We start from the raw sequence: 70,819 nt of genomic DNA on the forward strand, positions 1-70,819 counted from the left end.
CGGGTTTCTGGGGCCCAATATTTATACATGGGAAGAGATGCAATCAATAATGACCGTGCTATTCACACCAGAAGTAAGGCACATGATCCGGGCAGCTGGGATATGGATATGGGAAAGGGGGCATGTGCAAGGACCTCCTGGGGATCTGAAACTGCCCATAATGTGCCCCACCTGGGACCACAACAGCACTGGGGACAGGCGAGACATGGAGGAATATAGAACATTGATTATAAGAGGTATCAAAGAGGCAGCTCCCCGTAATTAAAATGCTCATAAAGCTTTCAATGAGCAACAAAGAAAGAAAGAAACCATGACAGAGTGGCTAGAGAGACTGAGAAGGAATATGAGGCAATATTCAGGGGTTGACCCTGGCACGGTAGCCAGACAGATCTTACTAAAGATAAATTTTGTCACTCATGCCTGGCCAGATATATGGAGAAAGTTAGAAAAGCTTGATGGTTGGCAAGAAAGGAGGTTAGAGGATCTTCTAAGGGAAGCACAGAAGGAGTGTGTAAAGAGGGATGAAGGTAAGACCAAGGTAATGGCAACTGCCATTAGGGAAGGAAACCAGCACATGAAGAACAACCCAGGTAAGGGAGGGGGATTCTAGTGTGGGAAGATAGAAGGAGGGGAGATGCAGCTCCTTGGGACTGGGCACAAAAAGGTGAGTTTGGGAAACAGGGGAACTTAGGACCAGTCTGCTTTTACTGTAAAGAGAATGGACATATTAGAAGGAATTGCCCCCAGAAAGAAAAGGGTCTATGAGACTGGGCAAAAAGGAGAAGTGGAAGACTAGGGATGTCAAGGGCTCTACCTTCTCATGACAGACTACCATCAGGAGCCCTTGATAACTTTAGAAATAGATTCCAGGAGAAAGAATTTGAATTCTTAGTAGACACGGAAGCTGAAAGAACTTGTGTTTGTAGAATCCCAAAGGGGGCAAGTAGTAGGTGCAAAAGGAGAGGAGTTCAAGGTCTCAGTTTTAAAGGAAGTAAGGTTTGAAGGGGCAAATAAAGTAGGAATCAGGGATGTTCTATTAGTTCCAGAGGCAGGGTGCAATCCATTAGGGCAGGATTTACAGGTGCATTAGCAGTTAAGCATTGGAGTACTCTCAGAGGAAGGAAAAATGGTAGTTAATCTTCTCCCATTAAGGGAAGAGGATGAAGGCAAAATTCATGAGATGATGTGGGCAAAACTGAAAAATCAAGGCAAATTGAACATGAAACCTATAGTAATAAAATGAATTGATGAGAGCCATCCAGTCCAGGTATGACAATATCCACTCTCCCTGGAAGGGAAATGAGGACTACGGTCGGTGATCCAGGACCTACTTGAGGACAGGACCTTAGAACCTTGTATGTCCCCCCATAATACACCCATATTGCCAGTAAAGAAGTCAGATGGGACTTACAGGCTTGTCCAAGATTTGAGAGAAGTGAACAAAAGAACTCTGAATGGATGCCCAGTAGTGCCTCACCCCTATACACTACTATTATCCCTACAGCACACCAGTGGTTTAGCATGACAGACCTAAAAGATGCTTTTTGGGTGTGGCAGAGGAAAGTAGAAGTAGGGATACATTAACGTTTGAATTGGAAGACCCTGATTCTGGGAGGAAGCAACAGCTTCAGTGGATTGGGTTATCCCAAGTGTTTTCTGAATCCCCAAACCTCTTCGGTCAAGCCCTAGGAGAAATAATACAACTCTTTTCCATTAAACCTGAGATAAAGCTCATCCAATATGTAAATTATTTGCTTTTCTCAGGATGGGAAGAAAAAGAAGTTTGGGAATCCACCATAGTGTTGTAAATTTTCTGGGGAACCAAGGACTTTGGGTATCAAAAGGTAAACTCCAATTTGTAGAGTGGGAAGTAAAATTCCTAGAACATGTGATTTGTCAAGGGAGCTGGTGGCTGAACCCTGAGAGAATTACAAGGATAGTGTCACACCCATGGCCAAAAACTAAGAGAGAAGTCAGAAGGTTTTTAGGCCTGTTGGGATATTGTAGGCTATGGATTGAAGAATACATGCAGACCATCCAGTTCTTGTATGAAAAGTTCGTTGAAGAAGAGATTAGATGGGAAGAAGATGAACAGAAGTTTGAAGCTTTGAAGCAAAAATTAGTCAGTGAATTGGCACTGAGTCTTCTTGCCTTAGACAAACACATCTATTGTTTGTCGATATAGAAAAATGGGTAGCACATGGAATATTAGCCCAGGACTGGGGAGGATCCAAGAAACCAGTGGCTAATTTATCAAAATTACGAGACCTTGTCAGCTGGAGGTGGCCAACCTGCATTCAGGCTGTGGCAGTGACTGCCCTGCTCCTAGCAGAAAGCAAAAATTAACTTCTCGGGGAAAATTGAAGATATATATCCCAAACTCAGTAAGGAGTATCCTAAGCCAAAAGGCTGAGAAATGGCTCACTGATTCCTGAGTGCTAAATTATGAAGCCATCTTAATACAAAATGGTTTAGAGCTAATATTGAGAAACCAAATCAACCCTGCCCAGTTTTTGTATGGAGAACCAGATGAGAAACTAATACATAATTGCCTAGAGGTTATAAACTATCAAACTAAAATAAGAGAGGACCTAACAGATCAACCACTCCAAGGTGGAAAACGATTGTACATCGATGGATCTTCCCGGGTAATAAAGGGGCACAGGGTATTGGGGTACGCTATAGTGCATGAAGGGTTGGTGGCCATAAAAAAGAGAAAGTTACTTTCCAACTGATCAGCCCAAGGTGTGAGCCATATGCCCTAAAGTGAGCTCTGGAAATATTAGCATGGAAATGGAGAACAACATATACAGATTCAAAATACACTTTTGGCATAGTGCATACCTTTGGAAAAATTTGGGGAGACAGGGGGCTATTCAATTCAAAGGGAAAGGGACTATTTAACAAAAAAATTATTTTACAAGAGTTAGAAACCTTACAATTACCAGAGGAAGTAGTGGTGGTTTATATTAAAGGACATCAAAAAGGGGAGCAAGGGAACAACTTAGCCAATTTAGAAGCTAAAAATGCAACTGAATCAGAGACAGAAAAACTAATAATAGTACTAACACCCATGAGAGAAATGCAAAAAGTCCTGCTATTCAGTGGGACATAAAAGGAAGAACGCCTCAAAATGCGAGCCAAGAAAAATAACAAAGGGAAGTGGAGATTAGCAGATGCGAGGCAAATGTTGAATAAGGCCTTTGCCAGGAAAATACTAGAAGGCATACATGGAACAACACACTGGGGTACACAAGTGCTAAGTAATCAATTTCTAAGGGATTGGGGAAGCAAAGGAATTTTCAGAATAGCTAAGCAAGTAAGTGAATGGTGTGTGATATGTCAACAAGTAAGTAACAAAATTATTAGGAAAACACCCAGGGGAGGTTGAGAACTAGCCTTAAGGCCCTTTCAAAAATCCAAGTAGACTTTACTGAGCTTCCCCAGGTACAGTGGTGGAAGTTTTTGCCAGTGATAGTAGAACACGTGACTCATTGGGTAGAGGTGGTACCCACTGTGAAAGCCAATGCCAATGTTGTGAGTTAAACCCTTCTAGAATCAATCAGTCCCCGATATGGAATGGCAAACAGGATTGATTCAGACCAGGAAACTCATATGACATCGAAGATATTGCAGAAAGTTGTTCAGACCCTGGGAGTAAAATTGGAATTACACGCTCCATGGCGTCCACAGAGTTCCGGTCAGGTTGACAGAATGAATGAAACTTTTAAAAGAGCTCTAGTTAAGCTAATGATTGAAACCCAAATGTCATGGACAAAATGTCTCGCTTTGGCCTTATTAAGAATTAGAACCCAGCCTCGTCAGGTCTGGGGGTGTCACCCTATGAAATGATGTATGGGTTACCCTTCCGGACCTCACCCCAGAAGGTTGCCACCTTGTGGGATCTCAGCGCCTCAGGACTGAGGTGCAGAGTGACCGAGACCACCCTTGGGGGGCTCGGGAGTCCTGGAATGTTGCCAGAAGTGTCTGGTGGCTGGACTTTGATCCTACACAGGAGACGACACCTGTATGAGGATGGGAGGATTTCACTGGGTGAATGGTGAAGAGATAAGTTAATTAGAGTGAAACACAGGGTTTAGGATTTCTGTACAGGGGGGTCTAAAGAAGTAAGATGGAGGAATTGGGGCATGTCCTGTCCTTCTTCTTCTTCTTCTTCTTGGCCTCCATCTTCTGTGGTGATGTTGGCACTTTGGGATTGGTTATTACTAAAAGTGCACTGGTTAATAAGGGTAAAAGGTATTGGGGAGAAATGATAAATATTGTATACGTAACTTCGAGTATAAAGATAGGTGACCGCCCCGGGGGCTTGCAGTGTGCTCATGGCTGGCTGCTGAGCAGACCTCTGTCGGGCCAAGAGAAAATCTTTTAGATAAACAATTAATAAACACCGAGACCAAGAAAAGATCTGAAGTCTCTTCTCGTCCTTTGAAGCGCGGGCTGTCCAAGGCCACCCTGGGCCTTTCCAGGTCACCTAAACAGCCAAGAAACCGACAACTGACTATGGGTAGCAGCCACATAGGCTCGGTAGATGGGAGTCAAAGCCATACTGGACCTCTGTGATGTCCTTTTGTCCATTCCAAATAAGTGTGTCTGAGGAAAATCTGAGATTTTTTTTCACCTGTTCCCACTGTCCTTGCCCACATCAACAGATGCTGGTGTGACTCATTCAAGAGAGAGAGAAAATTTTTTACTTAATTGTTCAAGCAAAATGACTTAGAGAAAAAGAAAAGGGGGGAGTTTTATAGATGAGTGATTGTATGGTCGACTCTCACAATTAAGGGGTGAATATTAAATATATGTTAAGAGAAGTTTTGTAGATGTATAATTATCCTTCCCCTCCCCCTTGCATTGTTATCACAGGACAGCCTCAGTAGTTGGGGCATTTGGGAGGGTCAGCTTGTTACTATGGCAGCACCTGACATCCAATCAAGGTGTAAGACAGTGATCTCCACCACTAGACAGAGAAAAAGGAGTCGATTGACAAGACTTTGGGAGGGGCTAGTGATATAAAAGACAGAGCATCCATTTTGTTGATGAGCACATGGTGACTGAATTCTTTGCTTCTGGCACTGTATTCTTTTCTTTATTCAGTCTTCTGTTGTATTTGAAAAGATATGAAAATTAAGACCCTTCTGTTGTATTTTGATAAGGACTTAATAAACCATTGAAAATATTGAAAGTGAAAATCATGTCTCACATGGGGTTGGGGAATCTGAGGCATGGCTGTCCACACTGGACTCCAGTTCCCATGTATAACTCTTCTGACATGGCCAGACCCCCTTAGGAGAAGCACTACAGCAATATCAGGAACAGAATGCTGCAATCACCTCTTCTCAAAAGAGAAAAGTAATAAAATACAGTCTTTAAAATAGGATTACATATTTCTTAGAAGCTCATTGAAACATTTCTCTGTAACTGTAAAAGGAAATCTTCCTGATGAGCTGCTCCAGACCAGAGGGAAATCAAGGCAGAGCCATGGTTTGGCAGGACTTGCCTGATCCTAATGAGTTCTGAGGTGCATTTGAAGCTGAGCCCTTGAACCTCAGGGCCTGAGATGAGATTGCACAAACCTTTCCAGGAGTCAAAGTCAGAGGAAAGACCCAAAGTGTCTCAAAGCATGAATGGGTCCCACTGAGGTCCCTCTCCAACACAGGCTCCTCATGGACTCCTTGCAGGAGAGAATTGGAGGCCAGGATGGCACAAAAACCTCTCAGAGATGGAGAGTGGAGAAAGAAAAATCCAAAGTACCTTAAAACCTTGAGTACCTCAAAGCATTAATGAGCCCCACTGAATGTCAGTACAAAGCTCTAAAGGGACTCATTAAAATAGATAATTGGGGCCATGATTGCACAAACCTGTCACAGAGTCTGTATCCAAAGGGCAACACCAAGTACCTTAAAATAACTGAAGTACCTTGAAGCATTAATGACCCCCAATGAGTGTTGTTACTGACAAAGCCTCTCCAGGGACTAATTACAGTAGATAATTGGAGGCCATGATTGCACAAACCTCTCAGAGACTCCAAGGCAAAAGCCAAACCCAAAGTCGTTTGAAAAACCTGCAGTCCCTTCAGGGAGAATTCAGGAGCCCCCAGGGCCATTCCTGAGCAAGGCTCCCCAGGGACTCCTTCCAGCAGATCCCTGAGGCCACTGGGATGTGGGCTAGGGGGGGATGCTGAGGGCAGGACAAAGGGCTTACAGTGCCTAGCCTGGCTGGGGCTGTTCCAGGAGGCCCCAGGGCCTCAGCAAAAGGTGTATCCTCCCAGCCCTTGGTGGCACAGACCCTGCTGTGCCCCAGGGCACGAAGACTTGGCTTCTCTTTGTCCCCACCTGTCATCACTGCCTCCAGTTCTCTGCTCTGCCTGGGGCCTGGGGACACTTTCTCTGTTGTGTTCCTCAGTGGGACCCATTAAAAGTCCAAGAAACCTTGGAATTGGATTCTGACTTGGAGTTCTGGAGAGGTTTCTTCAGCTCCCTCTCAGCGCCTGATGTTCAGGGCCTCAGCACAAAGCCCCAGAGGCTCATTAAAGTCCTGGTGCTGTGTCTGTGCTGCTGAGCTGGGCTGGGCTCCTGGCACAGAGGCAGTCCCTGGTAACCAAGAAGAGCTTCAAAAGCACATTTCCCTTGATGAGCAGCTCTTCTGCCAGCCCAGCAGGGCTGGGGCACTGCCTGCAGCCACCCTGGGCACAGCACAGAGGCACAGAGAGTTTCAATCAGTCAGGGCTGGGAAGGTGCTGAGAAGTGCCCAGGGCAGAATCACTGCCAGCCCTTGGCACAGGAACCTCTGGCTGCAGGACAATGCAGCTGCAGCTCCTGGAATGATCTCCTCAAGCTGGAACATCCCAATGACTACAGACCCTGTGAGTACATTCTCTGATTGTCCCTTGTGCAGAGCAGCCAGGGGTGCCCAGGGCTGTCCTGCAGAGCAGGGTCCTGCAGAGCCCAGGGCGCTGTGCTGGGGCAGGGACTCTGCTGCCTGCCAGGGACAGCTCTCAGCCAGCCCTGGCAGCTGCTCCCAGCAGTGGGGGACAAGATCTGGGTGGGAGGAGACAGCTGGTAAGGCTTGGAAGTGTTCTGCTTGTGTGGGGAGGATGCTGCATTGTTCAGGGCTGCTCTTAGCATGGCATTTAACTGCAGCACATTTCCAAGTATATTATACAGGGAGCATAGCAAGGCAGGGGCTGCATAAAAGCGAAAATCCTGCTTTTTTAATATACTGCTCTGGGTTGCCTGGATGGAGCCTATAGATTTTCATCTCTCAGTTCAGAATGGAACAATAAAAACATTTTGTCTCAGATCTGAATAAAGCAGGCAGTGACAGATATCTGCACAGGGCCCCTTTGAGGCAGCATCAGTGTCTCTTTTCCAGCCTCCTCAGGGTTGCTCTGACATTCCTATCAGAGCCTGCAGAGCCAGAGCATCCCCTGGGCAGTGCCAGAGCTGGGAGGGGTCTTCAGGGCAGAGCTGAGCCCCCAGGGCTGGCTGGGCTCTGGCAGCACTGGCAGGGCCCAGCCCCGGGCACAGGGAAGCAGCTGCTGGCAGGGATTGCTCCAGGCAGCAGAGCCCTGGGCAGGCAGTAGGGGGAAAGTGCCCCCAAGATGTGCTGGGATATTTAAAGTCCTCTCCAATCCCAACTATTCCATGATTATTTTCTTACAGATCCCCATGCCAAGACAGCTCAAATGTCCAACAGCAGCTCCATCAGCCACTTCCTCCTGCTAGCACTGGCAAACACGCGGCAGCTGCAGCTCCTGCACTTCTGCCTCTTGCTGGGCATCTCCCTGGCTGCCCTCCTGGGCAACGGCCTCATCATCAGCGCCGTAGCCTGCAGCCACCAGCTGCACACGCCCATGTTCTTCTTCCTGCTCAACCTGGCCCTCAGCGACCTGGGCTCCATCTGCACCACTGTCCCCAAAGCCATGCACAATTCCCTCTGGGACACCAGGTCCATCTCCTACAAAGGATGTGCTGCACAGCTATTTCTGATTTACTTCTTCCTTGGAACAGAGCTTTCTCTTCTGATCATCATGTGCTATGACCGCTATGTGTCCATCTGCAAACCCCTGCACTACGGGACCCTCCTGGGCAGCAGAGCTTGTGCCCACATGGCAGCAGCTGCCTGGGCCAGTGCCTTTCTCTATTCGCTGCTGCACACAGCCAATACATTTTCCTTGCCCCTGTGCCATGGCAATGTCCTGGGCCAGTTCTTCTGTGAAATCCCACAGATCCTCAAGCTCTCCTGCTCAAATTCCTCACTCAGGGAACTGGGGCTAATTGCAGTTAGTGCCTGCTTGCTATTTGGTTGTTTTGTGTTCATTGTTTTCTCCTATGTGCAGATCTTCAGGGTCGTGCTGAGGATCCCCTCTGAGCAGGGGCGGCACAAAGCCTTTTCCACCTGCCTCCCTCACCTGGCTGTTGTCTCCCTGTTCATCAGCACTGTCATGTTTGCTCACCTGAAGCCTCCCTCCCTCTCCTCCCCATCCCTGGATCTGGCCCTTTCAGTTCTGTACTCAGTGGTGCCTCCAGCCCTGAACCCCGTCATCTACAGCCTGAGGAACCAGGAGCTCAAGGCTGCTGTGAGGAGACTGATGACTGGGTGCTTTAAGGAACATTAAACTGCTGGTCAATTTCTGCAAATCACTTGTAATAAAACTAGTTTTTGATACTTCTTGTTGGTTTCATTTTGGAGATTTCTTTCCTTTGTTTTAGTTTTTCCATTCTGTCCACAAAGAAACATCATTGCTTGTGCTATTTCTCATTTTGTTTCTCTCCACGTTCCCTGTGGCCACAGACTGTGTCAATGGGGGACTGCACTCTTGGTGTATTTAAAGGAAGTAAAGGATCTCCCAGCAGAGTTTTCTGCAGAGATGCCCTTTTGTTGCCTTCTCTGGAGCTGCAGCAGCAATGTCTGTGTGCAGAGCTGGGGGCAGATCAGTGCTGGCACATCAGCCCTGCTCCTGCTGGCCACACCATTCCTGAGCCAGGCCAGGAGCCATTGGCCTTCTTGGCCACCTGGTCACACTGATGGCTCATGTCCAGCCTGCTGTCCATCAGTCCCTCAGGTCCCTTTCTGCCTGGCTGCTGTTCAGCCACTCCATCCCCAGCCTATAGCACTGGGACCAAATTGCAGGGCCAGGTACTTGGATTTTTTAAACCTGAAATTGCTGGATTCAGCCCCTCAATCCAGCCTGTCCAGGTCTCTCTGCAAAGCCCTTCTATGCTCCCACAGATCAACACTCACATCCAGCTTGGTGTCATCTGCAAAGATGTCCTAGGTTCCAGGGGGCCTCTCAGTGTCACAATGGCCTCTTGGTTACACAAGGCCCTGCACTGTCACACTGTTCTCCTTTGGTCCATGAGACCATGCAGAGCAACAATGGTCACCTTGGTTCCGTGGGGCCCCAAAATGTGACAATGGACTCCTTGGTTCCATGGGGCTTCACATGTTCTTGTTTGTGCTGCAGTTTCACAGTGGCCCCTTGGTTCCATGAGGCCCCAGAGTGTCACCATGGCCCCATGGTCACATGAGGTCCCACACTGTCACCATGGTCTCTGTAGTTCCACAAGTCCCCTCAGTGTAGCAATGGACTCCTTGTTTCCACGAGGCCACACAGTGTCACAACGTTCTTCCAGATCCCCTGAGGCCCCCTCGTGTCACAGTGGCCCCTTGGTGACACAGGATCCTGCACTGTCACAATGTCCCCTTGGTTCCATGAGGCCCCGCAGTGTCAGAATGGCCTCTTGGTTCCACTGGGCCCTGGAGTCTCTCAATGGTCTCCTTGGTGTTCTAGTGTCAAAATGGTGAAACCCCTTGATTACACAAGGCCCTGCAGTATCACAATGGCCTCTGTGGTTCCACAAGGACCCAGAGTGTCACGGTGCACTGCCTGGTTCCATTTGGCCCCAGAGCACCACAGTGGACCCCTGGTTCTGTGGGGCTGCATGGTGTCACCATGGTCCTCTTAGTTCCATGAGGCCTTGCAGTGTCACAATGGCCCCAGAGTGTCCCAATTATCACAGAATGACAGAATCAAATAGACTGGAAAAGACCTTTGGGATCATCAAGTCCAACCAATGCCATCCTGGCATGAATATTTCTGATTAAGGCAATTGTGTCCAATTATTACCATAATAGATAATACATATTTATATAAATATATCTGCCCATGACAGGAACCCTGTTAATATCTGAGACATCCTGGGTCTTTGGCAGCCTGGGGACTCCTGGGATGTCACCGTGGAACCCCCGTGAGTGCCTGTGACAGATCAGTGCCTTTGCCGGCCAAGGTCCCCTGGGATGTCACCATGGAATGGCTGATACTGCCTCTTACGACAGGGCTCTTTACCATCCCCAGAAAGCCCTGGGAGGTCTCCATGGAGCCCCTGTCTGTGCCTGTGACATTCCAGCTCTGGAACAGCCTAGAGACTCTTGGAAGGTCCCCATGGAATCCCTCTGAAGGCCTGTGACAAATCTGATCCTAAGCAGGCAACCATCACCAGCCCCCTGTTGCTATGGTCAATTTCCGTGGCAACCATCACCAGCCCCCTGTTGCTATGATCAGTTTCCATGGCAACCATCACCAGGCCCCTGTTGCTATGCTCAGTCCCTCGGCAGCTCCATGGAGACCCGATGCCAGGGGTGGTTGCCATGGACACAAGCTCAGGCCTGCAGCCACAGCCCGTTGCCATGGCAACCATTGGCAGCCCCATCCCCAGGCTCATGGGATCCCAGAACCACAGAATTGGCTGAGCTGGGAGGGACCCATCAGGATCCTCCAGTCCAACTGCTGGCCCTGCACAGGACACCCCAACAATGCCAGCCTGGGCCTGGCAGCGCTGTCCAAACGCTGCTGGAGCTCAGAGAGCCCTGGAGCTGGGACCCTTCCCTGGGGAGCCTGGGCAGGGCCCCAGCAGCCTCTGGGCAAAAACCTTTTCCTGACATCCAACCTGAGCCTGCCCCAACTCAGCTGCAGCCGTTCCCCCCACTCCTGTCCCTGGGCACCAGAGGGAAGAGGTTCCCACAGCCCCAGCCAGGGACCCGCTCCCAAGGCTGTTGTCATGGCCACCAGGGCTGGCACCAGCTGGGATGCTCGGTTTCCAGGGGCTGGGGTGCAGGAATGGGATTCCCCAATTTTCTGCTCCTGCTAAAACCGCGCTGCCCTCGCTGCCCTCCCACCTTCCATGGAAAGCACCAGATAAGGAACAAACTGGAACAGCAACAACACTGGTAACAGAAAGGATCAGAAAAACTATTTACAGGGAAAATTACAACACCACCTACTGTCTCTTTCCAGCCACACATTCACTCCTGCCTGGAAAGGACGCCCTTCTCCTCAGGGGAGGGAGAGAGACAGTCCCTGTCCTGCCCCTAGCAATAACCTGATGTGGGAGTGAATATAATGACACAACCATGGCCAGACCCTCGTGTTCTTGGACCCATATCATGTCATTGGCAGGGACAGGAAAAGGGACAGCTGTCTTCCTAGCATTGATGACAGGGAACATGGATCACCAGGGGTCTTCCCAAAGGGGATCTTCCAATGGGGGATGAAGCTGGAGCAGTGCAAGAAGCGTGGGGGCATTTGCAGGGCTTCCCTTACCAATGCCTCTGTTGGTGTTTGGTCAAATGTGAGCTCTGGGTGAAGCTTTTCCCGCACTTGGGACACTCGTAGGGCCTCTCCCTGGTTTGGATGCACCAGTGGGTAACAAGGCTGATGTTTTCTCTAAAGCCCTTCCCGCACTCAGGGCAGCGGAAGGGCCTCTCCTCTGTGTGAATCTGCTGGTGCCTGACGAGAATGGAAGTGGTGTGAAACATTTTTGGACACTCGAGGCACTCGTAGGGCTGTTTCCTGGTGTGGATGTTTTGGTAGGTGACGAGCTCAGAGCTGCACCTGAAGCCCTTCCCACACTCCAAGCACTTGTAGGGCTTCTCCCCATCATGAAGCTGCTCCTGGGCCACCAGCTCTGAGCCCTGGCTGAAGCTCTGTCCACCTTCCTGGCCCAGGGTGGGTCTTTCCTCCTCAGAGCAACCCAGGCTGGGTTTGGTGCCCCTCGTCCTGTGAGACCTCTGGGACTTTTCCTCTCCATTGGATTCCTGCACAGTAGAGCCGCTCAAAGTGGCCTCTTCCATGAGGTTCTGCTGTGGGGATTTGTCCTCCCTGGTCTCCATCCTCTGCTTCTTGCCTGCAGGAGGAAGGACAAGGACAGGATGGGATTTGCCTCTGTGCCACAGGGAAGGAGAAGGAGATGTCCCCAGTGCTTCCCCGGCAGGATGGCATTGGCAGCAGGGTTGTCCTGCAGCCGGGGGCCGTGCTGGGCCAGGAGATGGAGCAGGAGAGAGGGGGAAAGGGGCACTGACTTCCTCCTCACCTGCCTGGGTGTCCGGGGGCATTGTCTCAGTTTAAATAGACAGGTGTCTGCTAAGGAAGGCAAGAGCCTCCCTTGAAATGGAAAAAAGTAAACAACCTCCTTCCGAACTGTTCTAATTTTGAAATTATGGAGCTCTAAGGCAACAGATATGGGACTAGGAATAACAGTTATGTAGCCGGAAAATTAAAATATAAATGCAATAGTACAGAGAAAAAACACCGACAGATTCAGAATACAACCTGACACCCTGTGGGTCACAGTGGCGGTGGCAGTCCCAATAAACGGTGGCTACAGTCCGCCTGCAGTGACAGGTGTGGCTCTGTTGAAGCAGGGATCCTGTAGGAGGGTGGCGTTTTCCTCTGAAGATCCAGTGGTGGTGGTGTTTGGCCTGGTCTTCCTATGGGAATCCTGTGGAAAAGGCTGACTCTGGTCTTCCAGCCCTCTGATTATATCCAGGTAGGAATGCTTGACTTCTCCCTCTGGGCGGAGCTTCTCACAATGGGATGATGGAATTTTATCAGTCATGCAGTGGCGCTCAATGGCCCATTAACAGAAGATATCTCCTGGGAGGGAGGATGGGTTTTGGAAGAGATAAAGAAAACTGCCCAATTAACAGAAGGTAACTGCCCCATCAGATAGGAATAGAATACACGCCCCATGTCCAACTTAAGATAGCTGGGAAATGCTTTGCAGCACTCTGTGTCTGTGTCTCTGTGTTCGTGTGTATTTTACACTCAAAGTCCCCCAAATTTCCAAGAAGTTTTCCCAGGGGTGTTGTCTTGTCCCTGTGTCCATCTGCACCTCCCTATGTCACTCTGTCACTGTCACCTCCACACATCTCTGAGCCCACTGGCGCCTCCCAGGTTTGCACCGAATCCCTCCCTCCTGCCCTCCAGCACCAGCAGTGACCATGGCAGGGAGCTCAGAGCAGGAGCACCCAGGCCAGGGCTAATGCCAGGATCAGGAGCACCTGGCAGAGGCAGGAGGAATCCCCCATTCCAGGGGGTGCAAGGGGGGCACCCGTGTCCCCTCCCAGCCCCAGGGCTACAGACCAGGGAGGAGATGCCTCAACTGCCTCAGCTGAAATGATCCCCTCAACCCTTGGCCTGGGAAGTCTCTGGCTGGAGCACAATCTCTAGAGGAGAGTTCCCACAAGGAAGATAAAGAAAGGAATTGTTTCTTCCCTTTCTCTCATCCCTGCCCCGTGTGCTGATTTTCTTGTCATCTCTTAGCAAAACCAACAAAAAAGCATCTGGAATGAGGTGTTTCCCAGGGTCAGTTCCTAAATGGGGCCAAAGGAAGGTTTCCTGCCACAGAAAAAGTAAGCAATGTGGGATTTGTTCAGACGTTGAAAACATGACAATTTCTAAGCACTGGAAAGCCAGAGACTATAAAAACAGAGTTTGCAGTTTTAATGGTCTCTCCCTTCTCCCACTGATTTGTCACATCCCAACTCCAAAGGAGCAGATTATGGAAAGAAGACTCCAACAGCGGGTGTTGGAGCCCTAATCCCAGAGACAGGAAGAAAGAGTTAAATTGGGAAAAGATCTCCAATTGTTTTCCTATCATAATGACGACAAATAGCTCTGTAGTCCATGTGCAATATCCAGATGAAGAGGCACGTTCCTGGTTTTTAATGCCAAATTGCAGTACTTTGGAACATCTTTCTGGATGAGAACAAACCACAGGCCAATAACTGACCCACTTTTTTTTAATGATTTCCCAAATCAGAAATCATTCAAATTCTACCAAGATGTCTTTCTCTGCAGGTGTCCTGGATTGCAAGGCAAGATGCATTCTATTTGCTATCTGTATGGCAGTTTTCCTTATCTCTTCTACAACTACTCCTCCCTTCTGGGGGGACATCTGCTGATAACAGGCTATTGAATGTCACTGCATGACTGATAAGAACTACAGCATCCCACTGGGAGATGCTCTGCCGAAAGGGAAGAGCCAAGCATTCTAGCCAGCTAGAATCTGGAGATTCTGGAATAGCAGCACAACTTCTCCACTGGATTTCCCAGAGGAACAGCGGCTGCCTCTTCTTCCCCTGGATCCTCAGAGAAAGACTACACCCTTTTCTACAGGACCCCCTGCTCCAACAGAACCTGACACTCCAGGAGGACTGCAGCCACATTTCCAATTGGATTGCTACCAACACCCTGACCAACAGGGTGTCAGGTTGTGTTCTGACTCTCTAAGTGCTGTTTTAGTTTACTGCATTGTTTATTTTATCCTTTTATTTTCTTCTCTATGAAAGAACTGTTATTTCCTGCTCCCATATTTTTTGTCTGAGAGCTCCCCTTAATTTAAAATTTCTAGCAATTTGGTGGTGGTGGGGATTTTACATTCTCCATTTCAGGGGAGGCTCCTGCCTTCCTTAGCAGGCACCTGTCTTTCCAAACCAAGACAGCAGGACAGAAGGCACTTTGATTCCTTTTGTCCCAAGTTTCTCCTGAGTTCATGACTTCAGATGATCAGGAACAGCCACGACAGCACAAAAGCAGCTGCAATGAGCAGGATCAAATCCCCAGGTCACCATTAAATGCACTCGATCCACGCCTTCCACAGCCCGGCATCAATTCCTGCCTGTGCCCCCAGCTCTGTCTCAGCCTGAGGGGCATCGCTCTGGTGTGTGCAGGGCCGGCTCCTGCAGGACACAGCACTGGGAGCCGCTCTGTGTCCCGCAGCTTCGGCATCTCAGGCGCCGCTCCACAGCTGTGGGGCTGTGCCACCACTGTTCCATGGCTGCAGTTCCGGTGCCACCACTGTTTCATGGCTGGAGTTCCTGTGCCACCACTGTTCCATAGCTGCAGTTCCTGTGCCACCACTGTTCCATGGCTGTAGCTCCTGTGCCACCACTATTCTTCCTTTTCTATGCTCACTCCACTGCTGCTCAGAAGCTGTGCTGTGCTGTTTCAGCACAGTTCCTCTGCTCTTTCACGGCTGCTCCACTGCTGCTCCAACACTGCTCATCTCCCACTGTTCCACTGCTCCTTCTCTGCTCCTCCCCTGCACCCCTGGTGTTCCACAGATGCTGCTTCTGTTCTAGTGCTGCTGCCACAGCTGCAGAGTCACAGAGTGGAGAACATTTGGGCAGCACCACTGTGGTGTCACAGAGACCGGGAAAATGGGACTGGCACAGCTGTGGTTTCTTAGAGAGGGGAACACTGGGGCTGCCACTGCTGTGGTGCCATAGTGAGGGGATCTTTATGGCTGACACCACAGTGGTATCATACACATGGGAACGCTGGGGCTTCCAGTGCTGTCTTGTCATTGAGAGGAGAATATTGGTGCTGCCTCTGCTGTGGAGTCATAGAGAGGAGAATGTTGGGGCTGCTAAAGCTGAGGTGTCACAGACGGGATGCTGGAGCTCCCACCACTGTGATATCACAGACAGGGCAATGTTGGGGCTGCCAAAGCTGTGGTGTCACAGGCAGGGGATGCTGGGGCTCCCACTGCTGTGGTATCATAGAGAGGGGAGTGTTTGGGCTGCCATCCTTGTGGGCTCAAAGACAGGGGAACCTTGGGGCTGCTACCCCTGTTTTGTCATATCCCTGTTTTACATAGAGAGGGTAATCTTGGGGCTGCCACCGCTGTGGTGTCATACAGAAGTCATTGTTGGGACTGCCAACTCAGTGGTATCACAGAGAGGGGAATGTTGGGGGAGTCACTGCTGTGGTGTCACAGACAGGGGAGCATTTGGGGCTGCCACCCCTGCAGTGTCATAGAGAGGGGAATGTTGGGGCTGCCACTGTGGTGCTGTCATAGAGAGGAGAACGCTTTTGGTGCCACCTCTGTGGTGTCACTGTCAGGGAAACACTGGGGTTGCAATTGCTTTGCTGTCATAGACAGGGGGACATTGGTATTGCCACTGCTGTCATGTCACAAACACGGGAACTTTGAGGTTGCCACCACTGGGGTGTCACTGACAGGGAAACACTGGGGCTGCAAATGTTGAGGAGTCACAGAGAGGGGAATGTTGGAACTGCCACTGTGGCGCTGCCATAGAGAGTAGAACTTTGGACGGCCATCCCTGCAGCGTCATAGAGAGGGGAACTTTGGGGCTTCCACTGCTGCGGTGCCACAGAGAAGGGGACATTGGGACTGGCACAGCGGTGGTGTGACTGGGAGAACTTTGGGGCTGCCACCACTGTGGTATCACAGACAGGGGAAGGTTGGGGCAGCCACTGCTGTGGTGTCAGAGAGAGGGACGTGGGGCTTCCACAGCTGCAGTGTCACAAAGAGGAGAAAGTTGTGGCTTCAACTGCTGTGGTGTCACAGAGAGGGGAACGTTGGGGCTGCTACTACTGTGTTTTCATAGACAGGGCAATGTTGGGTGTGCCACCAATGTGGTGTCAGAGATATGGGAACATTGGTGCTGCCAGCACTGTTTTCTCATAGAGAGGGGAATATTTGATCTGTCACTGTGTTGGTGTCATACAGAGGGGAACGCTGGGGGTGCCACCTCTGTGGTGTCACAGAGAGGGGCAAGAGGGGTGGCACAGCTGTGTTGTCACAGAGACAGGAACACAGGGGCTGCAACCACTGTGGTGTCACAGAGAGGAGAATATTGTGGCTCTCACTATTGTGGTGTCACAGAGAAGGAATTTAGGGCAGCCACGGCTGTGGTGTCACAGAGAGTGGAATTTTAGAGCTACCACAGCTATGGTGTCACAGAGAGGAGAACATAGGAATTGCCACCCTTGTGGTGGGACAGAGAGGGGACCGTTGGAATTGTCTCTGCTGTGGTGTCACATAGAGGGGGACATGGTCCTGCCCGAGCCGTGGTGTCACAGAGTGGGGAACACTGTGGCTGCCACCCCTGTGATGTCACAGACAGGGCAATGCTCAGTCTTGTACCGCTGTGGTATCATAGAGAGGGGAACGTTGATGTTGCCACCACTGTTGTGTCACAGACAAGGGAACACTGCCAAACCTCCCCTGGTGCTTTGCCCACTCCAGTGCTGCTCCTCTGGGACACTGCAGGGCCTCCTGGGGATATTGTCACACTGCAGTGTCTCCTGGGGACATTGTCACACTGCAAACCCTCATGGGACTATAGCAGCCGTGTGACACTCCAGGGTCTTGTAGAATCCAGAGACGCCTTTGGGACCATGGGCCTCCATGGAACCAAGAGGAGACTGTGAAACTCTGGGGCTTCATGGAACCATCCATTGTGATACCTCAGGGCCTCATGGTTCCCAGGAATCCTCGTGACACTACAGGATGAAATGGAACCAAAGGGACACTGTGACACTGTGGGTTCTCATGGAATCCAGAGGCCCTTTTGACTCACTGAGACCAGTTGGAAACAAGGATCCTTTGGGATACCTCAGGGCCTTGTGGTATCCAGTGATCCTTGAGACATCATGGGGCCTCATGGAACCACAGGGACCCAGGAATGCTGATGACAGAAGGCCTGACAATGTCACAGTGGCCCCTTGCATGCAGCCCTGCAGTGTCACAAAGGCCTCTTGTTTCATGGTACCCCACAGTGTCACAATAGTCTCCTTGGTTCTGTGGTGCCCCACAGTGTCACAATGCTTTGCTTATTCCATGAGGCTTCGTAGTGTCACAATGGTCTCCAGGATTCCAAGAGTCCCCTCAGTGTCATAATGGCTCCCTGGTTCCATGAGAATGTGAAGTGACTTAATGATCTTTCCATGGTTCCATGGTTGCATGAGGCCTTGCAATGTCACAGTGGACATTTGGTTCCATGGGGTCTCACAGTGTCACAATGGCCCCTTGTTTCCATGACACCCCAAAGTGCCATAATGGTCTCCACAGTTCCATGAGGCCCCTTGGTGTCACAATGGACCCTTGGTTTGATGGGGCCCCTCAGTGGCACAATGATCCCTACATTCCATGGAGTCACACAGTGTGAGTACTGTCCCCTTGGTTCCGTGGGGCCCAGCAATGTCACCATGGTCTCCATGGTTCCATGAGGTCCCAGAGTGTCACAATGGTCCCTTGTTCTCACAGGGCCCCACAGTGTGACAATGGTCCCTTGCTCTCACAGGGCCCCAGAGTGTCACAATGCTCCTTGGTTCCATGGGCCCTGTGCTGCTGCATTCCCCCCATCCCTTCTCAGGCCACCCTGCCAGCTGAGAAATGCTCCTTGGGCCTCAGCCTTGGCCAACAGCCCCTGGGCTCAGCTCCTCTGCAGCACATCACAAACACTGTCTGCTCCAGGTACTGCTGCTGCCCAACCAGCTCCTGGGTCCTTTAGCAGCAGCCCTGGGACCTGTTTCTGTTCCCTCAGTGGCACAACATCCCTGTTCTCACACTGTCAAAGAAAGCTGTTGGTGCCAAGTGTGGCCAGGATGAACCATTGCTGGGACTGAAGCCCCTCTCTTGGGGCCCCACAAACAGCGCTGTAAAAGGAGCCTTTGGAGCTCTCCTGGGCCTGCGACTCCCTCTGAGTGGGGCCTCTCCCAGCCGGGAACTCTCAGAGCCTGGGCCGATCCCCCCACTCCTCCGGGCTTAACCCTTTTCCCTTTGCTGGGGAGATGCCAAAGGATCCACAGTGAGCATTGCCAGCCCTCAGGGGAATTGCTCACAGGTGCCTTGCAGTGACTCTTGGTGTCTGTGTGCACACAGGAGTGCCTGTGCTGGGGAAATGTGGCAGAAATGCTGCTCTCTGAGGGGTCTGAGTGACTTGGATGGCTGAGCCAGTCAGGCCTGTAGGTAAGGGTGAGTCAAAAACTGTAAGCTAAGTTAAATGCTGCTAGGAGTTTTTCTTTTGCTAAGTAGTGAAGTTTAACATCAGTTATAAGCTAAGCTGAATATTGTTAAGTGTTTTTCCACTGTAAAATCATTGAGTCCTAGGTTATAAGTAAGGTTAAGTACTGTCAAGTGCTGTTATTTTGCTAAATACTGAAGTCTAAGGTATCAATCAAGGCCTGTTAAATTTGAGTTCTGTTTCGCTTTTAGGCTGCATTCATTTTATCCTTGCCCTCACTGTCCTTTAGGCACACATTCAGGTGCACAAATTTCGACAGTTCTTAGTTCAAATTTCTGGTTTGATTGCCTGGATTTTAATTGGTTTTGTTGTTGCTTTGTTTCCTTGGTTTGCCTGAAGTGTCCAGTCACCAGCAGAGTGACTCTTGCCATGGAACTCTGTGCTGCTGTCCCTTAATATTCAGTCTGGTTTTTGCTGCTCCCTTGCTGGGGATTTTTTCAGCGCTCTCAAGGCCTCGTTGGTAACAGGGTGAAGGAGCCCTGGCCCAGGCTCTGGCCCTGGGGGACACGAGGACGCTGCCGGGGGGTCCCTGTCCCCCTGTGTCACCCCCAGGGCCCCGGCCCCCCGTCCCCATGTCAGGCTCTGGGGTCGATCTCGTGGAACATCCTCTGGGGGAGGCTGAGGGGCTGGGGGCGGGGGGACCCGAGGGGAGAGGGGACCCCGCTGTGCACGAGCAGGGTTGGACTGCTCTGGGGGAACTGTGAGGGGGGCCGGGGCAGAGTGACCACCCCAGGGACCTCACACGGCCCCTGTGATATCACACAGCTGCCTCTGTGATGTCACACTGCCCCTGTGATGTCACACAGCTCCTGTGATATCACACTATACCCTGTGATGTCGCAGAGCTCCCTTGTGATGTCACACTGCCCTTGTGATGTCACACAGCCATCTGTGATGTCACACAGCCACCTGTGATGTCACACAGCCTCCTGTGATGTCCACAGCCCACTGTGGAATGTCACAAAGCCATCCTGTGTCACCGAGCCAACACTGGCATATCCCTCTTTGATGTCATACAGCTGTGCTGTGATGTCACAGAAAGCTCTGTGATATCACAAAGGAACACAATGATGTCACTGTCCTGGGATGTCACAGCCTGTTCTGTGATGTCACTCAGACACCCAGTGATGTCACAACCCACTCTCTGATGTCACAGAGCCACCCTCCATGATAGTAGAGTCTGCAGTATGGCCTAATACACTACTCTGTGATGTCACAGCAACCTCTGTGATTTCATAACCCCTCAGGAAGCTCCCTCTGACCAACCAAAGCCCCCTCAGACTCCCTCATTCACCCCAAACCCATCGCACACCCCTGTGTTTCCCGTCGATGCCCCCAAAAATTCCCAATTTCCCCTCAGACCCGCCCCAAACCGCCCCAGTTTTCCCCCGTCCCCACCTCAGCTCCGCTCTCCCCTCACAATCTCCCGCCCCTGCCGCGCGCCGGGACTCTCAAGAATGGCAAAGCGCCCCGCCCCGAGCCAACCAACCACCGCCCTGCAACTCTCTGAAATAACCAATCACAGCATGACTGCTCTCAGCAATGCCCGCCTCCCCCGCGCCGCCCCAGCCAATCAGAGGCGAGTCGGAAGCGGCGCCCCCTCCCCCGCCGCCGCCGGGACCCGCCGGGCTCGGGACAGGAACGGGAGGGGCCTGAGAGGGGATCGGGGGGGGGGGGGAGGGGGAGGGTCTAGGGGGGCTTTGGGGAGGGGTCCGGGGGTTTGGGAGGGTCTGGAGGGTCTGGGGAGGGGTCCTGGGGCATTGTGGGGGGACCTGGGGGTTGCGGATGGCTCCTAAGAGGGGTCTCGCAGGGGGGCGGAGGGGTCGTGGGAGGGTCCGGGGGGGTTTTGGGGAGGGGTCGTAGAAAGGTCTTGGGAGGGTCTGGGGGTGTTGGGATGGTCCTGGGGGGAGTTTGGGGAGGGCTCTGGGGGGTGCTGAGGGTGTCCTGGGAGGGTTTTGGAGGTTTTGGGCAGGGGCTCTGGAAGGGTTTGGGGAGAGGGTCTGGGGGGGTCTCAGGGGACATCCAGGGCTGGGCCCGATTGGGGTCCGGGGGCAGGTTCCTTCCAGCCACAAGCATTCCAGCATTCTGTCAGGGACTCCCTGCCCTTCTTCCCTCTGCTCCCAGCTGCAGAATGTGCAGCTCGGGGAGCCCAGCCAGCTGCTGCAGCCTGACCCTGCCCTGCACAGCTCCCCTGGCAGGCACGGCAGGAGCAGCGCCCCGGCAGCCTCAGCAATTGCCCTCTGACATCTCTGGCACTCACTGCCATGGGCTGCAATTCCAGCTGCCAGCAAGGAAAAGATGCTCCTGCCCTTCAAGGCCAAATTCTGAAGGGGCCAAGACACGGGTGCAGCAAGATCTTACACAGACATTTCACTGCCAGCCTCCATAACTTCATCCAGGGCTGTTTGAGCACCTGGATTGGGAAAAAAAAAAAATCAGGAGAGGGTCTTTGGCTGAGAGCTGCCACAGGTAAAGACAGACCCTGTGGAAGGGAAAAGGAGCAGACAAAGGAAGGCGTGAGAGAAAGCAGGACACAAACCAGCTGAGAAGGTGGCACTCTGAAAACCAAACCTGGACTTACGGAACAGGAATGGGACAGAAAGGAAGAATTCTGAAACTTTATTTACTCGGCTTCTCTGAGCAATCTGTGAAGCCAGGACTTCACCATCCTGACAGGGAAGAAGCATTTTCTAGATCAAACCTGAATTTGATCCCTTTTACTCTGAGCCCAGTAAATCCCAAGGAAGTCATTTGTGGTCATTTTCATCAAGGGCCCAAGCTCTTGTTCCAGCACATCCAGGAAGCACCAGGCAGAACAGCACAGGAACCCAACTAACAGCTGAGGGACTCAGAACATCTAACACCAGCAGGGCACATTGCTCATTTTTGCTCCAATAGAGTTGAGAAATGAAACCCTGGAGATGAGAGTTCTTTTTCAGAGCAGTATTTGCTAGTTGATGTTAATGAAGTTGATAGGGTCTGAATTTGAAGTGTTGGTCTGTTGTTAAACATTGAATGTTACAGTTCTAGGACTTGCCTTTAGTTGCCGCTGTTCAGTGTTACCATTTTACCATTTGTATCTCTCCCCGTCACACTCTGTATTTGTGCCCCTTTCCGTCTCAGCCGGGATTTGTAATCCCTTCCCGTCCCAGACTGAATTTAAATGAGAGGCTGTGGTAACTCCATGAACCCTCTCAGAACAACAAACCAGCACATAAACAATGACTTTAACCCAGCAGAACCGCACTAAATCACCCACCCTTGACCAGAGCCGGATTCCGTCCTGCCATCATAATTTTAATAGTGCTCAGCTTGGAGGATCCCCCTAAACTCCGAGCCAACGTTGCCTTCCTAAGGACTCTGGTGAGGACGGAAGCCCCGGCTGTGCCGAGAGACAAAGCTGCGCTGCTCCTCCTCCTCCTCCTGCTGCTGCTGCCGCTCAGCGCGGCCCTGTGGGAGCAGCGGCGCCGTGCGCGACCCCTCGGGTTCCGCACCCAGAGCTGTCTTTAATAAAGGCCTTTTGAAAGGAGCTGCTCTCCTGGCCCTGTTCATCACACTGCCAGAGCCCCCAGAGCCCCTGCCCAAAACCTCCAAAACCCTCTCAGGACACCCTCAGCACCCCCCAGAGCCCTCCCCAAACTCCCCCCAGGACCATCCCAATACCCCCAGACCCTCCCAAGACCTTCCTACGACCCCTCCCCAAAACCCCTCCAGACGCTCCCACGACCCCCCCTCCCCGAGACACCTTTTAGAAACCATCCGCATCCCCCAGGTTCCCCCACAATGCCCCAGGACCCCTCCCCAGACGCCCCGAAACCCCAGGACCCTTCCCCGCCCCCCCCCCGATCCCCTCTCAGGCCCCTCCCGCTCCTGTCCCGAGCCCGGCGGGTCCCGGCGGCGGCGGGGAAGGGAGCGCCGCTTCTGGCTCGCCTCTGATTGGCTGGGGCGGCGCGGGGGAGGCGGGCATTGCTGAGGGGAGCCGCGCCGTGACTGGTTAGTTCGGGTACGTGCAGTGCGGCGATTGATTAGTTCGGCGGGGCGCGCCGCTATTGGCTCGGGGAGCCTGCGCACGCGGTGGCGGCGGGGGGGAAGCTTGAGCGAGTCTGGCGCATTCTCTGGTGGGTTTAGGGCGATCTGAGGGGAATTGGGAGGGTCTGAGGGCATTTTGGGGGATTGTGAGAGGAACTGGGGGTGTTGTGAGGGCATCTGGGGGTTCTGAGGTTGGTCCGGGGAGAAATTTGGGGAGTTCGAGGAGATTTCATAGGGTTTGGGGGAGATTGAGGGGTCTGAGGGGGATGTGGGACAGTCTGATGGATTTGGGGGAGGTCTCAGGGGGTCTGGGGTGAATTCTGTGGGGAAATGGGGGGGTCTGAGAGTCCTGGGGAGGTTTTTGGGGTCCAGGGTGGTTCTGGGCCAACACTGGGGGAGCTCTGGGAGGTTTGGGGTTCCTGGAGGGGTCCTGGGGGAAGATTTGGGGGTCCCAGGGGGTCCCAGGCCCACTCTGAACCGGGGTCTGGGGGTTTCGGAGGGAGGGGGCACAACAATTGTTTCCCCCCCCCGGTTTTTGGGGGGTCTCCCATGGTGCCCCCTCCCCAAAGAGCTCCGAGGGCGCCCTGAAGTGGCTCCTGTTCCACCGGCCGGTGCCCCCTGATCCAGGACGGCCCCACTGAGCCTGGGGGGCTTCTGGGGGATTTTTTGGGATTTTGGGTTTTGAGAGGGTTTTTGGGGAGGCTTTTTTGGGCTTGGGGGGGTTTTATTGTGAGTTTAGGAGGAATTATTGGAGCTTTTGGGGGAGAATTACTGGGTTTTGGTGAGAGCTACGTGATTTGGGGGGTTTTGGATTTTAGGGCATTTAATTGGCATTGTGAGGGGTTTCTTGGGAGGTGGGATTTATTGAAATTTTTGGGAGTTTTTTATAATTTTGGTGAGTTCCACTGGGATTTTCAGAGATTCTGTGGGGTTTTTGAGGGTTTTCTTGTAATTTTGGGGGATTCTGTGGGATTTTAGTGGAATTTTAGGGGGACTTTGGGACATTGCCTGGGTGAGGGGAAGGGCTCAGAGGCACCAAAATCTCCTTAAAAGTCCTGAAAGTCCCAATAAAACCCACAAAATCCTGATTAAATATCTCAAAATGCCACCTTAGAATCCCAATAACAGCCCACAAAATCCTTTGAAATCCCAATAACCCCAAAAATCCTGATTAAACTCCACAAATCCCCCCAAAATGGCCCCAAAACCATAAATGTCCCATAAAATTTCCGCCAAGATCAAAAAACATCCTGGCAACACCCAACCCCCCCCCCCCCCCAAATCCCACAAAAATCCAGAAAAACCCAAATCCCCAACGAATCCCACTAAATGCGACCACGATTCCAATAAAATGCCCCAAAATCTCCTAAAAATCCCAATAAAACCCCCAGAATTTCTGAGAATCCAAAAAATCCCCAAAAAATCCCAGTAAACCCCCAAAATTCAAAACAAGCCACAAAAAAATTCAATAAACCCCAAACACCCCCAGAAAAACTCCCCCTCAAACTGCCAATAGAATCCCCCAAAATCCACAAAACCAGCCACTTCCAGTCCATCCCAGTATGATTCCAGTCGCTCTCAATGTGATCCCAGTGTAACCCAGCATGGACTCAGCTGCTCTCACTGTGATCCACTGTGATCCCAGTTGCTCCCAGCATAATTCCGGTTGTTCCCAGTTCTCCCATGATGATCCCAGTTGCTCCAAGAATACTCCCAGTCCCTCCCAGCAGGGTCCCAGTCATGCCCAGTTGCCTCCAGGGTAGATTCAGTTTCCCCCAGCATCGTCCCAATTGCTCCCAGCATGATCCCAGCTGTTCCCAGTGTGGTTCCAGTCCCCCCAGGATGGTTAGAGACACTCCCAGTTTGTTTTAGTTACCTCAGAATGATCCAGTCTTGCCCAGTTACTCCCAGTTTCCTCTAGCATAATCCCAGTTTCCATCTGTTGCTCAAAGGGTGGCCGCAGTTGCTCCCAGTATGATCCCAGTTGCCCCAGTTATAGTCTCAGTCCTCTCAGCATGGTTCCAGTTCCTTCCAGCTGTTCCCAGTTGCTCCCAGTGTGTCCCATTTTCCTCCCAACATGGCCCAGTAGCTCCCAGTAACCCCCAGTCAGGTTCCATTCACACCCAGTATAATCCCAGTATGAGTGTAGCCACTCCCAATCTGATGCCAGTGCCCCCACTGTGATCCCAGTTGCTCCCAGCATGGGCCCAGCTGTTCCCAGTGTTGTGCCATCACTCCCCTATGGTTACAGACACTCCCAGTATGGTCCCAGTTGGACCCAGTTGCCCCTGCTCTAGTCCCAGTCACTCCCCATATGATCCCAGTCCCCCCAGTATGGTCCCACACACTCCCAGTTGCCCCCAGTGTGGTCCCAGTTCTCCCCAGCATGGTCCCAGTTGTTCCCAGTGTGGTTCCATTCATTCCAGTATGGTTACAGACACTCCCAGTATATCCCAGTTGCCCCCAGCATGTCTGTAGCCATTTCCAGGCACTGCCAGTGGCCCCAGTAAGGTGTCAGTTATCCCAGTATGATCCCCCACTCATGCCCAGTATATCCCAGTTGCTTCCAGCTTGCATCCAGTCCTTCCCAGTTCCTCCAGTTTGCTTGCAGCATCATCCCAGTTTCTCTCAGTTGCTCCCAGTAGCCCAAAGTGTGATCCCAGTCCCTCCCTTTCAACCCCAATATGTTCCCAGTAAGCTCCAGTTTGATCCCAGTCACATGCCAGTCCTCCCAGTGTGGTCCCAGTATAATCCCAGTTGCTTCCAGTCTCTCCCAGTATGGTCCCAGCTGCCTCCAGCATGGTTCCAGTTGCTTCCTAGATCAGCCCAGTCAGTCCCAGTATGATGCCATTTGCTCCCAGCATGCTCCCAGTTGCACCCGGTCATGCCCAGTATGGGGGATGATGTGCAGGGTGTGTTCCCAGTCACTCTCAGATACTCCCAGTATTAGTCCAGTCCCTCCCAGTATGATGCAAATATGGCCCCAGTGTGCTCCCAGTCCCTGCCAGAATAAACCAGTTTTGCTCTACATGGTTCACGTTCCTCTCCCACTCACTTTTGTACCAGTCGTTCACAGCATGTCCCAGTGTACCCCAGTTCCCTCCAGCATCTTTCCAGTTCCTTCCAGTATGATCCCATTTGCTCCCAAGCACTCCCAGTCAACCTCAGTGTAGTGGCACTCGCTGCCAGTATGATCCCAGTCACCTCCACATGATCCCAGTTCATCCCAGTATAAGCCCAGCAGTTTCCAATCACCCCCAGCATGCACCCAGTCACTCCCAGTTCCTCCCAGTTGCTCCTAGCGTGTTCCCAGTTGCTCACAGCTGCTCTCAGTCACCCTCAGCATAATCCCAGTCACTCCCAGTATATCCCATTTGCCCATAACATGGTCTCATTTGCTCACCGCCGGCTCCTACTCACTCCCAGTATGATCCCAGCATGATCCCAGTCTCCGTCAGCGTGATCACAATCTGCCCTGGTATGGCAGTATGATTCCAGTATGATATCCATACAAACCCAGTACCATCCCAGTCACTCCCAGTACGATCCCAGTATGATGTCAGTACAAAGCCAGCACAGTCCCAGTCACTCCCAGTAGGATCCCAGTCCAGCCCAGTCCCTGGCAGTGCTGCCACTGCTGGGATCCCCCAGCCCTGTGTGCGTTGCCCCCCGGCGGATGTGCCGAGAGGAGCCCCAAGGGCTGGCAGTAGCCAGGCAGGGTCCCCAGCAAGGCCCAGTTGGGATGTGCAGCCCCCAGTGTGCCCAGTTTGCCTCTCCTTTGGCCCGGCTCGGGCTCCCCCCGTCCGCAGCGCCTGGGAGCAGCCGAGAGCCCCGCGCTGCCCATGCCGACCTGTCCCAGCTCCATCCCTGCTCCTGCCGCGGGCTGTGAGGGCTGCAGGAACGGGCACCGAAGGTGTGGCTGCTGCTGGGGGAGGAGGAGGAGGGAGGGAAGGGCAGGGATGAAGGGGGAGGAGGAGGAGGGGTTAGGAGGGAGGAGGAGGAGAAGGAATGGAAGGGGAGGGACGGAAGAGGAGAAGTAAGTGGAGATAACACAGAGGAGCGGGAAGAGGGATGGAAGAGGAGGAGCGGGAGGAAGAGGAGGGGCAAAGGCGGATGAAGGCTGAGCTGAGGGAAGCACGCGGTCGCTCTGAACCCGGCCTGAATTCGCAGCCCCCACCTGTGGGATCATCGCCCCCCCCCCCCCCCCCCCCTTCCCCATCGCACAGGTGAGCGGGGAGGGGGAGCTCGGCCCAGATATCCCGGGGGGTCCCTGGGTTGGGGTTTTTGGGGGGATGTTTGGAGAATGAAGCAGTCCAAGGCTGAGCGGAAAAGGCCCCTCGGGGGGACATCTGGGGGTGGCGGTGGCGGCTGCCGGCAGAGGCAGCCTGGAGGAGCAGAGCCCTGTGTGCCCCAGGAGCCCAAAGTGGGGAGCCCAGAGAGGGGGGAGCGCCGCCATGGGCGGGAGCCTCAAGAGCCTGGAGAGGGGCAGGGGGGACTCCTTGGAGCCGCTGCAGCCCCAAGCAGAGAATGAGGGGAAAAGGGAGCCCGGGAGCCCAAACAGCCCCGGCATCCCGAAATGGGGAGAGCCAAGAGGGGGGAGCTTTTGGCATTGCTGGGACTGCCAGCAGCCTGGGCTGGGCGGGCACCGAGCACAAGGGGGACCCTGAATCCAAGCGTGACCCCAGCAGCTGGGACAGGGGGGAACCCCCGAACACCAAAGGGGAGGGACCAGAGATGGGGAACTCCAGGGAGGCTTTTTCAGGGCCTAATCTTGGTGTTTGAGAGTTTTTTCTGGAGCTCAGGTGTCCTGTGACTTGTAGTGATGGACACAGGCAGAGGGACCTTCAAACTCAACGTGTGTTGGGGAAGATGAAACAAGGAAGCCTTATAAATATGATTGTCTGGCAAATAATTTTGGGAATATAGAAAGGAGAAGCAAGACTGGAATGGAAGCAAGCTTTTAGGTACCTTAGTTAGTGAACAGTTGGAAAGCAATGGTGTGGCCTGACTGAAGGTAATCAATCCCCTTTTGATGAAACAATTCCCTCTGCTTGCAGACAGGTCCCAGGGTCAGAGCAGACTCTACTAGCTCAGCAGAAGGTGTCCAAAGAGTAGTATTTAGGGTTTAAAATGTAACACAGTATGATGATGTAATGATTTTTATAGGCTGTATGTAAATGCTATAGGATTTGTATCTTGTACTAGATTGGTTAGTGAGAAATAGAATATTCAACAGAGAAGAAGATTTAATGTATTGTAACAGGAACCTTACTCTCTTATGCTCTTACCCTCTTACTCTCTCACCCTCTCATCCTCTCTGCCCCTCTCTTCTCTCAGGCCTGCACTGAGCTGTGACTGGCAGCTCCAAGCAGGGCCCTGCACCCAGGCCCTTTGCAATAAACCGCAAGTTCCACGACCTGGCTGAAGAGATCTCTCGTCTCCGTCCGTCCCGAACATCCTACCCCCCGACACTCCTAGAAACGTGCTCATCCCTTGTTTTCCACAAACCAGGATTTCCCATTGTGAGGAAGGCTGCAAGGAAGAGGAAGATGCCCCAGGACACTGATGCAGATGAGGAGGAAGTCAGTGCCTCTTTCCCCTCTGTGCTGCTCCATCTCCCAGCCCAGCACGGCCCTGGCTGCAGCTCAGCCCTGGGAGGATCTCCTTGCCCTTGCCTGTGGCACGGAGGCAAATCCCATCTTGTCCTTGTCCTTCCTCGCCCAGAGCAGGAGCTGAGCATGGAGAGCAGGGAGAACAAATGCCCGCAGCAGAACCTGGTGGAAGAGGCCGTTTTGAGCGTCTCCATGGCTCAGGAAGCCAACGGGGAGGAAAAGCCCTGGAGATGCCGCACGAGGAGGGGCTGCAAACGCAGCTGGCGGGGATCTGAGGGGGAAAGAGCCAGCCTGGGCCGGGAAGGCGGCTGGAGATGGAGCCAGAGCTCGGAGCTGGTGCTCCATGAGCAGCTCCATGATGGGGAGAAGCCCCACATGTGTGTGGAGTGTGGGAAGAGCTTCAGGAGGAACTCTGAGCTGATCAGGCACCAGAGGACCCACACTGGGGTGAGGCCCTATGAGTGTTCCAAGTGTGGGAAGGGGTTTCCAACCAGCTCCTGTGTCCTCCAGCACTATCAGAGTCACAGAGAGGAGAGGCCCTTCCAATGCCCCGACTGCGGAAGGGATTCAAGCACAACTCCACCCTCTTCACCCACCGGTGCATCCATACAGGAGAGAGGCCCTACGAGTGTGATAAATGCAGGAAGAAGTTTCTGACCAGCTCTAGTCTCCTCCAGCACTATCGGATTCACAGAGAGGAGAGGCTCTTCTGCTGCCCCGACTGCCGGAAGGGATTCAAGCACAACTCAGACCTCGTCACCCACCGGTGCATCCACTCAGGGGAGAGGCCCTGCGAGTGTCCCCAGTGTGGGAAGAGCTTCTCCAGCAGCTCTACCTTGGCCAAACACCAACAGAGGCACTGATAAGGGAAGCCCTGCGAGTGCCCCGAGTGCGGGAAGAGCTTCGTACGCTGCTCCAGCTCCATCCCCCGCTGGAGGAGGCACCTTGGGCACAGCCCTGGTCACTCACATTCCCTGTGATCCATGTTGGGAACACACCTGGCTGCTTCTGCTTTTGGTTTGGCCCCAATTTGGAGCAGTGGGATGGGGATTGTGTGGGGCTGGGTATGTGGGATGTATTTGACTGCAAATAAAACTTTCAGAGTTACTGATTCTGTCCTATTTTCTGTAAGTTCTGTTTGCAGAGTGCCGCCTTCTCAGCTGATTTAATTGCTATTAAAATCCCCTTTTTAAAATCTAACCCAAACAATCCAAAAACCAATATCCAAATAAAGCCACTCACCCACAATTAAATTTTTTAAAAGTAATTTTATTTGTTTTAGAATACTTAAGGGAATTATTAAAGTTTAATTGTTGGTTAAAATTTCTGAGAAATTACAGTGGTGTTTGGGTTTGTGTTTAGTATATTTGTAATAGGAATTTTTTTTACTTAGGTGTGTTAGATTCTATGTTAGTTTTTTAGATATGTTTTATCTAAAGTATATTGGTTACTGAGTTAAAACTTACAAAAGGTATTTCTTTGTATATAATTTGTTTTTTTCTTTGGTAATGTATATTAATAGTTTACTGTTGTTTTGGCTTGAGTTATTATTGGAATATTGTAAGGAAGAGTTGAAATTATATTTCATTTTTATATTTCATTTTTATTCTAATGTATTTCATTTTAATTATAATTTATTGATTTTTAATTTATTATAATTTGCTGAGAGGATAGGAAGGAAGTTCAAGGGCAGGAACATTTTTTCCTGGCTTGGAACTGGAATTCCAGACCCTGGGAGTGTGTGCAGGAGCACAGACTGGGATCAAGTTTGGGCTCGGGTTAAGTATGGACTGGGATCAAATATGGACTGGGATCCTGTGGGTTTGGACGGCACAGAGTGGGACCATATGGATCAGGACCACACATAATGGGATAAAATGGACTGGGATCACGTGGCCGAGCATCACGTGCACTGGGATCCTGTGGATCAGAAACCTCCAGACTGGGATAGGCTGGAGTGGGATCAAGTATGGACTGGGACTGTATGGACTGAGATCCAGTGGACTGGGACCACACAAACTGATCAAGTGGTCAGGGATCAAATATCGGCTTGGACCATATGGAATGGGACCATACAGATCAGGACTGGGATAAACTGGGTTGAGATTTTATGGACTGGGATTGCACAGACTGGGATTGCACAGACTGGAATGACACGGACTGGGAAAAAGCTTTGGCTGCCTTTGGCTGCCAAGCACGTCTGAAGGCAGCCACATCAAGTTGGCCATATCCTATTTGGGGGTCCCATCCCCCTCTTCCCTCCGCGCTCCCGCCCTTCCCCATCGTTCCCCCAGTCCCCAGTCCCCTCCCCCGTGCTTGGTTTTGCGGGTTCCAGGCGCCTCCTGCTCCCTTTGGGGGTCCCGACCCCCCTTTGGGTTAATTTGGGGCCCTGCCCCCTTCTCACCGCGCCCTCCCCTCCCCCCGCGGCCGGGGGGGCTCCGAGCACCCCCAGTGCCACCAGTGCGGCCCCGGCTGCCCCCGCACGCCCCATCCCCATCGCCGGGGTCACCTCCCCCCGCCCCAAATTGCGCTCCTGGCAACTGATGAGTCATCAGCGACAAACGCTCTGATTGCCTGGAAATGGCCCTGGAGCAGCGGCACAGGCACCTTTGCAGCCTGAGCTGCCCTTGTTCCTCTCTGTCCGTGCCCAGAACACAGCAGGCAGGAGAAGGGCAGCAGGGCCCTGCGTGTCCCCGGGCTCAGGTTTTGCACCGCTTCAGCTCCACGGAGACGCGGGTCAAGTGAAAAACCCAAACAGTTTATTAAGGGAAAGCGAAGGTAAGGGGTGAGCTGGGAGGCAGAAAAGGGGATGGACAGGGCCTGAGGGCTGCAGGGAGGGAGCTGCCAACAGGGGGATGGCAGGAGCTGCTGGAGCTTCACACAGGCTCAGCTGTGAGCAGCCAGAGCCGTGCGTGGAGCTCCAGCTGGTCACTTCTGCTCTGCAGGTGCTCCCATCTTCAATGGGCACTGGAAATCGCCGATGGATGCTGGTACATCTCACCCAGCAGATGAACAAAGTCGTGCACATCTTCTTTCAAAGGTCATCGAAAGTAGTTTGCTCATGCATGATGGATTCTCATCTTCCTTCAGGGCTTGAGGAGCTGGAAGAGTGGAACAGAGCCACGGTCAGAGGCCAGATTGAGGGAATCCAAGGAAAGCCTCCTGCCAGGGCCATCCCAGCCCGCTCTTGCCATGGCCAGGAGGGAGCAGCAGACAAGGGCTTCGGCCGGAAGGTGCTGGCCACGGATCCCCCCCGTGTCCCCGAAAGTTCTCCGGGCTGTGCCCCTGCCACCCCTGGTCCGCACAGGCAGCAGAGCCCTGCGCAGCCCGGGCACGGATTGTAGCTGCGGAGCCGGGATGTGCAGCTGCCCCCGGCGGTGCTCGCTGCCACGCGGCTGCCCTGACTCACCCTCAGTGAGGACCCGGAGCTCCTCCTGCTGCCCCATCATGAGCACTCCGGCCACCCCTGGCAAGACAGAGCATGTGGCGGCGCCAGGCGGCACAGCTGCCCGACACGGGCTCTGCCAGCCCTGCAGCCGCACGCCCTCCTGGCGGGCAGGGCTGCTGCCGGGCCCCGCCGCACGCTGCCGCCCCATCCAGAGGGCACGGCTGCGGGAGGGCGGCGGCAGCAATGCCCAGGGCGGACGGGGCTGCAGCGGCCCGGGCGCGGCTCCCGCTGTAGCCGGGGCAGCAGCCGGGCCGGGGGCAGGGAGGGGCGCGGGGCTGCCAGCTCACCCATGGACCTGACGGCCGCCTATCGTAGGGGCCTCTGTGGGCTCTGCAGGTGCGGCAGGGCCCAGCGCAGGTGCTCGGCCGCTGGGCTCTCGTCCTGCAGCACTGCGGGGAGTGCCGGCAGGGAAGGCTCGGCGCGGGCTCTGCCCCTGGGGAGAGTACTATACAGTAAACAGTACAATAATGTTAGAAATGAGAAGCATGACTAGGTCATTATTCAAGCAGCAATCAATTTACTTTTACTTTTTATATACCTTAAACACTAAAATGCTAAACTTTCCTCAACTTAGTTTAAGGAATCTCTGTTTTATACTATGAATCTGCATTCTTGCTTCTGGCACCTAAATTTGGAAGCCCTTTCCAAGATCCCCGATCAAATCCTGTGTTTAATTTTAAGCCTTGGCTTACAAGTCCAAAGATCTGAGATTTCCCTGCATTTGGGTTTCCAACAACACTGATGCTGTTAGTTCCAGAGTGCCCAGGATCCCTCTTGCAAGTCAGCTCTGGCAGGAACAAGGCGGCTGCCAGGGAGCTGCTTGTGGCCTCTGACAGCCCATTGCTCAGGGCTTGCCAGCGCCCCAGCCCCTCAGGGGCTGCCCCAGCCCGGCCAAGCTGCCCGGCAGCAGCGCCGCAGCCCCACAGCAGCTCCAGAGCAGCCCCATCCAGAGGCACCTGGGAGCCCTCAGCAAGGCAGCCAGCAGCACACGGGCAGGAGGATACAGAGGGTGGTTCCTGCCTGGCACAGGGCTTGTGGCCATCTCCAGGCACTGCTCTGGCAGGGATCCCTGCAGCCCCGGCCCCTGCCCACCCGCTCTGTCACCAGCACAAAGGCTTCAGCAGTACCACCACAGGACAAGGGGCTTCTGGCCATTTTCCCTTGACCACTGCACGCCTGGGCAGCTGGCTGAGCCAAGGTACCTTTCTCCCCCTCTTCTCCTATGCCCTGCAGACCCTGGGTAGCAAAAGAAAGCTCCTGGGAGTCTGTGTATTATAACACACTTTATATTCATATACTAAAGACAAAAAAAAACAAAAAGAAGAAAAGAACAATCTTGAAGAAATGGAAAATTCCCGCTGGCTCAGGTGGCCCCAGCAGACAGAGCCTCTGGCATCAGCTCTCTGCAGAGCTGCAGCAGCGCAGCCAGCCGAGCCCCGACAGACGAGGCCGTGTCCTCCATGTCCTGCGGAGCTGATCTTGCAGCCTCTGGAAGAGGGAATATCGCTCACTCTGCAGTGCCTGGAGGCCATACAGTGTTTCTAGTGCCACGTCCGACACGGTACTGCTGATGTCCTTGGTCAGAAGTTCAAGGGCTGCAAGAGAGGGGGACAGAGCCACGGTCAGATCCCGGATCTGCAGGGAGCCGAGGAGAGCCCCCTGCCAGGGCCATCCCAGCCGGCTCTTGCCATGGCCAGGAGGGAGCAGGGACCAAGGGCACCGGCCCGAAGCTGCTGGCCACGGATCCCCAAGGTGGCCCTGAAATCTCTGTGTGCTCTGCCCACGCCGCCCCATGTCCGCACAAGGAGCAGAGCCCTCTGCAGCCGGGGCAGGGCTTGCAGCTGCCCCGGCAGGCCCTGCTGTCAGCCTGCTGCCCTCACTCACCAGTGCAGATCAGCTGCAACTCTTGCTGCTGCCCCCTCAGGCGCCGCCCGGCCATGCCTGTGAACACAGAGCCTGTCACGGCCCCAGCGGCACAGCTCCCTGCCACCGGCGCTGCCGGCGCTGTGGCCACACGGGCTGCTGGCCCGGCAGGGCTCAGCCCGGCCCTTGCCGCACGCTGCCGCCCCAGGGCACGGCTGCCAGAGGGCGGCAGCAGCAATGCCCAGGCCAGGCGGGGCTCCACAGCGCCCGAGGGCACGGCTGGCGCTGCCGGAGCAGCAGGCGGGGCTGGGGCCGAGCTGCGGCGGGCCGGGGAGGGGAGGGGCAGCCCGGGCTCGTGGCTCATCATGAACCTGACGGCCGCCTCTCGCAGGGACTCCTGTGGGCTCTGCAGGTAGTGCAGGGCCCGGCGCAGGTGCTCGGCCGCTCGGCTCCTGTCCTCTGCCAGCTGCAGAGAGCGGCAGGACGGAAGGGTTGGCGCGGGCTCAGCCCCTGGGCCCGGCGCTGCCTGCGCCCAGCCCCGGCCTCCCCTGCCCGCACAGCCCTGAGGCGCGGCCAGCAGCCGCTGGCCAAGGGCTCCCGAGGGGAGGGGGCAGAGGGCCGGCTGCTGCCCGGGGAAGCCGTGGTGCCGCCCCGCAGCCCCGCCGGGCTGGGGCTCCATGGGCACCCGGCTCGGGCCCACGGGAGCCTGGAGAAGAGCCCGCGCGGCCTCTGCGTGCAGCACCGGGCCAGGGCACAGCTGCCAGCCCTGCACATTGAGCACCGCGCTTGGGGGGCTTCTCCGGGCTGAGGCTGGGGCTCGCAGGCTGTCCTCACCAGACACTCACTGAACTTCCACAGATTCTGCCTTTTCACCAGTCTTTCAAGATCCCTTCTCTTCAGGAACTCGGCCACACCAAGCAGCGTTTCCTGAGAAGCCTGGAGAGCAGCAGAGATGCGGAGATGGCCCCACAGCGCAGGGCACAGGACCCACGTCCCTGTGCCATGGCCTGGAGGAGGCTGCAGTCCAGCAGGCACAGGGCAGGAGACAGCCGAGCCCCCTGCCAGGGGGACAGCAGCAGCCCACAAGTCCTCACCTGTGCCACAAGCCGCTTCTCATCATGGCAGTGGAAGAAGAGGGGCAGCAGGCTCTGGCGCAGGGCTGTCTTCAGGGCCTTTTTTTCCTTTTCCTGTGGAAGAGTCAGCAATGTTCGGAAAAGCAGTATGGAGATCAGCTGAACCTGCCAGTTGTTCTGTATGGAAGGAAGAACAAAAGACCTCAGCATTGGCTGCACAGGGCTCAGCTTGGCACAGGCCTGCAAATCCACAGGGCACAAAGTGTCCGGACAGCACCCAGTGGCTGTGGCTGGGAGCAGTGAGCCTTACGTGGTCAAAGAGTGGCAGGAGCGCCTCAAGCAGCTGCATTGTGATGGGACCAGGCATCAGCATGTCATTGTCCAAAATGATAAAGCTGAGGAGCATGACTGTCATGAAAACTATCTCTCCATCTGCATCCCACAGGAATTCCACAAGGCTTTCAGTCAGGCTCCACATTTTTTTGGTCTGTGAGGAGCACAAGTTTGTGAAACGCCATCCTGCTGCCGCAAGGCCCAGAGGCCAAAGGCCTGTCCCGAAGCACTTGGGCAGCTGAACTGGGAGGCAGAAGAGCTGGGAGCAGCTGCCCCAGCAGCCAAAGCCCTGCCAAGCCCAAGCGACTGCATTTCCCAGCTCAGCCTCAGCTGCTGCCCCCTTCTCACCATGGAGGGCTCCTCAATGAGCTCTAGAAGGGCCCTGAGTGCCAGGCGACGTTTGTCCCTGCACTCGCTCTGCAGCTGCCTTGACAAGATTTTCAGGACTCTGTTAGCACCGCGTTCACTCAAGTCCAGGCACTCGAGGACCTGAAAGGCACAGGGCAGTGACAGGGAGCCGGCCGGCAGGAGCCTGGAGCCGCACGGGGCTGGGCCCAGGCAGCAGCACAGGGCGCGGGCACCATGCTAGGCAGCTGCGGCTCCGAGAGGGCAGAGAGCTGGGAGGCAGCTCAGCCAGGCAGCGCTGGCCATCAGGCTCACCTCCACAAGGAACACCAGGGCGGGCAGCTCCCAGCGTGGCTCCTGTGTTCTGAGCAGCCGGAGCAGGTAGCGAGCGATCCGGGAACACAAGGGGATGGAGACACAGCACATCTCCCTGGCAGGAGAAAAAGGAGCCAAGACTCGGGCCCACGGGAGCCTGGAGAAGAGCCCGTGGGTCCTCTGCATGCAGCAGCGTGCAGGGGCACAGCTGCCAGCTCTGCACACTGAGCACCGCGCCCGGGGGGCTTCTATGGGCTGAGGCTGGAGCTCGCAGGTGAGGCAGAGTAAAGATCCATTCTGAATTAGGTGAAGTTTCTAAGAGAGTTGAAAAGTCTGTGAGGCCAAAGCTGAAGGAAGAACTCGCATGCCGAGACAGCAAGGAGACAGAGAAAAAAAACAGGAAAGACCACAAGGTCGATTTGCCCCTGACTTAGAAATTCCTTTGATAAAGAAGAACTGGTGCTAAATGTCACACAGAATGAATATGTATGAACTTATTGTGAAACTGTATGCATATGCATTTGGAAGGGGGATAAAAGAAGACCCGAGGTCTTCAGAGGCACGCATGCCTTGTTGGGGGACTTGCGTCCGGCGCATTGTAATAAAGACATACCTGGCTTTACAACTTTTACAAAGTTGTGAGGTTTCTTCTTTTCTCCGCAAAACACAGGCTGTCCTTACCAGACACTCGCTGAACTTCCACAGATTCTGCCTCTTCACAGCAGCAATGGCAGCACAGGGGGCGCTGGCCCGGCCCAGCCGGGGCTCCCGGCCAGGAGCAGCAGCAGCGCCGGCCCCTTCCCGCCTGCTCCTGCCTCGGCTCCCAAGGGCTTTTTCCAGCTCAATTCTGGAGCAGAGCAACCAGCACCCACACACAGCCCTGACTGCTCAGGGCCCACCTGTGCTGCCCTGGCCCAGCCCTCAGAGGAAGAAAGGATCGGGTTCCAGCGCGGTTTTCAGCGCTCTTTTACTCACCCTGAGCTGACAGCAGGAGGCTACTGCTGCCTCTGCCTTGGCAATTGGAGATCACGGCTGCTCTTGGCCCTCTTGTGCTTGCCACCTGAATTTTATCAGTACAACTGCACTTCCCTCTTTCAATCACTGCTGCCCACTGTGCTTTTGTGATGGTGAACTCAGTGTTTTTGTCACAGGCATCATGATTAGCAGAGACTGAAATGCTCACAAGTCCTTGAGTATTAAGTTGAGGGGAATGAAAGCCTCACAGATCACATTTGCAGCACTCAAACACCACCCTGCTGCTGGTGCTGTTGAAATAGAATCAACCTACAGAGACCATCACAGAAATTGCCTTTGGAGTGGCAAATCAAATGAAAAAATCCACCAGGAGAACGAAAAAACAGAACTTGACTGCCTTCATTGCTTCCTTGGAGCAGCAGAAAATGGAGATGCCCAGAGGTATTTTGCACTGCTGCTGATCCCACTTGGAGCCCAGCCCTCTGCAGAGTCCCAGCGGGAACCCGAGCCCAGCCCAGGGAGCTCCCAGAGTGTCCTGGAGATTCTCTCTGCATTCGGTCAGGCTTGCATTCCCCAGCAAGTCCCCAACAAAACCTACTGTTCTCTTGGGTTAGAACAGGCACAATGAAAAACTCAGCAATGGCACAACTGCCCAGCCCACAAGGAAAAGTAAGAACAAGTTGCCAAGGAATCCAAACATTTGTCTTGCTTTGCTGCAGAAGTTGTGCTGCACTCACGGTGTGGAAAGCCAAGAGAAGCTGCAGTTGGGGGCACATCTTGTGACAGAAGCTGCGCCTCGTTCTCCAGGAAAGGCTCTTGAAAAGGGCAGACAGGACTGTGGAGAAGATTCCTGGGGAAGTGAAACAGCTTTCCAGAGGTGAAATGAAAATGGAAAGGAACAATCTGAGATGTTTTCCTCTATTTATTCTGCGCTCCCCCTTTCCATGTTGCACTGCTTCTCCATGCCATGAACTCCAAATGCATCTCACCTCTCAGATTGGTGACTTAGCGAGTTTTAGACACTGCAAAATACCATGAGCTACACCCAGTTTGCCTTGCCCTGGTTTTGTTGGAAAGCAATGCTGGAGCCATCAGTGCAGTGCTCGGGTCGAGCACGAATCCTGCAGGCAGGGAATGTGCCCCGGCAGTGTCTGAGCCTCAGCAGGGACAGTGCACAGCAGCGAGCGGGGGATTTGCTGTGCCCTGTGCAGGAGTCAGGACTCTGGATCTGGGCTCAGCACGGCAAAGTTGCCGTGTTTGGACAGACTCAGGGGCTGCCCCGAGGGCAGCGAACGGGAGAGTTCCTGGCTGGGAGAGGCCCCAGCAAAGGAGGGGATCTTGTCCCTCCTCGAGGCCCTTTAAGGGTCTCCAGGCCCCTTTGAAGTGGAGGTTTTATCTTTTGAGGGTTTTTTTGGGGGGATCCCACCACTCCAAGGGTGTTTTTTCCTTCCCATTTTAGGGTGTTTGTGGGGCCGCAGCCACACAAGCCCCTTTCAAGGGATAATCATGACAGCTTTAATTGGCATTTTTATGGGGCCCCCACTCCAAGCCCCTGTAGGGGATATTTTGCCTCCCAGGGTGGATTTTTGGGGTTCTCTCTACCATCGCCGCTTTAAGGGCCCCCACTATGGTTGGGTCCCACTATAAGTCTCCTAGAAAGGGCAACACTGCTCCCATTGATTCCGACAGTGGAGCCCGGGAGGGGGAGTTGGAGATCCTGGGAATGTTGGGGGTCCCAAGGGGGTTTGGGGGTCCCGGGAGGGTTTGAGAGTCCCTGGGTGATGGCAGTGGGGACTCAGTGCTGGGTATAAACTGTTGTGAGGGGTTCCTGGGGAGGTTTTGTGTATACCGGGGATTTTGGGGGGTCATGGTGGATTTTTGGGGGTTCCCAAGGAGGGGTTTTTGGGTGTCCAAAGGGGGGATTAGGTGATGCCAGGGGGAACCCAAGGGTGTTTTGGGGTACCTGCCAGTGACAGAGATGGGGATCCCGTGCCAGGTATGAACCTTCTCAGGGGCATCTGGAGGGATGTTGGGGGACCTCCTGTGGGAATTTTGACGTCCTGGGAGGGTTTGGGGGGATCTGTATGGGGTTTTGCGGTCTTGGAGAGCTTTTGGAGAGCCCAGGGATGATTTTGGGGTGTTCCAGGGGGTTTGGGGTTCCTGGGAGGTTTTGGGGGTACCTTGGCAATGCCGGTGACAGAGCTGGGACCCCGTGCTGGGAATGAGCCCCCTCACTGAGCACAGGCAGCATCAGCGTGTTCAGGGGGATCCTGGGGGCCCGGGGGGTCACCCAACCCCCAGGGGAACCCAAATGCTGAGGGACCCCCGAACTGCCCTCAGTGCTGGATCTGCTGCAGGCAAGGGGCACCAGCACTCAGCCCCCAGCCCCACCATCACAGTGGGGCTGTGGAAGAAATCTGGGGGGGCACGGACAGGTCGGGGGGGACCCCCCAAAATCCTGGGAATGGGGGAGCACAGGGGAACTCCCAGGAATCCCCATGTGCGGCTTATGGGGGACCCAGGAGGAGTTTGGGGGGGGGCTGGGTGGGACATGGGGGACCCCCAGAAGTCTTGGGAGGGTGAACCCCAGGAAGGGATGGGGGGAAGCGGATTGGAGCCTCCAGACGCCGAATCCGATGAGGAGAGCAACGCCGATGGCAGCGCGGACAGACCCAGGGAGCACCAGGGTGAGATTCCCGCTGGATTCCGGCTCTGGGAAGCACGGCATGGTGAGGCGGGGAGGGGAACCCCCATCCCGCTGCTCCACATTCCCAAAGGGAGGAATAGAGGTCCGGGGGGTCTCTGGGTGAAGGAAGATGGGGCTCTGGGGGCTGGGAGAGGGGGGATGGCCGGGAAGGGGGTGCGGGGGTTGTTGGTGCCGGATAAGGGGGCGCAGGGTGGAACCCATGCCCGGGAATGGGGGTGCGGGGGGATGGCGGCGCCAAGGAATGGGCGTTCAGGGGCCCCTCGGTGCTCCGGAACGGGCGATCACAGAGTCCCGGTGCCGGGGGTCCCCCTCAGCTCTCGCCGCCCCCCAGGGCCCAGGAGCGCCCCCAGCCCCAGCGCTGGAGCCATCGCGCTGCTCTCCTGCGGCCCCGCCCCCTGAGCCGCCTCCGGCCCCGCCATTGGCGCCGCTCTTTGCTGCCCGCCAATGGCGGCCCGAGTCTTTGGTGGCGTCACCGGTCGCCGGGCAAAGGGAGGCCTGGGGGTGAGGGGCCCCCGGCTGGCCGGGAATGGGGTCCGGGGGTCCTCGGGCTCATGGAAACGGGGGATCCAGGGGCTGCCAGAGGAGGATACCCGGGAAAGGGGGTGCAGGGGGTGTGGGGGCAGGATAAGGGGGTGCAGGGGGTCCTGCAGTTGTGGAAGGAGATGCGGGGGGTCCCAGTGCCCAGGAATGGGCATTCAAGGGGGTCCCCGGGGGGCTCTCCAAAGCCCCTCCCGGGGGGCAGCAGGAGCTGGCTCAGGAGCTCTGGGCAGAGAAAAGGGGGTGACCCCGGCTTGGGGGCACAGTGGGGACTCACACACGCTCCCGGGGGTCGTGTCCCCCCCCTCACCTTGTCCCGCAGGGGAGGCCCAGCCCCAGCCCGGGCAGACGAAGCCCCCGAGCCCCGGCAGCATCTTGGGGAGCGTCCGGGGCCGGGAGGGGCAGGATCCGGGAAACGGCGGCGGCTGCGGGGCCGCCGGTGCCTGGGAACCGCGAACGCGGCGGCGGCGTCTGTGACAGCGGCGCGGCCTCAGCTGCCCGAGAACGCGGCCCTGGCTGGGTGTGCGCAGCCTGGGCTCCTGCAGGCGGCTTCCCTGGGCGATTCGCCAAGGGAATTGTTCGCCGAGCATTGGCCTGCGCAGGGAATTCCTAAAGGTGCAGAGCATTGGCCTCTGCAAAGTTCTTACACCTGCAGAGCGTTGGTCTCTGTGAAGATTTCATCAACGTGCAGAGCATTGGCTTCTGCAAAGGTCATCAACGTGCAGAGCATTGGCCTCTGCCAAAGGTTCCTGAATTTCCTTTGAAGGTAAAGATTGACTCAAGTTGAACTTTTTGGTTTTGTCTCATCTGCACTCTGAGAGAGAATGGCAAAGGGAAATATAGGATGGGATAGGGCCCATCTTCTGGTGCAGCAGTTTAGTGGTTTGCCCAGCTGAGTGGATGAACAATATATGCTCTACTGATTGTGCTTTTTTTTTGCAATGAAGAAATGCAACATTTTCAAAATGTACTGGTCTATACATTTTTTTTTCCTATAGTGATTGCTTAACTGCTTAAGAGTGAACGAGTTCTGTTCAAGTTTCAGTGGGTTGTTATCATCTGGTTATTAAAATTATTAGGGAGATGCCTCTGAATTGCTGCAGCAGTCTGGTTGCCATCAGTTGACATTCTGACCAGAAGCCTGTGAGCTCACCCAGCACATCAGAGAACCCACACAACAGGAATTCCATCCTTGGGGAGGGGATGGGGTTTCACTATGTCAGGTTGCACAAAGCTCCCGCTCCTGGACAATTCCTGGGATGGCACATCCACTTCTCTGAAGAAACAGTTTCAGTTTTGTTCCACTGTCATCATTGCAAATTATTTCCTCCTTCTAACAAATGTAAATCCCGCCTCATTCACATTAGAGATATTGACTGTGTTCTGCCACTGCAAGATTTGCCTGAAAATAGCTTTGACCTCTATTTTCCCATTTTCACAGACCTTGGAGAGGATGCAAAAACCTCCCAAGATGGGGTTTTGAGGCCTCATTAATAACCAGCAGGTGGAGGCTGCAGGCTCTGGGCTCAGTGGGGTGGAGACTGAGGACAGAACAGGAGTAGCCTGGCAGGGGCTGAAGGGTGGTTTCAGAGAGGCTGGAGCTTTTCTTCCTGGAGGATATAAGCATGAGAAGGAAATAATGGCAGCAAGGGCAGCTGGGGAGGTCCAGCCTGGGCAGCAGCAGAAAGGAATTTCCCTGCCAGAGCCTGGAGCAGCCCCAGGCTCTGTGTGGGTAGGCAGAGGCAGGCAGGAGGCAGAGCTGTCAGCAAAGGAAGGGCCCAGCCAGGTGGGGCAGCCGGGGGATGCCGACAGCCTGCAGGGACAGAGGCGCAGGGCAGGGACACCGTGGGACAGCCTGGGCTGCACAGGGCACAGGGATGGGCAGCAGCTGCAAGACAGCCCTGCCAGAGCCAACTTGGGCAGCACTTTGGCCATGGCTGCTGGGCCTGGGCCTGAGGCAGGAGCAGGAGACAAGTGACCCTTGCAGGCCTGGGGCCTCATTGCCTCCTTGTCCCTGCTCAGCAGCCTGGCCGGGGCCGCCCCATGCTCCTGCCCTTGGCACTGCACATCCCCACATGCCAGTGCCCATCCCGGGAAGAGCCCTGAGCAAGGAGGGAGGGACAGGATCTGCCTGGCCAGGGGCTGGGGCCCAGGCCTTGGCCCTTTGCATTCCTGAAACACATCCAGCTTTGCTCAGCACCAGAGACACCTTTGCCTTGCTTGTCCCCAGCTGTCATCACTGTCTCCAGTGTTCAGCTCTACCTGGAATTTGGGGACACTTTCTCACTTGTGTCCCTGACAGGGATCTCTTCAAAGTCCAAGAGACTTCAGGGTTTCAATGTAACTGATTTCTTGAGTGTTCTGTGAGATCACAGAGCTGGATGTGTCATCACATAGTAGGATATGAGACCATAGAGCAGACTCTGCCATCATAGAGTGTGGCTCTGTGGCATCAGAGAGTGGGTTGTGACTTCACCGGGTGGCTGTGTAACATCATAGAGCAGGCTGTGACATCACAGAACAGACTGTGACATCACAGTCTTTTATGACATCACAGCACTGCTGTATGATGTTACAGGGTAACTGAGTTAGTTGTGTGACATCAGAGGAGCTGTGTGACATCACAGGTGATGTATGACATCACAGGGGCAGTGTGACATCACAAGGGGGCTATGTGACATCAAAGGAGCTGTGTGAAGTCATTGAGGATGTCAATCCTCCCCAGCCCCCCCCCACAGTTTACTCCAGAGAAATCCAACCCTGTTCATGCACAGTGGGGTCTCCTGTCCCCCTGGGTCCCCCTCCGCCAGTGTCACAATGATCCCTACATTCCATGGAGCCACACACCTCTATTCCATGTGTGCAATGCCAGCTCTGTGGCCCCATGGAATGGAGGGATCATTGTGACACTGAGAGGCCCCATGAAATCAAGGCTCTATTGTGACATTGCAGGGCCTCCTGTCATCAGTGGTCCATTGTGACGATTGGGAACCAAACAAGACCATTGTGACACTGCAAACCCCCTGTGCCCAAAGGTCCATTGTGACATTGCAGGGCTCATGGAATAGAGGAGTCATGTGACACTGTGGGGCCTGGGGAACCACAGAGACCATTGTGACACTGCAAGGGCTCATGGAATCCTTGGGACCATTGTGACACTGCAAGGCCTCATGGAATCCTTGGGACCATTGTGACACTGCAAGGCCTCATGGAATCCTTGGCACCATTGTGACACTGCAAGGCCTCATGGAATCCTTGGCGCCATTGTGACACTGCAAGGCCTCATGGAATCCTTGGGACCACTGTGATACTGCAAGGCCTCATGGAATCCTTGGGACCATTGTGACACTGCAAGGCCTCATGGAATGCAGTGCCCCTTGGTGCCAAGATCATCAAGAATTCAGTTGTCTCTTCTGGTAATAAAACACTGGGGCTCCGTGCTTTCCTTCCTATAGAAAAAGAACTCTTCCTTCTTCTCCAAGCATCCATGGCCAAAACTGGGATTTCACCTCCAAATTTCCTTATGTCCAGGTATTGTTCCAATAGGAATGTTGCCAGGACAAGTCTGGCTGGCAGTGGTTTTACAAGGGTCAGCTCTCATCTGTCTCCAAAACAGTGGGGAAGGCTCCGTACTCTCTTTCCTATGGGAAAAAAATGTCCTGATTCTCCAGGTGCCCATGGCTGAGATTGAGCTTCCACCTCCAAAATTCCCTAAATCCAAAGACTGCTCCCAGACAAAATCTGCCATTCCAGTCTGACTGGCCTTGGCCTAGTGAGGCTCTCGCCTGCCTTCTAAACACTGGGGCTCTGTGCTTTCCTTCCTATGGAAAAGAACTGTCCTTCTCAGCCAGGTGCCCATGGCTAGAATTGGGATTTCACTTCCAGCATTCCCTGTTGTGACAAACTGGAGGAGATTGTTGGCTGGAAACATTTTGTGTGTGGGGGAGGAAGGGGCAGGTCCAGCCTTGTCCTGCCCTGGAACCCCAATCCCCCCAGAGCCTCTATCCCAGCCCAGCAGTGTCTGCCAGTCCCTGGCACAGCACAGGCAATGCTCCACAGCCACCTCTGCAGCCCCAGCCCAGCTCCTGAGGGACCAGGAAGACCAAGGGTATTGAAGGCTGACCACAAGGCAAGCACACATCTTGACCCTACCTCCTCCTGGAATTTCGATCTGAACATAGCTGGACTCCAGGGACTGGCAGCTGTGTGTGTGCTTCTCTAATATTTTTTGTTTCTTTCTCTCTTTCTGTGTCTTCTTCTAATTTCCTCTTCTTGCAAATTTCGATTAACTTAAAATTGAATAGGCTTAGAGTTCGTGAAGTTGAATGGGCCAAGTCAATGTAATGAGAAGTGTTTCTTTTTGATTGAATGTCATATTAAAGATTTTGCCAAAGTTTCTCTGATTTTCTAAAGTTCCCAGTAAAGACTGTTTTGTTGTTTTGAGCTCCTGAGTATCTCTTATTGGTATTTCTCCAGGAAGTCCAATTCAGAATACAGAAACAATTGTAATTCCTTTTAAATATCTCCTTGACAGAGTTTTCTACTGGATGGAAGTCAGGGCTTGTGTGCCCTGCTTGGCCCAGCCCAGGCAGGGCTTTCCCAGCCACATTCCACACTCCATTTCCCAGCTGGAGCCGCTGGTGCCTCTGAGTTGTGCTGCCCCAGGGACGCTCTCCTTGTCTGCCCATTCCCCCACGGTCTCTGGGCAGGGATGGCCTCAGTGGGGGCTGCTGACATCCTCAGCACCTTGGAGGCTGCTGCTGAATTTTCCTGCTCCAGAGGCTTGTTCAGCCTTCAACTCTTCAGTGCAGGAATTCAGTGTCCCAGGGCTCATTAACATTCAGAACAGCTAAACAAGCTAAGCTTCTGGGAATAATTTGATTTAAGCGTTCAAATCAAATGTGTGGTTAATTAGTCAGATTTCAGAAGCCAATTCAATGTGAATACCCTGAATTTAAAAAAACAGGAAGAAAATATTTTTTTAGGTCCTGTAATTTTTTTTTTACTAGTAATTCATTGAAATGTGCAATCTCCAATTGACATTGAATCCAAGTACCTCCTCATGCAGTTTGACTGGGTATGAAAATCAGGACCTTTCATGGCTGACAATCAATCAGACTCTGTCCCTACCCCCACCCCACCATTTTCCCCATCCAAGGCTGGCACTCAGAGCAGCCTTGTGCAAATCTGAGCTCCCTCCAGCCCACACTGGACCTAGCCAACCGACCACAGCTGAACAGGATATAACTTAATAAAAATTACACCATTAAAATAACAATCACACAATTACAAACTCTTCCCTGAGCTATGTGCAATGTCCCAGTAGTGTCTGATGAGTCCACTGTTCACAACTGATTTGCATACTAAAATTAATTTTTGACTAGTGTGGTTCTGTGATAGATATAAACACAATTAAGTTCTTGTATCAGGATTCTTGTCCTGGACTGAGGACAGAACAGCTCAAACAATTCCTGATTTGCAAATCTATCAGTGGTGGATGGAGAAGGGAGGTCAGGCTGCTCTTGGTGTTGATGAAATGCTGAAACCAGCCTGACTCATTTCATTTCCTCATGCCCTGGCTGATCTCCCCTCTTTCCCCTTCCACCCATTGGCTTTTGCCCCCCGTGAAGAGCCTGGCTCTGTGTTCTCCATCCCCTCCTCGCTGGCAGTGCCAGGCTGGCATGAGGAGCCCCTCAGCCCTCCCTGCTCCAGGCTGGACAAGCCCAGCTCCCTCAGCCTCTGTTCACAGCCCAAGGGCTCCAGCCCCACCCTGGAGGCCCTTCCCAAACCCTGCTCCAGCTGCCAGACATCTTTCCTGCCCTGGGGAACCCAACCCAGGCCAGGGTGACCTGGATAATCCCAGTCCTTGATGTCCTGGTCACACAGCCCTGGCCCCTTGTCCCCATGTCAGGCTCTGGGGTGGATACTGTGGAACATCCTTTGGTGGAGGCTGTGGCTCCAGGTGGGCTGGGGGGATCCCGGGGGACAGGGACCCTGCAGGGAATGGACAGCATTGGACTTGTTGGGAGAAACTGTGAGGGGGAGCTGGGGCAGATTGACCAACCCAGTGACCTGACACAGCCTGCTGGGATGTCAAACAGCCCCTCTGGGATATCACACAGCCCCTCTGGGATGTCACAGCCCATTCTCCAATGTAACACAGCTGGTCTCTGATGTCACACCAGAGTCTGTGATGCCGTAGTCTGCACTGTGATGTCACACCTCTGCCCTGTGATGTCACAGCGGGCTCTGTTATGTCACAGAGGCAGTGTATGATGTCATAGCTCTCAATGACCTCACATAATCCACTCTGTGATGTCACAACCCACTCTGTGACCTCTTGTTACCAGATGATAAATTGTCTCCACCAGCTGAGCTGACACCTGGAGCTTGTTCTCAAAAACCCAGGCCTATGGAAACCACACAATGCCCATTGTGTCAGAAGGGGAACTGGAAGTTCAGCAGCCTCAGTGTCCTGCCAGCTCAGCCAGGGCCACTGGAACATTGGGGTCCACGACCACCAGGGACCAGCAGAGAGCCCCCAGGACATAGGTGAAGGGGAGGGGAAATATGTTAATGATATTCGGGAAATGATTGTCACATGTGTGTTTAGTCCAGGACAATCAACTGGAATCATCTACCCAGTGAGGTGGTGGAGTCATCATCCCTCGAAGAGTTCAAAAAAAGACTGTATGTGGCACTTGCTGCCATGATCTAGTTGAATAGTTAGAACATGGGTTGGACTTGATGACCTTATAGGTCTCTTCCAGCCTTGAATTTCTGTGATTCTGTGATTCTGTGATTCTGTATGCAAAATACAGAAAATAAAGAGAAACTCTCCTGTACTCAGCATGCACGGCTTTGGGAGGAGCTATCCGCTGTTCATCCAGCTGATAAAGAATGCTGCTTCTTAATGCGACACTGGGGTTAAGGAGTTTTCTGTTTTACTGAATTTTTGGTAACACTCCCACTGCCAAGGAAAGCTCTGTCTGCTGCTGTTCACAAACAGAGAAGGGCTGGTGGCAGATGTGGGGCTCAGAGGCAGCCTGGGGCACAGTGACCATGAAATAATCAAGTTTTCAATATTCTGTGAAAGAAGGAGGGGCAGTAACAAAACTTCTACACTGGAATTAGGAAGGGCAGACTTTGGCCTGTTTAGGAGGCAGATTTGGGGAATACTAAATCAGGTAGTGATTTTTTTAAGGGAAACAGCCCTTAAAAACAAATGGGGCCCAGGAAGGATGAACACATTTCAAGAAAGTAATGTTAAGTGGGAAGCATCAACATTGGATAGAAGCTCAGGCAACTTAGGAAGTGTTTAAGGGTGTTGTTAGGTCATGCAGAATGAAAAGCTGAGATGTGAAAGCTCAATTAGAACTTAACCTGGCCACTTGTGTGAAAAATAATAGGAAATGTTTCTATAAATGAACTAATAGCAAAACATAGGATAAGGCGAACCTCTACTCTTTATTGGATGCAGTGGAGAATATAGTAACCAAAGATAAGGAAAAGGCTACACTACTTAACACCTTGTTTGTCTCAATTTTCAATATTAAGACAGGTTGCCCTCAGGACAAGTGTTCTCCTGAGCTGGTAGATGGGCACAGGCAGCAGAACAGCCCCTGGAATCCGGGAGGAAGCAGTGGGTGACCTGCTGAGCCACTCAGATGCTCACAGGTAAATGGGATCAGACAGGATCCATCCTAGGGCAATGAGGGAGCTGTGGATGAGCTCCCCAGGCTGCGCTCCATCATTTGCCATCAGTGCTGGCTCAGCAGGGAGCTCCCAGAGGACTGGAGGTGCCAATGTGAGCCCATCCCCAAGAAGGGCTGGAAGGAGGATCTGGGGACCTCCAGGCCTGTCAGCCTGACCTGGGTGCCCAGTGAGGTTATGGAACAGATCACCCTGAGTGCCATCACAGGGCACCCACAGGATGGCTGAGGGGTCAGAGCCAGCCAGCGTGGATTTAGGAGTGGCAGGCCCTGCCTGAGTGATCTGATCTCCTTTTATGACCAGGTGACCCACCTGTGGATGCAGGAAAGGCTGTGGATGTTGTGTGCCTGGAATTCAGCAAAGCCTTTAACACTGTTTCTGACAGCATTCCCTGGAAAAGCTGCAGCCCACGGCTTGGGCAGGTTCCCTCCTCGCTGGGAGATTTAAGAGCTGGCTGGAGGCTGGGCTCAGAGAGTGGTGGGGATGGTGCTGCACCCAGCTGGTGTCCAGGCACTGGTGATGTCCCCCAGGGATCTGTGTTGGGCCCAGTCCTGTTTAATATCTTCACTGGTGATCTGGGTGAGGGGATCGAGTCCACCATTCACAACTTGCAGATGGCACCAAGCTGGGTGTGAGTGTGGATCTGCTGGAGGGCAGGACAAGAAGACACAGCCTTAAGCGGCACTAGGGGAGGTTCAGGCTGGAAAATAGGAAGGAGTTTTACACAGAAAGGGTGAGTGGGCATTGGAATGGGCTGGCCAGGGGGAGGTGGCAGAGTCCCTGTCCCTCTTCAGTGGCACTTAGCGCCATGGTCTGTGTGACAAGGCAGTATTAGGGCATTGGTTGGACTTGATGATCCCAAAGGTCTTTTCCAGTCTATTTGATTCTGTCATTCTGTGATAATTGGGACACTCTGGGGCCATTGTGACACTGCAAGGCCTCATGGAACTAAGAGGACCATGGTGACACCATGCAGCCCCACAGAACCAGGGGTCCACTGTGGTGCTCTGGGGCCAAATGGAACCAGGCAGTGCACCGTGACACTCTGGGTCCTTGTGGAACCACAGAGGCCATTGTGACACTGCAGGGCCTTGTGTAACCAAGGGGTTTCACCATTTTGACACTAGAACACCAAGGAGACCATTGAGAGACTCCAGGGCCCAGTGGAACCAAGGGGCCATTCTGACACTGCGGGGCCTCATGGAACCAAGGGGACATTGTGACAGTGCAGGATCCTGTGTCACCAAGGGGCCACTGTGACACGAGGGGGCCTCAGGGGATCTGGAAGAACGTTGTGACACTGTGTGGCCTCGTGGAAACAAGGAGTCCATTGCTACACTGAGGGGACTTGTGGAACTACAGAGACCATGGTGACAGTGTGGGACCTCATGTACCCATGGGGCCATTGTGACACTCTGGGCCTCATGGAACCAAGGGGCCACTGTGAAACTGCAGCACAAACAAGAACATGTGAAGCCCCATGGAACCAAGGAGTCCATTGTCACATTTTGGGGCCCCACGGAACCAAGGTGACCATTGTTGCTCTGCATGGTCTCATGGACCCAAGCAGAACAGTGTGACAGTGCAGGGCCTTGTGTAACCAAGAGGCCATTGTGACACTGAGAGGCCCCCTGGAACCTAGGACATCTTTGCAGATGACACCAAGCTGGATGTGAGTGTTGATCTGTGGGAGCATAGAAGGGCTTTGCAGAGAGACCTGGACAGGCTGGATTGAGGGGCTGAATCCAGCAATTTCAGGTTTAAAAAATCCAAGTACCTGGCCCTGCAATTTGGCCCCAGTGCTATAGGCTGGGGATGGAGTGGCTGAACAGCAGCCAGGCAGAAAGGGACCTGCAGGGACTGATGGACAGAAGGCTGGACATGAGCCATCAGTGTGACCAGGTGGCCAAGAAGGCCAATGGCTCCTGGCCTGGCTCAGGAATGGTGTGGCCAGCAGGAGCAGGGCTGATGTGCCAGCACTGATCTGCCCCCAGCTCTGCACACAGACATTGCTGCTGCAGCTCCAGAGAAGGCAACAAAAGGGCATCTCTGCAGAAAACTCTGCTGGGAGATCCTTTACTTCCTTTAAATACACCAAGAGTGCAGTCCCCCATTGACACAGTCTGTGGCCACAGGGAAGGTGGAGAGAAACAAAATGAGAAATGGCACAAGCAATGATGTTTCTTTGTGGACAGAATGGAAAAACTAAAACAAAGGAATAAAATCTCCAAAATGAAACCAACAAGAAGTATCAAAAACTAGTTTTATTACAAGTGATTTGCAGAAATTGACCGGCAGTTTAATGTTCCTGAAAGCACCCAGTCATCAGTCTCCTCACAGCAGCCTTGAGCTCCTGGTTCCTCAGGCTGTAGATGAGGGGGTTCAGGGCTGGAGGCACCACTGAGTACAGAACTGACACAGCCAGATCCAGGGATGGGGAGGAGAGGGAGGGAGGCTTCAGGTAGGCAAATGTACCAGTGCTGAGGAACAGGGAGACCACAGCCAGGTGAGGGAGGCAGGTGGAAAAGGCTTTGTGCCATCCCTGCTCAGAGGGGATCCTCAGCACGACCCTGAAGATCTGCACATAGGAGAAAACAATGAACACAAAACAACCAAATAGCAAGCAGGCACTAACTGCAATTAGCCCCAGTTCCCTGAGTGAGGAATTTGAGCAGGAGAGCTTGAGGATCTGTGGGATTTCACAGAAGAACTGGCCCAGGACATTGCCATGGCACAGGGGCAGGGAAAATGTATTGGCTGTGTGCAGCAGCGAATAGAGAAAGGCACTGGCCCAGGCAGCTGCTGCCATGTGGGCACAAGCTCTGCTGCCCAGGAGGGTCCCGTAGTGCAGGGGTTTGCAGATGGACACGTAGCGGTCATAGCACATGATGGTCAGGAGATAAAACTCTGCCACAATAAAGAAGAGAAAGAAAAAGTGCTGTGTAGCACATCCTTTGTAGGAGATGTTCCTGGTGTCCCAAAGGGAATTGTGCATGGCTTTGGGGACAGTGGTGCAGATGCAGCCCAGGTCAGCGAGGGCCAGGTTGAGCAGGAAGAAGAACATGGGCGTGTGCAGGTGGTGGCCGCAGGCTACGGTGCTGATGATGAGGCTGTTGCCCAGGAGGGCAGCCAGGGAGATGCCCAGCAAGAGGCAGAAGTGCAGGAGCTGCAGCTGCCGCGTGTTTGCCAATGCTAGCAGGAGGAAGTGGCTGATGGAGCTGCTGTTGGACATTTGAGCTGTCTTGGCATGGGGATCTGTAAGAAAAGTAATGAAGGAATAGTTGGGTTTGGAGAGGACTTAAAATATCCCAGCACATCTTGGGGGCACTTTCCCCCCACTGCCTGCCCAGGGCTCTGCTGCCTGGAGCTGTCCCTGCCAGCAGCTGCTTCCCTGTGCCCAGGGCTGGGCCCTGCCAGTGCTGCCAGAGCCCAGCCCAGCCCTGGGGGCTCAGCTCTGCCCTGAAGACCCCTCCCAGCTCTGGCACTGCCCAGGGGATGCTCTGGCTCTGCAGGCTCTGATAGGAATGTCAGAGCAACCCTGAGGAGGCTGGAAAAGCGACACTGATGCTGCCTCAAAGGAGCCCTGTGCAGATATTTGTCACTGCCTGCTTTATTCAGATCTGAGACAAAATGTTTTTATTATTCCATTCTGAACTGAGAGATGAAAATCTATAGGCTCCATCCAGGCAACCCAGAGCAGTATATTAAAAAAGCAGGATTTTCGCTTTTGTGCAGCCCCTGCCTTGCTATGCTCCCTGGATAATATACTTGGAAATGTGCTGCAGTTAAATGCCATGCTAAGAGCAGCCCTGAACAATGCAGCATCCTCACCACACAAGGAGAACACTTCCAAACCTTACCAGCTGTCTCCTCTCACCCAGATCTTGTCCCTCAGTGCTGGCAGCAGCTGCCAGGGCTGGCTGAGAGCGTTCCCTGGCAGCAGCAGAGTCCCTGCCCCAGCACAGCGCCCTGGGCTGCAGGACCCTGCTCTGCAGGACAGCCCTGGGCACCCCTGGCTGCTCTGCACAAGAGACAATCAGAGAAAGTACTCACAGGGTCTGTAGGCATTGGGATGTTCCAGCTTGAAGAGATCATTCCAGGAGCTGCAGCTGCATTGTCCTGCAGCCAGAGGTTCCTGTGCCAAGGGCTGGCAGTGATTCTGCCCCAGGCACTTCTCAGCCTCTTCCCAGCCCTGACTGATTGAAGCTCTCTGTGCCTCTGTGGTGTGCTTGGGGTGGCTGCAGGCAGTGCCCCAGCCCTGCTGGGCTGGCAGAAGAGCTGCTCATCAAGAGAAATGTGCTTTTGAAGCTCTTCTTGGTTACCAGGAGCTGCCTCTGTGCCAGGAGCCCAGCCCAGCTCAGCAGCACAGACACAGCACCAGGACTTTAATGAGCCTCCGGGGCTTTGTGCTCAGGCCCTGAACATCAGTCCCGGAGAGGGAGCTGAAGAAACCTCTGCCGAATTCCAAGTCAGAATCCAACTCCAAAGTTTCTTAGACTTTTAATGGGTCCCAGAGAGGGACATGACTGAGAAAGTGTCCCCAGGCCCCAGGCAGAGCAGAGAACTGGATGACAGGTGGGGACAAAGAGAAGACAACTCTTGGTGCCCTGGGGCACAGCAGGGTCCGTGCCACCAAGGGCTGGGAGGAGACACCTTGTCCTGAGGCCCTGGAGCCTTCTGGCACAGCTCCAGCCAGGCTGGGCACTGTCACCCCCTTGTCCTGCCCTCAGCATCCCCCCTAGCTCACATCCCAGTGGCCTCAAGGATCTGCTGGAAGGAGTCCCGGGGGAGCCTTGGCCAGGAATGACCCTGGGGGTGCCTTAATGCTCCCTGCAGGTACTGCAGGTTTTTCAAAGGACTTTGGGTTTGGCTTTTGCCTTGGAGTCTCTGAGAGGTTTGTGCACTCATGGCCTCCAATTATCTACTTAAGTCCCTGGAGAGGCTCTGTCAGTAACAACACTCAGTGGGGCTCATTAATGCTTCAAGTTACTTCAGTTATTTTAAGGTACTTGGTGTTGCCCTTTGGATACAGACTCTGTGAGAGGTTTGTGCAATCATGGCCCCAGTTATCTATTTTAATGAGTCCCTTGAGAGCTTTGTACTGACATTCAGTGGGGCTCATTAATGCTTTGAGGTACTCAAGGTTTTAAGGTACTTTGGATTTTTCTTTCTCCACTCTCCATCTCTGAGAGGTTTTTGTGCCATCCTGGTCTCCAATTCTGTCCTGCAAGGAGTCCATGAGGATCCTGTGTTGGAGAGGGACCTCAGTGGGACCCATTCATGCTTTGAGACACTTTGGGTCTTTCCTCTGACTTTGACTCCTGGAAAGGTTTGTGCAATCTCCTCTCAGGCCCTAAGGTTCAAGGGCTCAGCTTCAAATGCACCTCAGAACTCATTAGGATCAGGCAAGTCCTGCCAAACCATGGCTCTGCCTTGATTTCCCTCTGGTCTGGAGCAGTTCATCAGGAAGATTTCCCTTTATAGTTACAGAGAAATGTTTCAATGAGCTTCTAAGAAATTTGTAATCCTATTTTAAAGACTGTATTTTATTACTTTTCTCTTTTGAGAAGAGGTGATTGCAGCATTCCATTCCTGATATTGCTGTAGTGCTGCTCCTAAGGAGGTCTGGCCATGTCAGAAGAGTTATACATTGGAACACGAGTCCATTGTGGACAGCCATGCCTCAGATTCCCCAACCCCATGTGAGACATGATTTTCACTTTAAATATTTTCAATGGTTTATTAAGTCCTCATCAAAATACAACAGAAGGTTCTTGATTTCATATCTTTTCAAATACAACAGAAGACTGAATAAAGAAAAGAATACAGTGCCGGAAGCAAAGAATTCAGTCACCATGTGCTCATCTACAAAATGGATGCTCTGTCTTTTACACCTCTAGCCCCTCCCAAAGTCTTGTCAATCGACTCCTTTTTCTCTGTCTAGTGGTGGAGATCACTGTCTTACACCTTGATTGGAGGTCAGGTGCTACCATAGTAACAAGCCGACCCTCCCAAATGCCCCAAGTACTGAGGCCATCCTGTGATAACAATGCAAGGGGGAGGGGAAAGATAACTATACATCTACAAAACTTCTCTTAACATATATTTAATATTCACCCCTTAACTGTGAGAGTCAACCATAGAATTACTCATCTATAACAAACCTCCTTTTCTTTTTGTAGAAGTCATTTTGCACAAACAATTTAAGTAAAAAATTTCTGTCTCTCTTGAATGAGTCACACCAGCATCTGTTGATGTGGCCAAGGACAGTGGGAACAGGAGAAAAAAATCTCAGGTTTTCCTAAGACACATTTATTTGGAATGCACAAAATGGCATCCCAGAGGTCCAGTATGGCTTTGACTCCCATCTACCGTGCCTATGTGGCTGCTATCCATAGTCAGTGTATTTTAGGGGTCAGTACAGAGGCCAACTCAGTCCTGCCCTCCAGTCCCTGTTGAATTAAAAGACAACTGAGGAATTATAGAGATCTGGTATGGCCTTTTGTCCCTACCTTACCATGCCTACAGGGTTGTTACCCACAGCAGGGGTATGGAAACTTCTTGGTAGCAAACAAAGGGGCCAACCCAGTCTTGTTTCCCTTCTTTTGTCTTATTTTCTTAAAGAAGCTGTCCCATTACCTTTTACAGTCCCTTGTGTACTTCTCCTCAACAAATGCTGGTATTTCTCATCCATTAAAACAGGAAGAGTTCTCAAGCTGGTTGGTGGAAGCTTGACTCCACATTTTGGGTGTCTTGGTGTTTTTCTGGTTGTCTTTCAGTCTCTGCTTGAGAGTCAATCTTGTTTCACCTGGCCTGGATGTTACAGTCCACTCTTTGGGCTCTTCTACTGGGCCTTTGACTCTGTTGCCATGAATCCATCCCTGCTCTGCAGTTCACATGGCCGATTCGGTGGTGGGCAGTTCCTGAAAGGGACCTTCCCACTGGGGAGTTAGAGGCTGATCTCCCTGTGGCTTGATCATCACCCAGTCCCCAGGATTAATATTATGGATTCTGCAATCCAGGCTGGTAGATTAAGTAATTGCCCCTTTATGTCTTAGCCCTTCTAAGGTTTGTGCTATGGACATAACAAATTTCTTGGCATTGGTTTCCCCTTCCTCATAGGTGGCAACCTTCTGGGGTGAGGTCCGGCAGGGAAACCCAAACATCATTTCATAGGGTGACACCTCCAGATCTGACTGGGGTTGGGTTCTAATTCTTAATAATTCTTAATAATTCTTAATAAGGCCAAAGGGAGACATTTTATCCATGACACTTGAGTTTCAATCATTAGCTTAAATAGAGCTCTTTTAAGAGTTTGATTCATTCTTTCAACCTGACCAGAACTCTGTGGATGCCATGGAGTGTGTAATTCCCATTTTACTCCCAGGGCCTGAACAACTTTCTGCAATATCTTTAATGTGAAATGAGTTCCCCAGTCTGAATCAATCCTGTTTGCCATCCCATAACATGGAATGATTGATTCTAGAAGTGTTTTACTCACAACATTGGCATTGGCTTTCACAGTGGGTACCACCTCTACCCAATGAGGCACGTGATCTACTATCAGTGGCAAAAATTTCCACCATTGTGGAAGCTCAGTAAAGTCTACTTGGATGTTTTAGAAGGGCTCTAAGGCTAGTTGCCACCCTCTTCTGGGTGTTTTCCTCATGATTTTCTTATTCACTTGTTGGCATATCACACACCCTCCAGTTACTTGCTTAGCTATTCTGAAAATTCCTTTGCATCCCAAATCCCTTAGAAATTGATCACTTAGCGCTTGTGTACCTGAATGTGTTGTTCCATGTATGCCTTCTAGCATTTCCTGGCCAGGAGTTTATTCAACATTTGCCTTCCATCTGCTAATCTCCACTTCTCTTTTTTATCTTTCTTGGCTCCTCTTTTAAGGAGTTCTTCCTCTTCTGTCCCACTGAATACATGGACTTTTTGCATTTCTCTCATGGGTGTTAATACTATTATTATTGTTTTTGTCTCTGATTCAATTGCATTTTTAGCCTCTAGATCAGCCTAATTGTTCCCTTGCTCCTCCTGAGTTGCCCCTATTTTATGTCCTCTAACATACACCACTGCTACTTACTCTGGTAATTGTAAGGTTTCTAACTCTTCTAAAAGAAATTTTTTGTGAATCAGTCCCTTTCCCTTTGAGTTTAATAGCCCCCTCTCTTCCCAAATTTTTCCAAATATATGCACTATTCCAAAAGTGTATTTTCAGTCTGTATATATTGTTCCCCTTTTCTGTGCTAATATATCCAGAGCTTGTTTTAGGGCATACAACTCAATGCCTGGGCTGACCAGTTGGAAAGTAACTTTATCTTTTCTATGGCTACCAACCCTTCATGCACTACAGCGTACCCCAATACCCTGTGCCCCTGTATTACCTGTGAAGATCCATCGATGTACAATTGTTTTTCACTTTGGAGTGGTTGATCTGTTACATCCTCTCTTACTCTAGTTTGACAGTTTATAACCTCTAGGCAATTATGTATTAGTGCCTCATCTGGTTCTCCATACAAAAATGGGGCAGGGTTGAGTTGGTTACTGACGATTAGCTCTAAAACATTATCTATTAAGATGGCTTCATACTTTAGCATTTGGGAATCAGTGAGCCATTTCTCTGGATACTTGTTACTGAGTCTGGGACATATATCTTCAATTTTCAATTAAATGGTTAATTTTTTGCTTTCTGCTATGAGTAGGGAAGTCACTGCTGCACCTGAATGCAGGTTGGCCACCCCTGGCTGACAGGCTCTAGTAATTTTGATAAATAGGCCACTGGTTTCCTGGATCCTCCTCAGTCCTAGGCTAACACTTCATGTGTTACCTCTTTTTCTATATCCACAGACAGATAGAAGGGTTTGTCTAAGGCAGGAAGACTCAGGGCTGGTGCACTGACTAATTTTTGCTTCACAGCTTCAAACGTTTGTTCATTGTCTTTTTCCCACCTAATCTCTCCAATTAACTTTTCACACAAGAACCGGATGGCCTGCGTGTATCCTCCAATCCATAGCCTACAATATCCCAACAGGCCTAAAAACCTTCTAACTTCTTTCTTAGTTTTTGGCCGTGGGAGTGAGACTATTCCTGTAATTCTCTCAGAGTTCAGCCCCCAGCTCCCTTGACAAATCATATGTCCTGGATATTTCACTTCCCTTTCTACAAATTCAAGTTTCCCTTTAGATACCTGAAGTCCTTGGTGCCCCAGAAAATTTAACAACACTATGGTGGATTCCCAAACTTCGTTTTCTTCCCATCCTGAGAGAAGCAAATAATTTACATATTGGATGAGCTTTATCTCAGGTTTAATGGAGAAGAGTTGTGTTACTTCTCCTAGGACTTGACCAAAGAGGTTTGGTATAGTAGGAGGCCTAGTAAAATATCTGTATTGTATTTGAATATCTGTATATAGGCCTTGCCCCGATAAGCCCCAGTTGTTCTTGATGGGCTGCAGCTGCGATGTCCTTAATTGGACTGCAACTGTAGCTAGTGAAGAAAACTGGGATAAAAGGGGCTGGGCTTGGCCAGTCAGGGAGAGCCTGGAAGGAGCCCTGACTAAGAAGCAGCAACAAGAAGGAGGTGAAGTCTGTGATGTGAAGAACTGCCCCCAAGACGTATCACCAAGAAGGTACGAGACTTTGGAAAAATGTTTGTAACAATATGGGACTTTAGAAATATGAAATACAACAAGATAACAACAGTTTGGGGATTGAGAAAACCCTTGGAGTAACCCAGTCCACTGAAGCTGTTGCTTTCTCCCAGAATCGGGGTCCTCCCATTCAAAAGCACATATAACCCACTTTCCTCTGCCAGTGGGTATGCCCAAAAAGCATCTTTTAGGTCTATCACACTAAACCACTGGGATGTTACTTAGGAGTGTATAGGGATTAGGCACTACTGGGTACCGATTCACTGTTCTTTTGTTCACTTCTCTCCAATCTTAGACAAGCCTGTAAGTCCCACCTGACTTCTTTACTGGTAATATGGGTGTATTATGGGGGGACATACATGGTTCTAAGATCCTGTCCTCAAGTAGGTCCTGGATCAGTGGCTGCAGTCCCCATCTCCCCTCCAGGGAGAGTGGATATTGTCATAGCTGGACTGGATGGTTCCCATTAACTATTTTTATTACTATAGGTTTCATGTTCAATTTACCTCAGTTTTTTGGTTTTGCTCAAATCATCTCTTGAATTTTCTCCTTGTTTTCTTCCCTTAATTGGAGAAGCTTAACTACCATTTTCCCTTTCTCTGGGAGCACTCCAGAGAATGTAAAAATGCACCTGTAAATCCTGTCCTAATAAATTTCATCCTGCTTCTGGAACTAATAGAACATCCCCAATTCCTATTTTATTTGTTCCTCCAAACTTTGTTTGCTGTATAACTGAGGCTTTGAAACTTTCCCCTTGTTAATGTTTGAAAAGACAGGTGTCAGCTAATGAAGGCAGGAGTCTCCCCTGAAATGGAAAATGTAAGCCCTCTTCCCTCCACATTGTTATAATTTTGAAATAAAGGGGGCTCTCAGGCACAGATATGAGAGCAGGAAATAACAGTTCTTTATTAGGGAAGAAAATTAAACAAATAAACAATGCAGTACATTGGAACAACATTGACAGAGTCACAACTCAACCTGACACCCTGTGGGTCAGGGTGTTGGCGGCAGTCCAATTGGAAATGTGGCTGCAGCCCTCCTGCAGTGTCAGGTGTGGTTCTGTTGGAGCAGGCGGTCCTGTAGAAAAGGATGTATTCTTCCTCTGAAAATCCAGTGGAAGAAGAGACAGCTGCTGTTCCTCTGGGGAATCCAGTGGAGAAAGCTGTTCTGGTATTCCAGAATCTCCAGATTATATCTGGGTAGCAATGCTTGGCTCCTCCCTCTGGGCTTACATCTCACAATGGGATGCTGTAGTTCTTATCAGTCATGCAGTGACATTCAATAGCCCATTATAAGCAGATGTCCAGTCAGAGAGAGAAGGAAAACTGCCCACTTGACAAGACAACTGCCATAGAGATGGCAATAGAGTACATCTTGCCTTGTAATCTGGAACAACCCCAGAGCCATCAGCCCATCTCTGCTGGTTATGTGATGAGGCCTCCAAATCCCATCTTGGGAGATTTTTGGTTCCTCTCCAAGGACTGTGAAAATGGAAAGATGTGGTCAAAGGCATTTTCTCCCAAATCTTGCAGTAACATGCTTAATATCTCTAAATTGAATGAGGGTAGATTTTCATTTGTTAGAAAGAGGAAATATTTTATAATTATGAGAGTGGCACAAAATGGCAACCGTTTTTTCAGAGAAGTGGATTCCCCATCCCAGGAATTGTCCAAGAGCAGGAGCTTTGTGCAGCATTGCCCATTGAAACCCTCTCCAGTGACAGAATTCCTGCACTGCGGTTTCTCTGATGTGCTGGGTGCCCTCACAAGGCTTCTGGCCAGAATGTCTGCTGAGGGCAGCCAGGCTGCTTCAGGGGCAGTGGCCTCACAGCCATCACCATGGCAGCCCTGTCCCCTGGGCCTGGCTCTCCCCTTTCCTCTGCCCCTGCCTTGGCTCTGCTGGCATGAAGAGTTTTGTCATTAATATCTTGTCCCCAAGGTGCTGGGGCCAATGGCTTCCCAGTCAGCCTCCTGGAGCAGAAGTGTCTTTTCAGAGCCCAGCCAGGAATGAGCCCTGAGGCAGCAGATCTGCAGTGGTGGCCACCAGGCCCGGCTGCCAAGGGAGGCTTCTGGCCGTGGCCTGCAAGCAGCTGCTGCTGCCAATGTGCCTTTGGTGCCTCAGGCTCTCCCTGGCACAGCTCCCAGCACGGCACTCTGCCCTTGTGCCCGAGCCCTTCCCTGTGCTGGGGCTGGCCTGGGGCTTTTCCTGCAGTGGGACCTGCCCCGCTGATGGCACAGGAAAGGCAGTTCCTGCTGGAGCAGGAGGCTCTGCCTGCAATGGGCTCCAACAACTCCAGCAAGGCCCTGTTGACTTCAAAATTTCTTCCCAGGGAAGAATATTCTAATTGTTAGAGCTCCAATGTTGTGGAGGAAATAACTCTGATCAAGATCTTTCTGTCTAAGCATGATCAGAATTTCTAGAAATCTGTCTGGTATACCATCATTAATCCTGTGGGACAAGTTCAATTCCCCCTGTCCAATCTTTTGCACCTTTGTCAATGTCTGGGGCTGGGATTGGATCCAGCCACTCCCAGTCTCCTCTCTGAGATGGAATTTTAGAAGTCATGGGGTTCTGGAGGGTTTTATGGGTTCTATGATGGCTGCTGTGTGCCATTTCTCCACCCCATGACTCAGCAGGAGTTTCTCCAAGGAAGAAACAAAGCTTTTGCCTGAATCTCTCACTTGGCCCATGACAGGAACCCCTGTGAGTGTCTGGGACATCCTGGCCCTTTGGCAGCCTGGGGACTCCTGGGATGTCACCGTGGAGCCCCCGTGAGTGCCTGTGACAGATCGGTGCCTTTGCAGCACAAGGTCCCCTGGGATGTCACCATGGAATGGCTGTGACTGCCTCTGAGCACAGGGCTCTTTACCATTCCCAGAAAGCTCTGGGAGGTCTCCATGGAGCCCCTATCTCCGTGTGTGACATTCCAGCTCTGGAAAAGGCTGGAGACTCTTGGAATGTCCCCATGTGTTGCTATAGGACACAAAAGAACACAAGCGCACACCGCTGTTCTCATGGTGAAAAAAAAATGAAGTTTATTTTCCGACTCCAACATTTATAGTTTCCCAAGAGTGACAGTGGATTGGAGGGTGACAGTGCCACCTCTCCAATGACACTGGACAAACTAAGAATCCATCAACTTTCTCCTCCTCCATAAAGGAATGCAAAACAATGAGTTATTTACAGCAAGTGTGTGAGAAAGTTTGCTACCAGAATGTCAATATCTTAGAAAATCTTAAAAAATCAGGGCACCTTCAATGGAACCCCTCTGAGTGCCTGTGGTAACTCAGTTCTTAGCAGGCACCCATCACCAGAACCCATTGCTCTGGACAGTTTCCATGACAACCCTCCCCAGCCCCCTGTTGCTATGGTCAGTTTCCATGGCAACCATCACCAGGCCCCTGTTGCTATGGTCAGTCCCTTGGCAGCTCCATGGAGACCCCATGCCAGGGGTGGTTGCCATGGACACCAGCTCAGGCCTGCAGCCACAGCCCGTTGCCATGGCAACCATTGGCAGCCCCATCCCCAGGCTCATGGGATCCCAGAACCACAGAATTGGCTGAGCTGGGAGGGACCCATCAGGATCCTCCAGTCCAACTGCTGGCCCTGCACAGGACACCCCAACAATGCCAGCCTGAGCCTGGCAGCGCTGTCCAAACGCTGCTGCAGCTCCGAGAGCCCTGGAGCTGGGACCCTTCCCTGGGGAGCCTGGGCAGGGCCCCAGCAGCCTCTGGGCAAAAACCTTTTCCTGACATCCAACCTGAGCCTGCCCCAACTCAGCTGCAGCCGTTCCCTCCACTCCTGTCCCTGGGCACCAGAGGGAAGAGGTTCCCACAGCCCCAGCCAGGGACCCGCTCCCAAGGCTGTTGTCATGGCCACCAGGGCTGGCACCAGCTGGGATGCTCGGTTTCCAGGGGCTGGGGTTCAGGAATGGGATTCCCCAATTTTCTGCTCCTGCTAAAACCGCGCTGCCCTCGCTCCCCTGCCGCCTCCCATGGAAAGCACAAAAGGCAAAGATCCCAGCATGGGATAAGAACAATTTATTAGGAACAGCAACCAGATAAGGAACAAACTGGAACAGCAACAACACTGGTAACAGAAAGGATCAGAAAAACTATTTACAGGGAAAACTACAACACCACTGACTGTCTCTTTCCAGCCACATATTCACTCCTGCCTGGAAAGGACGCCCTTCTCCTCAGGGGAGGGAGAGAGACAGTCCCTTTCCTGTCCCTAGCAATAACCTGATGTGGGAGTGAATATAATGACACAACCATGGCCAGACCCTCATGTTCTTGGACCCATATCATGTCATTGGCAGGGACAGGAAAAGGGACAGCTGTCTTCCCAGCATTGATGACAGGGAACATGGATCACCAGGGGTCTTCCCAAAGGGGATCCTCCAATGAGGGATGAAGCTGGAGCAGTGCAAGAAGCTTTTCCTGCAGTGGGGGCATTTGCAGGGCTTCCCTTACCGGTGCCTCTGTTGGTGTTTGGTCAAAGGAGAGCTCTGGGTGAAGCTCTTCCCGCACTTGGGACACTCGTAGGGCCTCTCCCTGGTTTGGATGCACCAGTGGGTAACAAGGCTGATGTTTTCTCTAAAGCCCTTCCCGCACTCAGGGCAGCGGAAGGGCCTCTCCTCTGTGTGAATCTGCTGGTGCCTGATGAGAGTGGAAGTGGTGTAAAACATTTTTGGACATTCGAGGCACTCATAGAGCCGTTCCCCGGTGTGCATGTGTTGGTAGGTGACGAGCTCAGAGCTGCACCTGAAGCCCTTCCCACACTCCAAGCACTTGTAGGGCTTCTCCCCATCATGAAGCTGCTCCTGGGCCACCAGCTCCGAGCCCTGGCTGAAGCTCTGTCCACCTTCCTGGCCCAGGGTGGGTCTTTCCTCCTCAGAGCAACCCAGGCTGGGTTTGGTGCCCCTCGTCCTGTCGGACCTCTGGGACTTTTCCTCTCCATTGGATTCCTGCGCAGTAGAGCCACTCAAAGTGGCCTCTTCCATGAGGTTCTGCTGTGGGGATTTGTCCTCCCTGGTCTCCATCCTCTGCTTCTTGCCTGCAGGAGGAAGGACAAGGACAGGATGGGATTTGCCTCTGTGCCACAGGGAAGGAGAAGGAGATGTCCCCAGTGCTTCCCCGGCAGGATGGCATTGGCAGCGGCATTGTCCTGCAGCCGGGGGCCGTGCTGGGCCAGGAGATGGAGCAGGAGAGAGGGGGAAAGGGGCACTGACTTCCTCCTCACCTGCCTGGGTGTCCAGGGGCATTGTCTCAGTTTAAATAGACAGGTGTCTGCTAAGGAAGGCAAGAGCCTCCCTTGAAATGGAAAAAAGTAAACAACCTCCTTCCGAACTGTTCTAATTTTGAAATTATGGAGCTCTAAGGCAACAGATATGGGACTAGGAATAACAGTTATGTAGCCGGAAAATTAAAATACAAATGCAATAGTACAGAGAAAAAACACCGACAGATTCAGAATACGACCTGACACCCTGTGGGTCACAGTGGCGGTGGCAGTCCCAATAAACGGTGGCTACAGTCCGCCTGCAGTGACAGGTGTGGCTCTGTTGAAGCAGGGATCCTGTAGGAGGGTGGCGTTTTCCTCTGAAGATCCAGTGGTGGTGGTGTTTGGCCTGGTCTTCCTATGGGAATCCTGTGGAAAAGGCTGACTCTGGTCTTCCAGCCCTCTGATTATATCCAGGTAGGAATGCTTGACTTCTCCCTCTGGGCGGAGCTTCTCACAATGGGATGATGGAATTTTATCAGTCATGCAGTGGCGCTCAATGGCCCATTAACAGAAGATATCTCCTGGGAGGGAGGATGGGTTTTGGAAGAGATAAACAAAACTTCCCAATTAACAGAAGGTAACTGCCCCATCAGATAGGAATAGAATACACGCCCCATGTTCAACTTAAGATAGCTGGGAAATGCTTTGCAGCACTCTGTGTCTGTGTCTCTGTGTTCGTGTGTATTTTACACTCAAAGTCCCCCAAATTTCCAAGAAGTTTTCCCAGGGGTGTTGTCTTGTCCCTGTGTCCATCTGCACCTTCCTATGTCACTCTGTCACTGTCACCTCCACACACCTCTGAGCCCATTGGCGCCTCCCAGGTTTGCACTGAATCCCTCCCTCCTGCCCTCCAGCATCAGCAGTGACCATGGCAGGGAGCTCAGAGCAGGAGCACCCAGGCCAGGGCTAATGCCAGGATCAGGAGCACCTGGCAGAGGCAGGAGGAATCCCCCATTCCAGGGGGTGCAAGGGGGGCACCCGTGTCCCCTCCCAGCCCCAGGGTAACAGACCAGGGAGGAGATGCCTCAACTGCCTCAGCTGAATTGATCCCCTCAACCCTTGGCCTGGGAAGTCTCTGGCTGGAGCACAATCTCTCGAGGAGAGTTCCCACAAGGAAGATAAAGAAAGGAATTGTTTCTTCCCTTTCTCTCATCCCTGCCCCGTGTGCTGATTTTCTTGTCATCTCTTAGCAAAACCAACAAAAAAGCATCTGGAATGAGGTGTTTCCCAGGGTCAGTTCCTAAATGGGGCCAAAGGAAGGTTTCCTGCCACAGAAAAAGCAAGCAATTTGGGATTTGTTCAGACAGTTGAAAACATGACAATTTCTAAGCACTGGAAATCCAGAGACTATAAAAACAGAGTTTGCAGTTTTAATGGTCTCTCCCTCCTCCCACTGATTTGTCACATCCCAACTCCAAAGGAGCAGATTATGGAAAGAAGACTCCAACAGTGGGTGTTGGAGGCCTAATCCCAGAGACAGGAAGAAAGAGTTAAATTGGGAAAAGATCTCCAATTGTTTTCCTATCATAATGATGACAAATAGCTCTGTAGTCCATGTGCAATATCCAGATGAAGAGGCACATTCCTGGTTTTTAATGCCAAATTGCAGTACTTTGGAACATCTTTCTGGATGAGAACAAACCACAGGCCAATAACTGACCCACTTTTTTTTTAATGATTTCCCAAATCAGAAATCATTCAAATTCTACCAAGATGTCTTTCTCTGCAGGTGTCCCGGATTGCAAGGCAAGATGCATTCTATTTGCCATCTGTATGGCAGTTTTCCTTATCTCTTCCACAACCACTCCTCCCTCCTGGGGGGACATCTGCTGATAACAGGCTATTGAATGTCACTGCATGACTGATAAGAACTACAGCATCCCACTGGGAGATGCTCTGCCGAAAGGGAAGAGCCAAGCATTCTAGCCAGCTAGAATCTGGAGATTCTGGAATAGCAGCACAACTTCTCCACTGGATTTCCCAGAGGAACAGCGGCTGCCTCTTCTTCCCCTGGATCCTCAGAGAAAGACTACACCCTTTTCTACAGGACCCCCTGCTCCAACAGAACCTGACACTCCAGGAGGACTGCAGCCACATTTCCAATTGGATTGCTACCAACACCCTGACCAACAAGGTGTTGTTCTGACTCTCTAAGTGCTGTTTTAGTTTACTGCATTGTTTATTTTATCCTTTTATTTTCTTCTCTATGAAAGAACTGTTATTTCCTGCTCCCATATTTTTTGTCTGAGAGCTCCCCTTAATTTAAAATTTCTAGCAATTCGGTGGTGGTAGGGATTTTACATTCTCCATTTCAGGGGAGGCTCCTGCCTTCCTTAGCAGGCACCTATCTTTCCAAACCAAGACAGCAGGACAGAAGGCACTTTGATTCCTTTTGTCCCAAGTTTCTCCTGAGTTCATGACTTCAGATGATCAGGAACAGCCACGACAGCACAAAAGCAGCTGCAATGAGCAGGATCAAATCCCCAGGTTACCATTAAATGCACTCGATCCACACCTTGCACAGCCCAGCAGCAATTCCTGCCTGTGCCCCCAGCTCTGGCTCAGCCTGAGGGGCATCGCTCTGGTGTGTGCGGGGCCGGCTCCTGCAGGACACAGCACTGGGAGCCGCTCTGTGTCCCGCAGCTTCGGCATCTCAGGCGCCGCTCCACAGCTGTGGGGCTGTGCCACCACTGTTCCATGGCTGCAGTTCCGGTGCCACCACTGTTCTTCCTTTTCTATGCTCACTCCACTGCTGCTCAGAAGCTGTGCTGTGCTGTTTCAGCACAGTTCCTCTGCTTTGTCACGGCTGCTCCACTGCTGCTCCAACACTGCTCATCTCCCACTGTTCCACTGCTCCTTCTCTGCTCCTCCCCTGCACCCCTGGTGTTCCACAGATGCTGCTTCTGTTCTAGTGCTGCTGCCACAGCTGCAGAGTCACAGAGTGGGGAACATTCGGGCAGCACCACTGTGGTGTCACAGAGACCGGGAAAATGGGACTGGCACAGCTGTGGTTTCTTAGAGAGGGGAACACTGGGGCTGCCACTGCTGTGGTGCCATAGTGAGGGGATCTTTATGGCTGACACCACAGTGGTATCATACACATGGGAACGCTGGGGCTTCCAGTGCTGTCTTGTCATTGAGAGGAGAATATTGGTGCTGCCTCTGCTGTGGAGTCATAGAGAGGAGAATGTTGGGGCTGCCAAAGCTGAGGTGTCACAGACAGGGGATGCTGGAGCTCCCACCACTGTGATATCACAGACAGGGCAATGTTGGGACTGTCAAAGCTGTGGTGTCACAGGCAGGGGATGCTGGGGCTCCCACTGCTGTGGTAACATAGAGAGGGGAGTGTTTGGGCTGCCATCCTTGTGGGCTCAAAGACAGGGGAACCTTGGGGCTGCTACCCCTGTTTTGTCATATCCCTGTTTTACATAGAGAGGGTAATCTTGGGGCTGCCACCCCTGCAGTGTCATAGAGAGGGGAATGTTGGGGCTGCCACTGTGGTGCTGTCATAGAGAGGAGAACGCTGTGGGTGCCATCTCTGTGGTGTCACTGTCAGGGAAACACTGGGGTTGCAATTGCTTTGTTGTCATAGACAGGGGGACATTGGTATTGCCACTGCTGTCATGTCACAAACAGGGGAACTTCGAGGGTGCCACCACTGGGGTGTCACTGACAGGGAAACACTGGGGCTGCAAATGTTGAGGAGTCACAGAGAGGGGAATGTTGGAACTGCCACTGTGGCGCTGCCATAGAGAGTAGAACTTTGGACGGCCATCCCTGCAGCGTCATAGAGAGGGGAACTTAGGGGCTTCCACTGCTGCAGTGTCACAGAGAAGGGGACATTGGGACTGCCACAGTGGTGGTGTCACTGGGAGAACTTTGGGGCTGCCACCACTGTGGTATCACAGACAGGGGAAGGTTGGGGCAGCCACTGCTGTGGTGTCAGAGAGAGGGACGTGGGGCTTCCACAGCTGCAGTGTCACAAAGAGGAGAAAGCTGTGGCTTCAACTGCTGTGGTGTCCCAGAGAGGGGAACGTTGGGGCTGCTACTACTGTGTTTTCATAGACAGGGCAATGTTGGGTGTGCCACCGATGTGGTGTCAGAGAGATGGGAACATTGGTGCTGCCAGCACTGTTTTCTCATAGAAAGGGGAATATTTGATCTGTCACTGTGTTGGTGTCATACAGAGGGGAATGCTGGGGGTGCCACCTCTGTGGTGTCACAGAGAGGGGCAAGAGGGGTGGCACAGCTGTGTTGTCAAAGAGACAGGAACACAGGGGCTGCAACCACTGTGGTGTCACAGAGAGGAGAATATTGTGGCTCTCACTATTGTGGTGTCACAGAGAAGGAATTTAGGGCAGCCACGGCTGTGGTGTCACAGAGAGTGGAATTTTAGAGCTACCACAGCTATGGTGTCACAGAGAGGAGAACATAGGAATTACCACCCTTGTGGTGGGACAGAGAGGGGACCATTGGAATTGTCACTGCTGTGGTGTCACATAGAGGGGGACATGGTCCTGCCAGAGCCGTGGTGTCACAGAGTGGGGAACACTGTGGCTGCCACCCCTGTGGTGTCACAGACAGGGCAATGCTCAGTCTTGAACCGCTGTGGTATCACAGAGAGGGGAACGTTGATGTTGCCACCACTGTTGTGTCACAGACACGGGAACACTGCCAAACCTCCCCTGGTGCTTTGCCCACTCCAGTGCTGCTCCTCTGGGACACTGCAGGGCCTCCTGGGGACATTGTCACACTGCAGTGTCTCCTGGGGACATTGTCACACTGCAAACCCTCATGGGACTATAGCGGCCGTGTGACACTCCAGGGTCTTGTAGAATCCAGAGACGCCTTTGGGACCATGGGCCTCCATGGAACCAAGAGGAGACTGTGAAACTCTGGGGCTTCATGGAACCATCCATTGTGATACCTCAGGGCCTCATGGTTCCCAGGAATCCTCGTGACACTACAGGATGAAAGGGAACCAAAGGGACACTGTGACACTGTGGGTTCTCATGGAATCCAGAGGCCCTTTTGACTCAGTGAGACCAGTTGGAAACAAGGATCCTTTGGGATACCTCAGGGCCTTGTGGTATCCAGTGATCCTTGAGACATCATGGGGCCTCATGGAACCACAGGGACCCAGGAACACTGATGACAGAAGGCCTGACAATGTCACAATGGCCCCTTGCATGCAGCCCTGCAGTGTCACAAAGGCCTCTTGTTTCATGGTACCCCACAGTGTCACAATAGTCTCCTTGGTTCTGTGGTGCCCCACAGTGTCACAATGCTTTGCTTATTCCATGAGGCTTCATAGTGTCACAATGGTCTCCAGGATTCCAAGAGTCCCCTCAGTGTCATAATGGCTCCCTGGTTCCGTGAGAATGTGAAGTGACTTAATGATCTTTCCATGGTTCCATGGTTGCATGAGGCCTTGCAATGTCACAGTGGACATTTGGTTCCATGGGGTCTCACAGTGTCACAATGGCCCCTTGTTTCCATGACACCCCAAAGTGCCATAATGGTCTCCACAGTGCCATGAGGCCCCTTGGTGTCACAATGGACCCTTGGTTTGATGGGGCCCCTCAGTGGCACAATGATCCCTACATTCCATGGAGTCACACAGTACAGTACTGTCCCCTTGGTTCCATGGGGCCCAGCAATGTCACCGTGGTCTCCATGGTTCCATGAGGTCCCAGAGTGTCACAATGGTCCCTTGGTCTCACAGGGCCCCACAGTGTCACAATGGTCCCTTGCTCTCACAGGGCCCCAGTGTCACATTGGTCCTTTGCTCTCACAGGGCCCCACAGTGTCACAATGGTCCCTTGCTCTCACAGGGCCCCAGTGTCACATTGGTCCTTTGCTCTCACAGGGCCCCACAGTGTCACAATGGTCCCTTGGTTCCATGGCCCCTGTGCTGCTGCATTCCCCCTCCCCTTCTCAGGCTGCCCTGCCAGCTGAGAAATGTTCCTTGGGCCTCAGCTTTGGCCAACATCCCCTGGGCTCAGCTCCTCTGCAGCTCATCACAAACACTGTCTGCCCAAGGCACTGCTGCTGCCCAACCAGCTCCTGGTTCCTTTAGCAGCAGCCCTGGGACCTGTTTGTGTTCTCTCAGTGGCATAAGATCCCTGTTCTCACACTGTCAAAGAAAGCTGTTGGTGCCAAGTGTGGCCAGGATGAACCATTGCTGGGACTGAAGCCCCTCTCTTGGGGCCCTGCAAACAGCACTCCAAAAGGAGCCCTTGGAGCTCTCCTGGGCCAGCGACTCCCTCTGAGTGGGGCCTCTCCCAGCCGGGAACTCTCGGAGCCTGGGCCGATCCCCCCACTCCTCCGGGCTCCACCCTTTGCCCTTTGCTGGGGAGATGCCAAAGGATCCACAGGGAGCATTGCCAGCCCTCAGGGGAATTGCTCACAGGTGCCTTGCAGTGACTCTTGGTGTCTGTGTGCACACAGGAGTGCCTGTGCTGGGGAAATGTGGCAGAAATGCTGCTCTCTGAGGGGTCTGAGTGCCTTGGATGGCTGAGCCAGTCAGGCCTGTAGGTAAGGGTGAGTCACAAACTGTAAGCTAAGTTAAATGCTGCTAGGAGTTTTTCTTTTGCTAAGTAGTGAAGTTTAACATAAGTTATAAGCTAAGCTGAATATTGTTAAGTGTTTTTCCACTGTAAAATCATTAAGTCCTAGGTTATAAGTAAGGTTAAGTACTGTCAAGTGCTGTTATTTTGCTAAATACTGAAGTCTAAGGTATCAATCAAGGCCTGTTAAATTTGAGTTCTGTTTCGCTTTTAGGCTGCATTCATTTTATCCTTGCCCTCACTGTCCTTTAGGCACACATTCAGGTGCACAAATTTCAACAGTTCTTAGTTCAAATTTCTGGTTTGATTGCCTGGATTTTGATTGGTTTTGTTGTTGCTTTGTTTCCTTGGTGTGCCTGAAGTGTCCAGTCACCAGCAGAGTGACTCTTGACATGGAAATCTGTGCTGCTGTCCCTTAATATTCAGTCTGGTTTTTGCTGCTCCCTTGCTGGGGATTTTTTCAGCGCTCTCAAGGCCTCGTTGGTAACAGGGTGAAGGAGCCCTGGCCCAGGCTCTGGCCCTGGGGGACACGGGGACGCTGCCGAGGGGTCCCTGTCCCCCTGTGCCACCCCCAGGGCCCCGGCCCCCCATCCCCATGTCAGGCTCTGGGGTCGATCTCGTGGAACATCCTCTGGGGGAGGCTGCAGGGCTGGGGGCAGGGGGGACCCGGGGGGACAGGGGACCCTGCTGTGCACGAGCAGGGTTGGACTGCTCTGGGGGGAACTGTGAGGGGGGCTGGGGCAGAGTGACCTCCCCAGTGACCTCACACAGTCCCTGTGATATCACACTGCCCCTGTGATGTCACACAGCTCCTGTGATATCACACTGTACCCTGTGATGTTGCAGAGCTCCCCTGTTATGTCACACTGCCCCTGTGATGTCACACAGCCATCTGTGATGTCACACAGCCTCCTGTGATGTCCATAGCCCACTGTGGAATGTCACAAAGCCATCCTGTGTCACAGAGCCAACACTGGCATATCCCTCTTTGATGTCATACAGCTGTGCTGTGATGTCACAGAAAGCTCTGTGATATCACAAAGGAACACAATGTGTCACTGTCCTGGGATGTCACAGCCTGTTCTGTGATGTCACTCAGACACCCAGTGATGTCACAACCCACTCTCTGATGTCACAGAGCCACCCTCCATGATAGTAGAGTCTGCAGTATGGCCTAATACACTACTCTGTGATGTCACAGCAACCTCTGTGATGTCAT

The 70,819-nt window shown here is 52.6% G+C and overlaps 2 protein-coding genes across 2 annotated transcripts; one reads left to right on the forward strand and one right to left on the reverse strand.

Moving 5' to 3' along the window:
• Positions 1 to 8,083: 8,083 nt before the first annotated feature.
• On the forward strand, positions 8,084 to 23,804 carry LOC134413986 (olfactory receptor 14J1-like; the record flags this gene model as incomplete). The annotated part of the gene is made up of 2 exons (XM_063147991.1): positions 8,084 to 8,545; positions 23,733 to 23,804. Coding segments are annotated over 2 exons (534 nt in total), but the record flags the coding sequence as incomplete, so codon positions are not given.
• A 20,157-nt stretch (positions 23,805 to 43,961) lies between these two features.
• LOC134413987 (olfactory receptor 14J1-like) lies at positions 43,962 to 50,935 on the reverse strand (the record flags this gene model as incomplete). Its single annotated transcript, XM_063147992.1, has 2 exons — positions 43,962 to 44,012; positions 50,474 to 50,935. Coding segments are annotated over 2 exons (513 nt in total), but the record flags the coding sequence as incomplete, so codon positions are not given.
• Between the last annotated feature and the right edge of the window lie 19,884 nt (positions 50,936 to 70,819).

The sequence above is a fragment of the Melospiza melodia genome, unplaced genomic scaffold (genome assembly GCF_035770615.1).
Source record: "Melospiza melodia melodia isolate bMelMel2 unplaced genomic scaffold, bMelMel2.pri scaffold_70, whole genome shotgun sequence".
Lineage (NCBI taxonomy): Eukaryota > Metazoa > Chordata > Aves > Passeriformes > Passerellidae > Melospiza > Melospiza melodia.